The sequence below is a fragment of the Podarcis raffonei genome, chromosome 7 (assembly GCF_027172205.1).
Source record: "Podarcis raffonei isolate rPodRaf1 chromosome 7, rPodRaf1.pri, whole genome shotgun sequence".
In the NCBI taxonomy this organism is placed as follows: domain Eukaryota; kingdom Metazoa; phylum Chordata; class Lepidosauria; order Squamata; family Lacertidae; genus Podarcis; species Podarcis raffonei.
The window spans coordinates 54,572,875-54,637,635 of NC_070608.1; the positions used below are offsets into that span (position 1 = coordinate 54,572,875).

The 64,761-nt window shown below is 42.4% G+C and overlaps 2 protein-coding genes across 5 annotated transcripts; one reads left to right on the forward strand and one right to left on the reverse strand.

The window, feature by feature from the left end:
- Nucleotides 1–17,775: 17,775 nt before the first annotated feature.
- Nucleotides 17,776–30,769, reverse strand: FBXO15 (F-box protein 15). Of its 4 annotated transcripts, XM_053396637.1 has the most exons (11): nt 30,378–30,481; nt 29,364–29,482; nt 29,161–29,268; nt 27,892–27,996; nt 26,366–26,608; nt 25,378–25,587; nt 24,360–24,489; nt 23,295–23,374; nt 21,403–21,548; nt 18,885–19,009; nt 17,776–18,222 (listed from the first exon to the last, which is right to left on the reverse strand). In XM_053396637.1, the coding sequence occupies exons 3-11, from the start codon at nt 29,262–29,264 to the stop codon at nt 17,953–17,955; spliced, it is 1,413 nt and encodes a 470-aa protein (XP_053252612.1). In that variant the 5' UTR covers nt 29,265–29,268; nt 29,364–29,482; nt 30,378–30,481; the 3' UTR covers nt 17,776–17,952. The 4 variants fall into 4 exon arrangements, with proteins under 4 accessions (XP_053252612.1, XP_053252610.1, XP_053252613.1 ...); XM_053396635.1 differs by lacking the exon at nt 29,364–29,482 and having other exon boundaries at nt 30,382–30,769; XM_053396638.1 differs by lacking the exon at nt 29,364–29,482 and having other exon boundaries at nt 30,465–30,575.
- A 946-nt stretch (nt 30,770–31,715) lies between these two features.
- Nucleotides 31,716–41,019, forward strand: TIMM21 (translocase of inner mitochondrial membrane 21). Its single transcript, XM_053396639.1, has 6 exons — nt 31,716–32,300; nt 36,260–36,322; nt 36,420–36,517; nt 37,008–37,081; nt 40,352–40,457; nt 40,550–41,019. The coding sequence occupies exons 1-6, from the start codon at nt 32,000–32,002 to the stop codon at nt 40,640–40,642; spliced, it is 735 nt and encodes a 244-aa protein (XP_053252614.1). The 5' UTR covers nt 31,716–31,999; the 3' UTR covers nt 40,643–41,019.
- Nucleotides 41,020–64,761: the final 23,742 nt, after the last annotated feature.

Sequence of the window (64,761 nt, forward strand, 5' to 3'; positions counted from 1 at the left end):
TGTAAGGCAAACATCTATACTGATTCTAAATATGCCTTCTTAACCCTGCATGCACATGGAGCTCTATGGAAAGAAAGAGGTCTAATAGGAGCCCACGGGAAGGCCTTGAAATATGGACCTGAAGTAGAAATCCTGTTGGAAGCAGTATGGGCTCCAGAACAGATTGCTGTAATGCACTGCAAAGGTCATGGACGTGGAAGGGATCCAATAACCAGAGGAAATCATGCTGCTGACAAAGCAGCCCGAGAGGCAGCCCAAAAGCCTGTGGGAGGATTTATAGCAGCCCTCATACCAGAGGTAGTTCCAGAAGAAGTTAAACCTCACTATACCCCAGAAGAGAGGAAGTGGGCTGAACAGGAAGGGGCGATTGTGAAGGACGGTTGGATGATCCTGCCAGACAATAGGATTTATGTACCTCATCACCTAGCAGGTACAATTGTAAGAAATTATCATGAATCTACTCACCTTGGCGGTACTGCAACCAGAGAGAGTCTCAGTCGGAAGTTGTATATTATTAACCTATCACAATTAGCAACTTGCATTTCCCAGAAATGTGTTCTTTGTGCTAAAAACAATCCCAGGCAGGGACCGGTACAACCTCCTGGAATCCAACATGTGGGATACGTCCCCATGGAAAGCCTAATTGTGGACTTCACAGAGCTGGTCCCTTCTAAGGGATTCAAGTATCTCCTTGTGTTTGTAGATACTCTTACCGGATGGGTTGAAGCTTTTCCCACCAGAACTGAAAAGGCACGAGAGGTAACTAAGAGACTCCTCACTGAATTGATCCCAAGGTTTGGATTACCTAGATGCATTGGAAGTGATAATGGGCCAGCGTTCATTGATCAAGTAGTACAAGAAGTATGTCGAGTCCTACAAGTGAAGTGGAGACTGCATGCAGCATATAGGCCTCAGAGTTCAGGGAAAACTGAAAGAATGAATCGGACTCTGAAAACCCAATTGGCAAAATTAACCCAGGAAACAGGATTGGGATGGGTAGATGTGTTACCCATAACACTGTTTCGTGTTCGGTGCGCACCCACAAAAAGACTTAAGTTGTCACCTTTTGAGCTCCTGTATGGGAGGCCGCCCTCCTTTGTTCAGGATATTCCAGCTGACCTCAAACAAATAGGAGACTATGTGACACAGGGACAAGTGCAATCTCTCTCCCGTGTTTTTGTTTCTCTTAACAGGTGGGCCCTCGAGCGCACGCCGTGCAGCATTGCCGAGCCGATTCATCAGTTCCAGGCTGGCGATAGCGTATGGGTGAAAGAGTGGAAACGCGATCCACTTGCACCTAAGTGGCGTGGACCTTACACCATCTTGCTCTCTACTCCAACAGCGGTGAAGGTAGCTGAGGTGACCCCCTGGATTCATCACTCCCGTTTGAAGAAGTCCAAAGGCAGTTGGACGTGCAAAGGTGACCCCTCTAATCCTTTAAAACTGACTCTCTCCAAAAACCCCTGTATCTAGCCCTACGGGGAACGGGCTAGGTCACGGGCAACATTAGACGACCGGCCTGCTGCAGCCACAACCTGGAAGCTGGCTGACCTGTGCACGCCTGAAGCTTGAGGAGCGTCTGAACCAGCGATTGTGAACGGGAAGATTCTCTTATACAATTGATTGACTGCCCCCCCCCTGTGGAACAATTATCAAAGATATTACTCATTGGGGATCCTTGGGACATATGTTTTGGTCTTGGTGGTTCCCCATTTCTGTCACTGGGGGAATTATATTGGGACTAATATTTTTTTGTTATCACAATAAGGTAATCTTTTGTGGAAGGAATGCATATACTAGACATCAACATGATTTTATTATTAATCCTGATCCCTTGGGAAGGGGAAGGGTCCTTGAATTTGAGCAAATTTGCTAAATATGGATTCCGCCATGACCACAATATGTGGGTAGGCTTAGCTGAGATGGTAGCCAATGTTACAAATAGGACCAATTGCCTTGTTTGCTCTCTTGGGCCAGATGATTCAGAGGGAGGTATGCCCTTATTACCAATACCATTAAATGCCATTGGTATGGTAAGCGAAATGCCACACCAAACAGAAGTACAGAATTTCCCCGGATGGAACTCAACTAAACCAATACGAGTTATACCTGTACAAGGGGAATTCTGTGTACATAAATCATCAGAGGCAGCTGATTCTACCATGATAGGCTCTTCTCATTGCCACTATACTTGGGATTATATTAAGAATAGTCAAACCTGGGCAAACGGTACTACCTATCGAACTCGGAATACCTTGCCCTGTGCACCTCCTTTTATTCATGCATGGAAAATGGTGTGGAACATAACTGTGACAGAAAAAGGCAATCTAACTTACTGCACTGTGAACTCTGTACCCCTTTTGATATTTCGCCTTATGCACTCCACGTACCAAAAACCTCAGACCCGATGGTTGTGGTGGATATGTGGAGAATGGGCATACAAGAAACTCCCTTCCAAATGGAGTGGGACTTGTTTCCTGGGATGGGTATTACCACCAATGTGGATTATGCCCACTAGTTCAGCCAAGCGTACACGAAGAAACGCTGATATTTCTCATATAGCAGGAGGAAGTACCCAAAGTTGGAGCGATACTGATGATTGGCCACCAGAGCGCATTATAGCCTATTATGAACCTGCCTCCTGGAATCCTGATGAGCTCATACAAGGGGCTCGAGATCCTATTTATAATCTAAACAGAATAATTCGATTGCAAGCAGTAGTGGAACTTGTAACCAATGCAACGGCCCAGAGTTTGAGACTTATTGCACAACAGTTGGATGAAAGTAGAGCCGCCATTTTGCAGCTGAAAATGGGAATGGATTATGTACTTGCCAGGCAGGGAGGCCTATGTGGAGTCTTGAACTTGACAGGGAATGCCTGTTGCTTTAACATTTCTGATAATGGTGAGGCAATCCGTGTGTTGGCCACAAAGATGGAGAATATAGCACATGTCCCAGTACAAACATGGGAAGGATGGGATATGGGATGGCTCACCAACTGGTTACCAAATGTCGCAGGACTCAAAGGGATACTATTGTCTTGCTTGTTTTTCTTGACGGTAGTAGTAATGGTTTTGTGTATGGTGCCATGTATCATTTCATGTTTTAGAAGTACAATTAGCAAGATGATTTCAAATGAAACTTTACCTCATATCATGGCCCTATACAGAGCTTTACCTCAGGAATATGATGAAGGTCAAGCTATCAAGGACACTTGGGAAGGTCCTTGAGCTTGAAAGGGGGGAATGAGGCATCTGATCATAGCCTGCATTTTTAATCAAGGCTTATATTTTGATCAGATTCCTGTATTCCAAAAATGAGCTTAAATTCACAAATGTTTCTTTCGAGACAGGACACCAGCAGGCAAGGTCTTTGTCAGAGGCCCCTTTGGTTTATTGCGGTCATAAAACAGGCTGGGAACAAAAGGTCACACTGACCATACAAATGATAGAAGACAATCAAGGTTGCAAAAACAAATAGTGCCTCCCATTAAACTTGAGCCACATCTTCCTAAGGTTAAAAGGGCAAGAGCTAATATAAACAGCAGCTGGCCAAGGGAAGAGGCCTCTCTCTCTCTCTCTGAAACTGCTTTGAAGCTTCAGAGAATTTAGAAAACTTATAGAACTTAGCTTTTACTAAGTTCCTTTTTACTTAAACAAGATCTTTGCTTCTAAAAATCTATATATGTTATATGTATGAAATATTGGCTTAAATGTAATTATGCAAAGGATTTAGAAAGTAAGAAATCATAGAATCATAGAATCATAGAAGAAGTTGGAATAGACCATGAGGGCCATTGAGTCCGGACCCCTGCCAGACAGAGAGACGCCATCGGAGCACTCCTGATATATGGTTGTCAAGCCTCTGCTTAATGACCTCCAAAGATAAAATTAGCCACCATCTGTTTTGGAGTGAATAGGGCAATAGGGCAAAAGATGAAATGTTAGTTAAGGCGCCTAGTCTAGGGCAAAAGGTTATTTGGTAATTAAGGTGCCTTGTAGAGGTTAATGGCTGTTTGCCAATTATAAATAGAAGGAAATATAGCTCTTTGTCTCCCATAAAAGGTAATAGGAAATGGGTGTATCTTTTATGATTGGTTCTAGCAAACAGCCAATAGGAATTTTAACCAGGCTGATTGGACAGAGGCAGCCAAAGGAGGAGCAAGGGGGCTGAGCTGAGGGAATATAAGTGCTGGCCATAAGGGCAGGAAGGCAGGCCAGAGCTTGGTAACCATATACCACTGTGCCTCTCATTTATTTGTCTGACAAATAAATTATTATTTTAATTTCTCTATTGCTGCGTTGAATATTTCATTCCAGCTAAGCGTTAACCACAAGCAGGGTGCTACACCGGCTGGTCTCCAAAAGCAGTATGTCAGGCCAACACTATCTGCAAGTGGAAAGCAATCTGAATAATGATAAATGAATGGGTGACAGCAATAAGCTAGGCAAATTCATTTATAGCCTCATAAGTGAGAATAATTTAATTTTTTTCTGGAAAATTAGCATGTGGTGCTGGAGAAGAAATCAAATTGAATTTCTCCTCAGCTGTAGAGCAACAGCTTATATTTAGGAGTGCATGCATTTGGGTAAATTATTATGTAATCACATGAAAGTATCTATTTTCTTTACTGTTCAGGGTAGGCATTTAATTTCATCTTAGATATTAAACTCTTCAGTGGCAAAGAAGTCTTCGCTCCAGTTAAAGATGTCATTACATGCACTGTAAAGTGAGAACAAAAAGCCGATTTATTCCACCAGATGAAATAGCTTCCTTTCCTAACCTTGAGAAAATCTTTAGCAGGAATCAGCTTGCTAACTTGATAATATTGCCTAGAAGACTCAATTTTTAACCCTACCTTCCTTTGTTAAGTCCATAGGTTCTGCATCATTTCTATGATGGTCTTTTTAATTTGTTGTATAAGGCCTCTTAGGTAGTCCCACATTTAATCAGGAACATAGGATATAAGTACTTTAAAGAGCTCAATCTCACACTGAGGAAACACCAACTGGGGGACATACAGAATTTGGTGGAAGCCGGAATATGCCAACAGAATGTCAGATATTTGATTTGATTTAATATTTATATTCCCGCTTTTCCAACAGCATGTGTCGAGCTCAAAGTGACTCACTATAATTGCAATAACATTTAAAAAAAAAAGATATACCACTGCCATGTTAGATCCACCAACAGAACACTTTGGATACACCAATGTTTCAGCCACCAAAAGCTTCAATGAGGCGGGCAAAGAACTGAGGGGAAAGCTGTTCCCCATGTCGACTACTGCCTCTCCCATACTGAGAGCAAAGGATGTGGTGTAGCGCAGCACTGAATTACAGCACACCAGCACCAGCATATTAGCCCCAAACTGGGAGACGATAAAGCAGATGATTGGATAAGCTGCATGAGCCTATTATCTGTCCCTATGTTGTGCATGCTTAGAACTCACAAGGGAAAACATTGAAGATGGAAATGATAGATAAATAATTTTCTATTAAATTAATTAATTAAGCAAGGGAAGGTGGAAAACGCATACTACAAAGCAAAGTAGAGTGGCTATGGCTGTCTTCCATCCATGTCTGCCCTCAATCTGGGTCTTCCCTGAAATACTGCTCTAGCAGTATTGTACCCTTTGCACTGGTTGCTGGAGAGCATCTTGGCTGAATGTGAAGTCTTGGTCTTAACCCTCAATGAGGAACCTCAAGCCTGGGAGCCAAATGTGGCCTCTCTGTCTGGCCCTTGAGACTCTTCCCAGGCTGCACACATCCATGCTTTGCACTCCCGGCTGGTATTTTTGCTTAGCTTGAGTGTGTCCTTGTGCTTGCCTGGGTGGAGGGAGGTTGCAAGTGTGTGTTAGAACTAGCCTTCTGTGGAAAGATAAAATGCACAATTGTTGATCTGCCCACTTTTCCCTCTGGCCCCACCCACCAGTGGCATGTGGACTACCTAGAAGGTTTTCTAGGTTCCCTTTCCCTGGTCTTGACCTCCAAAGCCCTGAATGGTTCGTGGCCAGGTTGCTTGAAGGACCAGATTCACACATACAAATCTACTCAGGTCCTGAGATCAGCTACGAAGGCTCTGCTCATAGACCAACCTGTAAGATAAATTAGATTGGCCGGCACAGGAAACAGGGCTATTTTTTAGGCAGCCCACACTTGTGTGAACTCCCAGCTGTTGAGCATAAAGGTAAAGGTAAAGGTACCCCTGCACGTACGGGCCAGTTGTGTCCGACTCTAGGGTTGCGTGCTCATCTCGCTTAAGAGGCTGGGAGCCAGCGCTGTCCGAAGACACTTCCGGGTCACGTGGCCAGCGTGACGAAGCTGCTCTGGCGAGCCAGCACCAGCGCAGCACACGGAAACGCTGTTTACCTTCCCGCTATAAAGCAGTACCTATTTATCTACTTGCACTTAGGGGTGCTTTCGAACTGCTAGGTGGGCAGGAGCTGGGACCGAAAGACGGGAGCTCACCCCGCCGCTGTTGAGCATATTGCCCCCCAAATGCAGACCTTCCAACAGGCCTTGAAGACTCAATTATTTCAAGTTGCTTGCTCTTAAAGGTTTTACAGTGCTGCTTGTTTGAGATTCTTTTCAAGTGTTTCAGCTGATTTTCATAGTATACTGCTGTTTTTAAAGGGTTGCTTTGTGGTAATTGTGATACTGTGTTTCATGAATTTGTTTTACATCAGCCAGTTTTGTGAGGTCTTTCCCCTAAAAAGCAGCCTAAAAATATTTAATGGGGGGGACACACCCTCCGCTCCCAACAGTGGGGAGCACTATGCTTCCACAGACAAGATCCTCATCACCAGCTTGCAGGTCAGTAGTCTATTGGCAAAGATCGGGCACTCTACTCCAGCCATTGCTCTTAGCCCTTTTGTTTTGCAAATGTGTGGAGCAGAACAAGCTGCCAGCATGCATAGCACCAAGGGGGAAGGGATATATTTACTCACAGTCACTACCGTCAAACAAGTCAATAGATAAAGGTCTTCTCAGCATAGAACTGCAGCATTTAGGCATATTTCTCTTGCTCTATTTGCTGCAAGGGCTCAGTCCAGGCACCCAAGTGGGGATCTTGCAGCCAGCCCACTAGCAGGCCAGACTTCTTGGAGGTGGTTGCACAGAGCTGGTTTGCCAAGCATTTTATAACCTACAGCTAATCCATTCTGCGGTAAGGTTCCACGAATGCTGCAGATGCAATTCTGTAGGTGAAAAAGTGGATCACGACAGGTGCAGCTTGTTGTTTAAAGGTGAAAAGAGCTCAGCCAACCTGCCCTGCCCCTGACACACACACACACACACACACACACACACACACACACACTTTTTCAGCACAGTTATTAATGCTACAGGGGTCCTGCCCTCATTTGTTTTTCTGGCCACAATGGCTATGTGTGGGAAACCGCCATGGCAATAAAGACCATGGATCATTTTTGCCATGGTGCACATATAATCTAAAACCCATCACTGGATTGCATATTTTACGCTTTCCCTGTCCTAGTCCCAGAGGAACAAAATACCAAGTAGCATAATATACGTTTGTCTTACTAATTTGAAGCAAAGCAATGGAAGTGGAAGAGGAGAGAGAAGGCAGGATTTTCTGATCCCATAGAGTTTGGGGGGGGGTGTTATACATACAGAAAACTCTGTGTGTGTGTGTGTGTGTGTGTGGTTATCGATGCTGCTCCTAAACTGGAAGATGTTCCAGAGACTTTAATTGAATTGCATATTTGCTTATGCATACATTTGCTTGATCACTATATTAGTCACAGTTGCTTTAGGGTTCATGCTCACAAGAAGAAGCCAGAAAATCAATGTGCACTATTAAAATAAACTAAAGGTACCTTCCCTCACAGAGCAATCATGTCAAATTTCACTCAATTAATGCTCCCCATACTGAATTTAACGTATTGCCAAGCCCCTTGGTTAACTACCTCTGTAATGAAAGTCTCCATGGAAAAATGGCTTAAGTGCTCAAAAGTAATGAGAGGAGAGAATGGCCAGTGTGAGAGATGTGCCATATTTCCTTTCCTAGCAAATCTCTGTTGAATAATTCAGCATAAGATTCATGCTCTCCCTCTTTCTCATATAATTTACTGCATATAACCTGCATATATTTCAACTTCTCACTACTTACTTATACATATGCATACATTTACAAGCTATACCTGGAATGAGGAGATTAGTATGACCTAGTCAAAGTGCTTTATCATACCTGCACAGTTATTCACTGCCATATAGTTAATTGATCAGTAAACTTGTTTTACAAGCTCCCCTCCCCTACTATTATATTAGAAGTTGCAGTAAAACAAAGATGGGCAACCTCCAGCCCACCAGATTCTGTTGAACTTCAAGCCACCAGCCCCAGTCAGCCTGGCCCAATGGTCAGGAACAAGTAGTTTTTAATGTTTAACCTTTTATTACATTTTTATATGTCTTGGAAGCTGCCTACTGTGGCTGGGGCAACCCAGCCAGATGGGCAGGGTATAATTAATGAAATTATTATTATTATTATTATTATTATTATTATTATTATTATTATTAGCTGTTGTTGTTTGTTTGTTAAATTTGTGTACAGTTCTTTGTCCAAAGATCTCAGAGCAGTTCACAGCATAAAAATACAAAATAGAAACAGAACAGAACAATAACACACACACACACCCTCCAACAAACACATATAAAAGGATATAGAATATTAATCAGTCAAAGGCCTGGTTGAAGAACATTTTTGTCTGGCGCCTATAGATGTATAATGAGGGTGCCAGGCAAACCTCCTTGGGGGAGCATTCCACAAATGGGGGGGGTACAACAGAAAAGGCCCCTTCTTGTGATGCTGCCCTCTGGACCTCTTGTGGAGGAGGCACACAAAGAAGGGCCTCAGATTATGATCTCAGGGTCCTGGTTGGTTCATATGGGGAGTGGTGGTCCTTGAGCTATTGCATTCCTGGGCTGTTTGAGGCTTTACAGGCAAATGCCAAAACCAGCACTTTGAGTTACAGTCCAGCAACATATGGACAGTCACAGTTTCTTCAGCCATCCAGTAAAAGGTACATGTCTTCCAGTGATAGAGGAAATAATTTCATTGGGTGGTGCCCAAGTAGGCAAACTTCTCTGGCCAGGTGATGGGTGCACAAATGCATATACTAGGGAAATGTGTGCACATTAATACATGTATTAGTTAAAATTACATACAAAAATTGCTTTGCAAACATGTGCATAGTAGGAAACATTTGCACAAAAAAGCTTGACAAATTTTCCACAGGAAGTTCTGTTTAATACAAAAAAGTGCACACTAATGCGGAGAAGCTAAGAACTGAATTTAAGATGGGGGGAAATGAGCAACTGAGAGAAGTAAAAATTGACATATTTACCCATCCCTACTTTTAAGTTATAAACATTCTGGACTTAGTGGCAAGATTCAAGAAGTGTAGCCTGACTATCACATGTTGGGGATAGCGCTGCATTCGGAGAAGCAAGTATTTTTCCTAATATAAACCTAGGAGCCATCATTATGATTATTCAAGCTGTGAAGGCCTTGTCATTTTCCACATGAATTTGAAGCTGCAAGTTATCATTAGAATGGCAAGGTTTGCCATTGGTGGCAGGAAGTACAGAGAGTGTAATCACAAGCATGGTGCGTAATTCTCGGGTTCCTACCAGGATGGTCACCGACATCCTGCTGAGAGTCTAAAAAGAAGGTCAAGATAGGTAATATTTCTTCCTCTTCTTGCTTCTTCTCTTGAGGCGAAAGCCTTGCCGCCTGCTTTTCATCAGCCGTATCTGAAAAGTCCTGTGAGAACAATCGTAAAATTTGTAACATCCCAACTGTGACTGGACAGCATTGCTCACAGCATTTAATTCTCTGGATAAACTGTGACTTTGTCATGACACTGCAGTAACTTGGTTTCCACACAGCCTGCTAAAACCCTGCACAAGCATTATGCTTTGAGAGACATCACACTCCAGACAAATCTGCAGATCTATCGCACTTAGCTAGATAAAATAAGTTGTCCTGACAGTCAACAAGATTTCGGGAATGAAAAATAGATTGCAGACATTGCTGGGCCCAGGCAACAACATACATCTTAAAATAAGCTTATGATGCTGAGATTCCAAAGGTCACCTGGGAAGTTTCAAAGAAGCTACAAACCAAGGAGATTCAAACCAAACTAGAGAGAACTGCTTAGAGGGGAGTGGGACTGTGGCTCCTTCCCCCATTCTTCTTCATCCCCAATGGCTTCAATTCAGAAAATTGGGAAGGAAAGCCTACTCACATATACATTCTATGCTGTCGCTCCATATGGACAGTGCAAATAGAAGAGGCATAGATACCATGGGGCAAGTCTGTCAGTCCAGTATTTCTCGAATTTGAGTCCCCAGATGTTGTTGGACTACAATTCCCATCATTCCTAGCTACCATGACCAGTGGTCAGGGATGATGGGAGTTTTTGTCCAACAACATCTACGGACCCAAGTTTGAGAAAGGTTGCTCTAGCTTCTATGTAGTATTATTTATTAAATTTGTATACCGCCCTTCATCCATGGATCTCAGGGCAGTTCATAACATAAAATGCATATGGTGGATGTGTTGAAGGATTACTTGTGAACTGCTGTAGAACATGGCAGATCCCCCAAATGAACTGTATGGGCCTCAGCATGAAAACTGAGGCACATTTTCAGGAAGTGCAAGGGACAGCATCCAGCATACAAGGGGGTATACTCAAGGTGTACATAACTTGAGTGGTGAGCCCGTGATAGATCCATCTACACACATACCAGGTTTTGGTCAACCAATTTAATAAATAATAATAAATAAATATTAACCAACACCACCCCTCCCAATTGCAGCAAAAAAAATGTGTGTATGTACACATTTGCTTTATTTATAAAAACAAAAAAGATGCAGAACAAAAAATTAAACCAAATAAACATGCCTAAAACATCAAGTCTGAACAGGGGAGGGCGGCAAGGGGGCAGAAAGAGATAGAAAATTGACACCCTGCTGGCTTTGGAGGAGGAAAAGTGGCAAAATGCCTACACTGGACCCTGTAGCTTGGGTACAACTGTCAAGAGACATTGCTGGCAGATGATGATCATGTTAGAAGGCAAGCAAATTAATGCAATCTTGACACTGTGGAGGATGTAACTATGTAACTATGGGAACAGAGCTGGCAAATGGGTTTGTTTGTTGCAAGGTCTGGTCCCTAAGGAACAGGAGAAAGTCAATAGGTGAAGCTTTCTATCTCCATGCTAAGAATTGCATGTTTTGAATTTCTGTCTGCCATGAAGCTGCTAAATTAGGGTTTCCAGAATTAGGGTTACCTCCTGGGCAATGGCGCCCCAACCGCCTGTGACTCCCGAGCCTTCCCCAATCTCCTGCCCCCTTCCCCCTTTGTTCTGACAGATCAGGGGAGGCTCGGGAGTCGCAGGCGAGTGGCCGTTGCTCAGGAGGGGCGCAAGATGTGCGGTTTCTCTGCCAAGCAAGGTGCAAAGCCCTTCTTTCACACCCTGTGAAACATAAACGTGCAGAGTTTTTATAAAACTGGGCAACTGCCGCCTGTCCCTGACTCCCGAGCCTCCCCGATCAGTCAAATCAAAGGGGGCAGGGGATCGGGGAAGGCTTGGGAGTTATGGGTGGGCGGTGCGCCATTGCCCAGTTTTTAAAAAACTCTGTGCATTTATGTTTCACAAGGTGCGAAAGAAGGGCTTTGCACCTTGCCTGGCAGAGAAACTGCGTGCCTTGCGTCCCTCCTGGGCAACGCCCGCCCGTGACTCCCGAGCCTCCCCTGATCTGTCAAAACTAAGTGGGAAGGGGCAGATCATCAGGGAAGGCTCGGGATATGCATTTGTGCTTGGGCCCAGCGTCTTTTGCCTCACCATCCCCACTACTGGTATGCCCCACAGAGGACCTTAAGGTCCATGAATAATCATAGTTTAGAGGTCCTGGGCCCTAAGGAAGTCAGATTATCCTCCACCAGGGCCAGGGCCTTCTCAGTGATGGCTCCAACCTGGTGGAATGCTCTGTCCCATGAAGCCAGGGCCCTGCAGGATTTAACTTCCTTCCGCAGGGCCTGTAAGACAGAGCTATTCCGCCTGGCTTTCAATTTGAACTTAGCCTGATCTTTTATTCCCCTTCCTTCCCTCCCCCTCCCCTTTTTATGAAGATTACCCCCTCTGGGATCCCACAGCTAATTCTCCCCTGATCTCCTCGCTGGCCCAAATAGGACTAACTTAGCCAGCTAGCCCTGGTGATCATCTAATGTTTATTGGATGGATTTTCCCACTAAATTGATTTTTGAATTCTGAATTTATTGTTATTCGTGTTTTATACTGCATTTTATGCTGTTTTTTGTTGCATCAATTGTTTTAAATTTGTTGTTAGCCGCTCTGAGCCTGGTTTTCTGAACCAGGAAGGGCGGGGTATAAATAAAAATGTATTATTATTATTTATTATTACTGACTCCCTGTTGCTACTCAGCTTCAAAAAAAAAAAAAGTGTCCCTGGATTCATTGAAAAAAATCTGGTAACCATATGCTATATATTCATGGTCTCTCTCTCTCAAAGGGGAAAAGGCAGGGAGGTAAGGGGTTGGGGAGAATGCTGTTTGAACTTTAAAAAGTACCGTATTTTTTGCACCATAACACTCACTTTTTTCCTCCTAGAAAGTAAGGGGAAATGTCTGTGCGTGTTATGGAGGGAATGCCTACGGGTGGCATGCCTACAGATTTCCTCCTCTAAAAACTACGTGCATGTTATGGTCGGGTGCGTGTTATAGAGCGAAAAATACGGTAATTCAAAGCTAGCCCTGGCAGCAAATACAAACTGAAAAGAAGAAGCCTAATCATGACCTGCTTCACAGTTAAGAAGCATTTCCCAGTTGTATTGTACTGTTCTGCTAAGGCAGACACATCGGAAAAGGCCAAGGAGTTCATGCAGTCACCAGACTTCCAAGGTGGAAAAATATAATATATGGATAGCTTGAAACAGGAGCGGGAGAATACCACACACAACTATAATGAGGCACTCTGCAAAGTCAGAGTCAATCCTTTGAACTTCAGGGAATCATAATCCATCAATCTGGCTTCCAAAAGATGGATCATCATTTTTTTAGCGAACATGCAGGATCAGTTACAGGAGTGTTCTGGGAATTGTAGTTCAAATGACCTTTCATGTTAGTCAAAACAATAGCTCAAAGTGACTTTCCCACTTACAAATGGATTGTACTTTTCACTCAATGCTCCTGGTGCACAGTTCTTGTTAAAATAAAGTGAGGCAAGGACCACATGAAGCCTTTAGCAACTTAGATACAAGGTTCCCTTTATTGTTTTGCATTTTTTTAAAAAGCGAAACCCATCTGGCTAAAGGCAAACATACGATATGGCCGTAACAGCTAAGCAGCTACAGCAGATGTTGCAGAGACCAGTGAAAAGTTAAACAAAACCTGGCCTGATAGCCTAGAATGTCAGTCTGTATAACAAGTTTGCCCCCCACCTCAAAGAATTGCAAAATGGACATAGAAGAATTGGGATCATAGTGTGGGTAGTAAACCCTTCATCCATGCTCACCCCCAATAACTGGGGGTGCCTGCTACAATGAGAGGAGGCTTTTATGGGTGCCAATGTGACTTTTCCTCCCACTGCAAATAGCAGACATGGGGAGAAGATTCTGAACAGGATTGTGAGGTCAAAGGGTTAATCACCTCCACTTCTCCAGTGTCATATTCCTGATCTAGCTCAGGGACTCTTGCACTGTCTATTTGGCCTTTTGCTAGTGGCCACCTTAGGAGTAAGCAATTCCATAAATTAATATGTCGTTTGGAGAACTACAGTGTCTATCCTTCAGCTTTTGCCAATCTGTTTTGTGTGCATTAAAATCACAGCCTTTCCCACCAGAACGGAAGCACAAACCTTTCCTTACCTTGGCACTGCTGCCATGCAATTTTGTATAGAAGACTGGCAAAATTAACAGCATCTGGCCCTGATCACAGTTAATACAAGGTGCATGAATTATAATGAGGTGAACAAATTTCAAGTGGTTCTTGGTTCACTGAGGGCATAGGAGGAAATGCCTTTTAGGGTAGCATCTAAAAAACTATTTCATTCATCTGCCATTCTTTCTCCCAAGTTTTGGTCAGTAGGCAAGATAAAATGCATGCACATGCAAGCTTTTATTTGCATATTTGGGGTTTTTTATTTTCTATTTTAACAACAAATTGACAGGGTTTAGATACAGGATTTCAAGGATGAACCTGAGTATGAACATTATGAGGTTAGTAAAAGCAAGACAGCAATAAAGAGACCTACCATTAAGTGTCTGATCATAGGTCCTCAAATGCCCGTTCTTGCAAGCCTTCCTGGTAGCGTGTATACAGAACAGTAGGATATGGACGCAGGTAGATGATGTGTTCTCATTCTCTCTTTCTGACAGAGGAGGAAGCACAGCCAAAGTACTCTGCTCTTTTCATAGTAGAAGAAACTGCACAGCACTATGGTGGCTTCAGGTAAAAGAGCTAGCAAGCAATTATGCAGCACTGGGCAAGATATGTATTTATTGAAAGAGCTAAGTTTCCAGAAGCTGCTTTTAAAAAGCTCAGACCAGGGAGTGAATGCCATCAGCTCCTGAAGAGCCCACCAATGTCCTGAAACAGCTCTCCTGTTCAATTCTTTTGCCCTGTAACTTTACTATTATTATTTAAAATAGCAAACCGCTTTGAATGCTTTAGCAGAAAAGCTGCACCACATTCAAGTAATAATTTGTCATTCAGCTGCTCTTGTGGAGGCTGAACAAAGTACAAAATCCATTTATGCAGCAAGTAGTGTAGGAGTTTCTAGCTGTTTTTCACACCTGACACCAGTGCTATTTTTCTAGAAAAAGAGGTGCTGGAACTGACTAGGAATGCTTCCCTTGTTCTCTTATCATGGCAATAGAGCCCAACTTAGAGGTGCTGTCACTGAATTCTGGCGAGTTCCAGCTGAAAAAAAGCCCTGCCTGACACTATTGGTATGAGCTTTCAGATTCAAGAGATATACCTCATGTCAGTTTTCCATGGCCCATTGCTGTGTTTCTTGGCAAAACAGACAGAAGGTGCCCTCTCCTTTCCCAATAGCAACTTGTGTGGAAAAAGGGTTGGAGGAGACTAACTGTAGCAGCTCAGAAGTAAGGAAAGGGTTTTCTAACATGCACAAAGCATTCTCCTTTATTATTACTTCAAAACCTTAAGAGATGTGTTTCAGCAACACAAACAAGTTCTAGGATTAATCAAGTTTAAGTTAAGCTATACCTGCTTTACAATTCTGCAGAACTATAGCTGGAGCATTTCCACCTCTAGGACTAGGCTAACTTGCAAACACTTTGTCCACTATTGTTTTGAATTCTTTGCCATCTTATGAAATATTCAGTTCCAGACTCAAGAATGAGATCAAATAGGATCTGAAGCATTCTGTAGGGTTTGCCTATTTCCCTCCCGCTGACAAAATGACAGAGAAAAATGCACCAAGACAGAGGCAAAGATTCTGGTCTGTTTGTTAAGTGTTCTGCAGATGAAAAACCAGCTGAAATCTCATTGCCTTTTTGAATTCAAATGCACTCACCCACTACTGAAACTAATCCTCAGGATAGTAATCAATGCCATCTTCAGTAAGTTTATTGTGCTAGCCAAAGGCTATGACAAAAGCATAGAAACACAATTTCAGATACAAAATATAAAGGAAAATACATGAATATTTTCCCGTATGAATTTTTGTCTCAGAATATATCTGCAATTGTTTTCATTCATCCCCACCACTCCACTTTTCTCATATTTATTGATTTATATACTGCTTTTATATTCCAAAATGGCTTCTGAGTGGCTTACACATCTTTCCATTGAATTGGAAAAAAAATCTCACTAGTCCTTAAATTTAAGTTCAATGACAGAATGTACATGCATGAGAACTACTGCATATGTACGGATTATATTTGGCTTATATGACTCCAAGTGGAGGTTAAGATATAGATTCTATGAAATTATTGACCTGTGGCTATTAGTCATGTTGCTTAAATGTAAACCTTCATGTGCAGAGGCAAAAATCCACTGAATACCAGTTGCTGAGTGGCCTTCGAGTCCTGCTGGTGGTCTACTGGCAGCATATAATGGTCACTGTTGAAAACACAGGATGGTATTCAATGCAAGTCATATTCAGAGGAGGCCCCCTGGAGTTAATTAACTTAGGCTCATTAATTTCAATAGGCTTACTCCAAGGAGGACTTAGCTGAATACATACCACAATATTGGACTACGTGGAATCATTCTCCCCGATGCTTTTTAACATCTTTATGCGCCCCCTCGCCCAGCTTGTCCGGAGTTTTGGGCTGCGTTGCCATCAGTATGCCGATAACACCCAACTCTATCTGTTGATGGATGGCCATCCTGACTCGGCCCCAGACACACTGACCAGATGTCTGGAAGCTGTGGCTAGATGGTTACGTGGGAGCCGGTTGAAGTTAAATCCTTCGAAGACAGAGGTCCTCTGGCTGGGACGGGGCGATATGGGATTGAGGGGGCAACTCCCATCTCTTGCGGGGGTGCAATTAGTGCCAGCATCATCCGTTAAGAGTTTGGGTGTAATCTTCGATACCTCCCTCTCTATGGAGGCGCAGATTACCGCTATAACAAAGGCGGCATTTTTTCATCTCCGCCAAGCTAAGCAGTTGGCTCCTTATCTCTCTCGCCCTGACCTAGCCACTGTGATCCACGCGACGGTCACCTCCAGACTATTATTGTAACTCGCTCTACATGGGGCTGCCCTTGAGACTGACCCAGAAACTCCAGCGGGTGCAGAATGCCGCGGCGAGACTCCTTATGGGGTCTTCGCTGCGAGATCATATTCATCCGGTACTATACCAACTGCACTGGCTCCCGGTAGAGTACAGGATCAGCTTTAAGGTGCTGGTTTTAACCTTTAAAGCCCTATTCGGCCTAGGACCCTCGTACCTATGGGACCGCCTCTCCTGGTATGTCCCACAGAGAAATTTACGGTCTGCAAATAAAAACATCCTGAAGATCCCAGGCCACAGAGAGGTTAGGCTGGCCTCAACTAGAGCCAGGGCTTTCTCGGCCGCGGCTCCAATCTGGTGGAACACTCTGTCACAAGAGACTAGGGCCCTGCGGGACCTGACATCTTTCCGCAGGGCCTGCAAGACAGAGCTGTTCCACCAGGCCTTTGGTCAGGGCGCAGCCTGACCCCCTCCTCTGGCAATCTGCACAGAATTTTGCTTAATGGTTGCCATCAATTTGATTTTAATTAATTTTATAATGAATGTTTTTAGAATGTTGGATTATTTTGATTGTTGTTAGCCGCCCTGAGCACAGCTTCGGCTGGGGAGGGCGGGATATAAATAAAAATTTATTATTATTATTATTATTTTGGATTTACAATGATTCAATGCTTCAAAACATGCCTAGATTTGTATTCCAACAAACAAAGATAATAGTCTGTAAACAGTATCAGAAGTCATCCTGTTTTACTAAAGTAATCAAGGCCCCACAAGAGTCTTTGTAACATCTTCCACTAATATCTCTGTTAAACAATTTATTCTTACATTATGAGATACTGTTTCATGTTTATTTGTTGCTCTCCATAAGTTTTTGGACTACAACTTCCATTAGCCATGCTGGCTGGGCCTGCTGGGAGTTTGGGTTGAACAGCAGCAGGAGGGCTTCAGGTTAGCCAATCCTGTTATCAGGATACGTTCCCTTATCTAACAAGAATACTTAATTTCTCCAGGAAGACACATAGTCTATTCAAAGACAAAGTAATTTATTTTACATGTTTACAGAAAATAAACTATTCTTTTTAATTCACAGACAGCTAACATAAGAGTTTTTGTTACATGTAAATTATGGTACATATTTTTAGAGACAGGTAAAATTCAAAATAATCATCTTCATGTAAAGCAACTCTGTTTAAAAAACTAAATTCAGTAATTTGTACCAAACCAGCTATTAACTTTCTCGGTGCTCAAATAAAGGACCAGATTGATTATACAGTATTCATTTGTTTCTTCCATCCACACCAGTTCCATATGTACTTTTCCAGTCAAATCCATGTAATTCAAATAATAACTGGGTCCCAAATATTGATAGAGACCGGATGGCTTGGGAGACAGCACCATATTGACTGGAGCACTAAAACACCAATATGGTTTTTGTGAATCGTCCAGAAGGGTCACATCCATAATGAAACAATTCTAAAGCATGCAACAGACAACGAGAAGGAAAAAAAGTAGAAAGAAAATCAGTCTTCATACTCTGCACATGATACCAATAACACAATGATTATTCATTCAAAGGTGCATCTACAAAATCCTTATTCCCACAGAGCTATAGCTGACTTTTGTTGCTACACAGAATATAGCAGACAAGATTAGCTGTAAAATAGTCCTTCTAACACAAAATCCTAATAACCCAGATACACTTCAATTAATTGTGACAAAATTAAGGTAGGTCATCTTTATCTCCTTTGATTGTATAACAGCCAAGGTCAAAGACTTATGTTTTTAAAACAGCAATATTTTTAAGGTGTGGCTGTGGCAATCATGTTATTGTCCTATTGTTTTTGTTTATAGTTATCAGCAAAACAGTACAGAAGACATTTACATCTTCCTTCTGAATCACATCATAAATCAGCAGCAGAGAACTCAATAAGGCCTAATTTCCCCTTAAGCAGATGTGTAAAGGCTACACAAAGCTGTCACCAAAAACAAAACTAGCAGTATTTGCTAGAGCAGTGGCAGGCCCCATGATTAACTTCTAAAAATATCCCTCAACCCCTATCTACCACATTACGGATCCCTAAATTCCTTTACCAGCTTTCCCTTCTCTCTCTCTTTCCATCCCCCCCCCATTTTACCTGAACATTGCCTTCAAAAACACCTGTCATCCAAGATAAGCCAATGTTTCCAACAAGAGGTAGATGTTGGGCTGTTTTTTTGTAACTTATCACAGTAAACCTCAGGTATCCATTTCTAATGTAATCTGTAACAATCAGCAAGCCATAAAAAGATATCTCATATCAGATTAACAGTAAGTGGAACATTCTTCACCCTCCTCTAAATAAGATTTATGTCATCTATGAATACAAGATCCAAAATGAGTCACAGCCAGTCCACCAGACAGCTTTCTGATTGTGACATGGACATAGAGGTTAAAAGTGTATAACTTAAGACAACACTAACAACATACTCAAGAACCACCTTTCCCAAAATAAACCTACCAAGACCCTCTGATCATCATCTGAGGCCCTTCTTTGTGTACACCCCCACAAGAAGTCCGGAGGGTGGCAACATGAGAACAGGTCTTTTCTGCCCCCCCCCCCCCAATTTTTGAAATGCTCTCCTCAGAGAGGCTCTCCTGGCACCATCATTAAATATTTCCTCTATAACCAGGCTTCTGGCCTTTAGTATCTGTAGCCTTTTAGAAGTGGGTGAGATGTTTTTAATGTATTTCTTTTTTCCTCTTGGTTTTAATGTATCTATGTTTGGGTTTTTTGTCTGCCTGGTTTGGTTGGTTGTCCATTGATTTGGGTTGCCTAGGGCAAGATAAAGCGTCTAACACATTCAAATTACTGTTAACAACAACAACAACAATGTGTTGTTATTATTACTCCAACTGTTAACACTATAAAGGTCAGGGGTGCTCAAGATGATGTCCTGAGGCCTGAAAGATTCCTAAGGCACTATGGCTGCTAAACTGATCAAACTGTATTATGCAATCTTCTACATTATTTTCTACCCCTTTGCTAATAATCTTTACACTGCTCATCTTTTAATGGCCTCAAGACATCATATTAAATGCTCTTAGATAGCAAGTTGAACAAGAAATTCCACTAATCACCCCTCTTCACTATGAAAACTGACCATTTATGTCCACTTCAGTTTCTTTATCATTTCATCTACAGTACTGATTTTCCAAGAAGCAGATTTTTTGCTATAGCTATTAAAATTGTTAATAACCTTTGATGAGGGTCTATGTCAAAAGTTTTCAGAAGTTAATCTGCATGATAATCAGCTGATTCATCCTTACCCAAAATATTTCTTATTATAAATATCAGTATATTTCCACGGTGTTTCAGGTTCATCTGCGTATTTGGCTGACATCTTATATTCTAAGATGTAACCTTATCTTTCAGGTTATTTCCAACCTCAGAATTACATGACTAAGTGGAACCACAATGAAACTGTGCGGTATGAAACATTCCTGTTCTGTTTTCCATTCTTTTATGTCCTCTTCTCCACAGGCTTCTATTATTTACTCCACCACCAGTCAGATAGCCGCAAAGAAAGTTCAGTTTTCACTGGGCTGCTTTGGGAATTATTTCCAACCCTAGTTTGCCCCCTCCAGCACTATTTTGTATGTCTGAAAACCTGAAGGTTTCTGCAAGCCTACTGATGCTTCCATCTTGTGCATGTATGATGCCATTTTGGCTACATAAAAGATTCATTATCACAAAATTGAATTTGCCCTAAGTAGATATGAGAATATAAAACGTCAAAATATAGAGTTATCTGTGTCTCCTGCCTATTATATTTCTTTCAGTCTAGCCCCAATGCACTGGTCACCATTTTCTGATACCTGAGCAACTTGGAATAGAACAATATTCTGCTTGATGAGGGATCATGTGAAGAAAGAAAACAAGGAAACAATATCTAAAACAGGCTTCCTCAGCCCTCCAGATGTTTTTGGCCTACAACTCCCATGATCCCTAGCTAGCAGGACCAGGGGTCAGGGATGATGGGAATTACAGTCTCAAAACATCTGGCGGGCCGAGGTTGAGGAAGCCTTATCTAAAATAATGGTGTGGTATCAGACTTTGAGATCTCCACGCAGCTTCTCTCTACTGAGAAAGGCACAGTCAGTAGTTCTAGAAAATAATTTATTTGGCGAACACTTGGCCTATCCTTCCAACTTATTAGATGCATGCAGCAAACAATTAAGGAATTTTAAACCGTTATTGTGCAATGGTCAAGAAGGTTTCCTGCAAGGCCAATCGAAAGTTCCAATAAAATCAATCAAGGGGTAGAGGTCAGCTAAGAAGCCATTGTATAAAACAAAAATAGTTAACTGCTGCTATCAAATGAGCAGTACCTGGCCAAAGTCACATCTATCATAACCATGTCCCTTCCTATTCCTGTCCATGTCCCTTCCTGTTCACCCCCAGGGAACAGCCAGAGAAATCTACAACTCCTGTTTTGGGCAGGGATCCCCTTTGCTTACCCAGGAAGCTGCAATCTTGCTCCACTCAGACCAAGAAGAGACAATGTGTCCAGGTTGGAGTGGGGGATAATTACAGACAAGGATCATTCTTGTGGTTAGGAACACATACTAAAATTAGATCAACAGAAACCATCTTAAGGATGCCATCAAAGTACCTTTTTTACAAAACAAACTACGAAATGTGCCACACATGTAAGTATTTCCCCTGCTGTGTAAGTCAATGTGCAGCTGATAGCCATGCATGCCATATTCTGGGTCAATATCATCCAAGATAGCCTTATCTGGGGCTGCAGCATATCTCCTGAAACAAAGAATAGGAAAGAAATAAGGCATAGTGTATAAAAAAAAGTTAAGAAAACATAAAATAAAATGCTTGTTGTGAATTTTTTCCTATTTTTCATAGCTACTTTCAGCTTCAAATATTCCTACTCAGGCTGTGTTGTCATCTGAGTAGCCTTTAGAAATTAGCACATTTAAACAGCCTTGATTTAAACATATTTGTAAGTGAATTTCAATCATGTTTGAACTGGATAACAAGATCCCAGTTACACAGATTTATTTCTAAAATACTTTTCCATGTGAAATCAGCTTCAAAATGCATATGATGTTATCCCATGTAGTGTCATCTTGGTTTTGCTTGAATGTCTGTTACAGTAGTTTGGTCATTCTTGTATTCAATTCCAGTACACACTAAACTGTAAAGCAGCAGGAAAACAACATATTCTCTGTGGAGGGTCACTTGTCCTTATATATGGAGAACAGCTTCTATTTACCCCTGCTGATTTATATGTGGAAGGGTTCCTGTTTTACTCCCACTCCCAACACAGTATGTATAATTCAAAACCTTCTAATAGCTGCCACCATATAGCTATACTTAAACTATACTTAAACGACCCAGTAGTCGTTATGCTTTATACATTGTACAAAACCAGCCAGATATGCTTTTAAGTAAATAAAAACTAGATGTTCTTTATGTATAAACTATAAAGGGAAAATAAGGTTTTATAAATGACAGTTGCTTGCAAATACATACACTTACATAAGACTGACTTGGAAAGCATAGGTCCCTTCCCTATCAAACTTAATACCCTTAGTCACTCAGTTCTCACCACTGCCAGGTACAGAAGACTTATGCTGGTTTCCTATGAGCCAGGCATGCAGGCAGTTCTCTCTCTGGTCAGCTCCAGAAGCAACTTGCTGAATTCTCTCTCACTGTTAACAACCAAGCCTCTCTGCCAATCTTCAGCTTAAGCCATTGATTCAGCTCTATTGGGGGAGGCTATACTTCCAGGCTTTCTTTAGCCTCAATAGCCCATCTTCCACTTGTCTCAGCTCTAGACATCAGATTTCTCTCCCAGCTGCTTCTTCTGGTTCACAGTCTCAGTCAGTTTCACTATTTCTGAACAGTGATAGGACTGGCCTTTGTATGTTGCAGCCAGCCTACTTGTCAATCAATCAGATTTGAGTGACATAGAATTCTGTGTCTTCAGACCACTTTTCAGGTCCAATGAGTGACCTAGAATTTCTACCCAGTAAGCCAACCAGAAGTGAAATTTTACAATCCGCTCAGTATAAAAAGAACCCAGCTTTTCTCAGACCAGTCTTACGCAATTAACTGCCAGCCACCAACAGACAATCATTATTTCAAACTTAACCTTTCACATAGCCCCAAATAATACATTATATATTAAACAAACACATTCTAAAAGGTGATTTCTTCAAATCCTCTGCCAAAATAAAAGGGAAAACACTTCTAGAAAATGGGAGAACTGAGTATATAAAACTCAACTCTATAATCATTTATAGTTAAAGGTATCAGGCAAATGTTTAATGGAACCTCAATAATTTAAGTAATTTAATTAAACATTTTATATGCACCATTAAAGCCACAGATTGTTGTGCTTTGTAAGTCAATTATTGGGCACTGCCCAACATAATTCACATTCTTGTTGAAAAGGAATCACATTTAAGGGAAGTTATGTTTCAAGAGAACTTAAGTCGTAGAGCTACACTCAGCATCCATAAGACAACTAAAATCGGTACTTACACTCTGGCAGAGCCAAGGGTGCTTCTTTCAATGAGCTGATGATAATGAAGACATGCCATAACGAAAGCAATTTCACTTTTCTAAAAAGTTAATTATAGAGAACATATATTTTCAGCATGAAGTATTTAATTTTCCAAAAGGACTTTTGAAGAGTAAAATCCATTTAAGCTCATAGAAAGACTTGTCCTACTCCAGATTATAACCATGTATCACTGGCATTTTAATATACTATTTTTATAACTTAAAAGCAACAGACTACAATTCATGTCAATTGCTGTACACAGTTCCCATCTATTATTTAAACGCCTGAACAGGCTACAAAAGGAGCCTTTGAAGGATGCAAAGTGTCATAATAACATAATAACCTGGCTGGATTAGGCCAAAGGCCCATCTGGTCCAGCATCCTGTTCTCACAGTGGTCCAGCAGATTTGTGGGGAAGCCCACAAATAGGAATCGAGTGCAACAGCACTCTCCCCTCTGGTGATAGTCCTTTTTTTGGTACTCAAAAAGAAAATTAGAATTAAAAATAGGAAAATACTAGAGTTCTTTGTGTTAATAAACTGGAAATCTGATCCAAAATCTACTGCCTTAATAAATGGAACTCTATGAAATCCTGATTAAGAAAATTAAAAATATACCTTTCCAGAATTATTCTACAATGGCAAAGTAAAACTAGGAAGGGCAAGCAGCTTTGTTCAACCCCAGTATAAGGAAACATGTTGTCCCTGAATTCCTTGTATTTCTAGAAGTAATTCCATCTACCATAACACAATCTTCATACACCTTTCAGCAGCAGCCACATTGTATAATTTATCAGTACATTTTGGAGTAGCCATACTATTAACCAAATAACAGATAAAGAAGGCAGAAAATAAAGAAATGAATAATCTTAAAACAAAGCCTTAACAGCTAATTAGCATATGGAATAAGAAACTTGAAACTAGTTTAGGTTTTATGACCTGCAGTATTGTTTTCATCTTGTAAAGGGGGATATGTAAGTTTACATATAAGAAAACAAAATAAGAGCCACTGCAGAAAGCATCTTATTGGGGGAGTAATCTTACCTTCCAAACTCCCACCAAGAGTCCTTGATCAAAACAGTAAAGTTCAACAAGGGCATCACAGCCAATCATCTTTGCATTTTCTGTCAGGTTAGCCAGATCATATTCAGAAATTAAAGAACGTTGCAAAGGCCTTTCAAGAGACATCGAGTTAGTTAAGAAAAGAACAGGTATTGTTAATATGGAAGTTTGATTAGTTTTTGTCTTTTCCAAAACGCTGACATAATCAACTAAAAAGCTATTGCACATAACTTGTTTTTGGAACAAATTATAAGAACAATACTGCAACTATTACTGAAGGGGTTTCCAACTTCCCCTTTGTTGGGTGTCAACTCCTGTCCCCTCCAGCTTCAAAGTCTAAGGCAGGGTTGTCCAACCTATGGCCTCCCAATGTTGCTGGACTACATCTTTCCTCAGCCACAGGCATTGCCGATAATCAAGGGAGATATAATCCAACAACATCCGAAGGGCGACAGGTTAGCCATTTTCTGTGCTTGTTTTCTTATTGCACAAGCAATGTGTACATGGAGGACATGAGGAACACTGGAATCAATCACCGTCTGATGCCAAATCCATGGATCCAGAAATCTCCTAAGCAAGCAATAATAAGCAATCACCATACTGCTATGATAAATAGCCGTATGCATGCATCTCTTTGCCTTCTGTGTTAGGTATGTTAGTCCAGAACACACTGCATATGGAACTTAACATGACCTTGGACTATATTACTGTCTGCTACTACATCACAATCGACTGTCACTGGTTGGTAACTGATTTGCAAAGTACGGTGCTGTGGTAAATGTCCTTCTACTACAAGCAGTGGAAAATAAGAATTCTAAAAAAATTGAAAACAAATTATTCATCAGGAAGCTTCAGCAAGCAACCACTGCTCAATATGCTAAGAACACAAGTTGGGTGGCAATCCTAGCCCCCATTATCCAGAAGTAAGATCCACTGAATTCAACAGGACTTACTTCTGAGTAGATGTGGTGAGGATTGCACAATTAAAGAATTAACTTACCTATTCTTAGGATGAACTTTGCTGTCACTCAGAAGTATAGGTGTCACTCCAAATATCTGCAAACCTGACAAAGTGTCTAAACAAGGCCACTTTAAATAATTCCAATACACAGTAACAGATGTCTCATTATAAGAGATATCTGTCTGTTCCAGCACATGTTGCTTTCCATTTCTGTCCTTTAGTATGACCATCCATTTTAAACCAGAAATCCTGTTATTGGGAAAGCAAAAGGCAGAGTGCAAAGTTTAAGGTAACAATCCTGAGCAAGCCCGGCATCAGTTAAACTGGTGTAAAGTACAACAGATCCAAACTCCACAGCAAGGCTACTGCTGGCTGAGCCAGTCTATAAAATACTGTTTGAGTTACACTACCCTGTTAGCTGGTTTAATTTACACTGGGCTGTCAGGTCACATGACCAAGGTGGGCGAGCTTAGGATCGAGCCTAAATCCTCTCACCAGGCATGTCTCAGCTGGAGGGTCCTAGCTAAGCCAGGATGGGAGAGATATGTCAGTATATCTCTGGCTGCGCCGAGGATGATGGCGTTAAGTCAGTGTAGCCTGGCTGTACTGGGAACCTCCTGACTCATCCAGAGAGCTTCTGGATCTGCTCATCGCAGTTGACCTTGCTGTAGGATTGCTCCCTTAGAGTGTCACTTCTACATACAGATAAAGAACATTAAAATTAATTATAATCAAAATGCTTGGAATTTCATAGAAGAGAGCCACATTTCCCCCTTTGTTTCTAAAACAGAACCTATTTGTTTTCTCCAAAACATGCTCTACAAACAAAATCCAAAGCTAACAAAATTATCTATATTATTTCAATTTTATTAACTTCCTACCTGGTAACTAAATATTAATCATAGTATCAATTTTACATATATTTATCAAATGATCCATTTTTTTCTTCCTTTACTCACAAATAAAATAGATAGTCATTAAAATATTTAAAATGTCCATGTATTACACATTATATAAAACTGCTCACTTGATAGCTTCTTTGGTTTTCAGTGGAAGGCCAGTACAGGCATTTATTGGCTTCAGAAGCTGAATCAGATCAGCTTTGCCAGCAGCTTTTTTTTTCATGATGTACTCTTTCTTCCAATATCCTGACTCCCTATCTTGCGACTCTGGAAGATTCAGAGAGACAGCTGATTCCTGGGCAGATTCAGTCCTCCATTTTTTTCTTTTAGGCAGAAAAGACTTAGAATATATTTTGAACCAGATTGTACTGGAGAAAAATACAACATAAAATAACATAAGAATCACTGAAATATTTAAAGAGCATGCTGTTCTGAGATAATGTTTAAGCCATCATTAAGTATCAGGAGGCAGATTCTGTCTTCTACCAAAAAAAATGCCAACACTTTGAATGATCTTAATGTAGCAGAACTGCTACAAATTTTGTTAATTAGCACTCATGATCCAGCTTTATGTCATTCTCTATTAATGTTAGACTAAAATTAACACTAAAATTGGCTATTGGATGATAAGCGCACAACATTATTTATTCATAGACTCAATTTTTATCCCACCATCCTTCAAAACAAGTCTCAGGACAGTCATCAACAATTGAAAAGCTAACAAACACAATCAATATAATCAATATTAAAAGAGCATAAATGACTACAAATTATTTATGATTGTTCTGGATTACTTAGAATAAGATATTAGGTGACCACCTAAGAAACTAAATTAAAAACCCGAACAGTTTCTTAACAAATTATATCAAAGGGAATCCCCCGTGTCTTCTGCCAGCCAATCCAACATCAAACAACACTACTTTCATAGCAGCACCTGTAAAAAGGCCCAAGTGCCTAAGGAGGTTTGTATTTTGAATTGTACCCAGAACAACTTGGGAGCCACTAAGATCCAAATGGCACATACATAATCACTGTTAAATATAACCTCCCTGCACACCCAGTGGCCAAGAATTACTAAGGCATTTTTTTCTGATGCACGGAGGGGAAATAAGTGCCTAAAAAGCAGTTAAACATCTGATATTTATAGACCTAACAAAAGTTTACTGGCATACACATGTGTCCTTGTTTACTATTATACTTTTATTCACTTATTATCCTTAATCCTTTTTCAAACCACATCCTCAAGGCCAATGATGGGAAGGGGGAGTACTACAGTATACAGAAAATATATACAAAATATTATGAGCATGTAAATGTGTAGTATTTATTTACAATATTTATATACCATATTTCTACCATAACAGTTCTCAAAACAGTAGATGAAGCAGAGGTGTTTCTGATGGAGGGCAGCACTTGCTTTATTCCCCAAACTGGGGCAAATCACATTCAGACTGATTCAAACTGCCGCATAGCTTAATAACACTATATAAGTTATTTCATGTAAACTGCTGTAACGATGAGAAAAAATTAGTACAGTAAGTTGTACTTGCTTGCTTTCTCCCAATAATCAAACATAAAGGGATAATATAAATTAGATTATAATGACTGCTGTCATGTTAAAAACCTCTGGCTATATTTTACTGTCCCTTACTTGTCATTGGACAGATGATAAAAACTTTTATTCACACAGCCAGTACACAGCAGTGACTCTGCATTCAGGTAGGATAATATCTTCAGTAGTATCTCTGATGGCATTCTGGAGGATGAAGATGAAAAAGTGATGCAGTTATTTGAGTGGAAGAAACATGCAGCAGCATATATCAGAATGAAATCTATCCCTGCTTCATAAATCCGGAACACAAAAATCTGTCTACGTGAAAACAAAAGCAGAAATAACCTGTAGAATTCCATCATTACACACAAACACAATATGAAGAAGGTAAATGTAATTTAGGGCACAATGGGCATCTCTCACTCATTTAAAGGAACTTAAGTGGAAAAACTTTTCATTCTAGTGATAGAATCAGTGTCACTCCTGCTTGCACACAGAAGTCCAGAAGAGTTTTAGCAGGTGGAAATATATACCAACCGTTCACGACATGGATCAGCACTGTTCCATGGAAGGTGTCTATGTCAGTGCAGAAAAGGTCCCTATTGTGCGAGGGGAAATATGACAAGCACACTAGCTCTAACTCTATGGTGTCTATCCCTGTCAACCTCCCCAAGTTGGAGGCAAACATCTGTAACACAGAGTCTGTTCTATTAATATAGGCTTCCTCACATGAACTCAGGGTTATAAATTACATAGGGGACCTACTTGAGTAGAAAAGGCTCCTCACCCCAGAAGTTATCCCTCCAATTCATGTAGGGTGATAGGGATGTTCATCCCGACTGTTTCTCATCATGTTATAAACTAAAACACTTTACTAGGTCTCAGCTGTCTGCATCATGTAGCACCGATCCACACTGTACATAGGATGACCAATTTCATTTCATACATTATGACTACTACACTGAGCCTCAACCACACATATAGGTTTCTCAGCAGCTTCCACATTTCTACTCTCATTTATGAAGTGGTACAAGCCTCATTGTTATTATGAAAATATATGATTCATTATTAGGGATGACACTGCCATGAGCTGTTCAGCTACACAAAATTAATTTAGCATTTTCAATGTACAATCACCAAAAGAATTCAGTTTACCTTCAGGGTCATGTGAAAGAATCTGTGGTTACACACCAAGACATGTTTACAATTAAACCAGCTCTTGAAATCATAAATGTCCAGCTAAGTATTTAAAAGATAAATACTTGTCTACAATCCTAAGCATGCTTGCTAGTGAATAAGTACAACTGAATTCAGTGAGATTTACATACAAGGTAAGCATGCATCTGTAAAGCATGAAGAGTATGTTACCTGTCAAAATCAATTGCAGAATTTGACTTGATACTAGTAGACCTCGTACACATCCTGCGAGTGTGTGTCTTTTTGAGTTGCATGGCTGCTGGGTATTCCGACATAGCACTATAAAAAACAACACATATTATTATTACAGTATTATCATCATCATCATCAGGGGTGGGAACCTTAGGCCCAAGGTCAAATGTGATCCTCCAAACCTCTCTCTCAGGTCTTTAGTCCCAGGCCAGAGTTTCCCAGCCCTATTTCATGCCCTCCTTGAGTGATTTTGGCCAGGCTGGAATGCATCCTTGAACTGTACTGTGATGATGCCTCTTGCCTGCCTGGATGGAAAGATTCGATGGGTGTATATAGAAATCTAACTTTTAGGTAGAAAGACGCATACTATCCAAAGGTAAAAAAAATCACCTGTTGCTCCACTCACTTTTACCTCTGTCCACTCCCACCACTGGGTCCCCAGAAGATTGCCAGCGAGGGGAATACAGCCCAATAAGCTTGCAAAATTATTTGTTCGCTCTTGTTCGTTGGGTTTTTCATGTTCTTGCCCTCTTATAAACTCTTATAAATCCCACCAAGTTAAATGAGTCTTCCTCCCAAGTGAGTACAGGATTGTGGCCCAAGGTTTGCAACACTTGAAAAAGTGTTAAGCATAGGCTGTTTAACGTTTTCTCTACCACCTTTCTTTTTTATTGTAATTATGTTGTCGTGCTGGTGTTGTTCGGCATGGTTTTGGGCTGAAAACCAACCCAGGAGTATTTATGGATGAGTCGCTACATCATATTACAGTGATACCTTGGTTTACAACCATAATCCGTTTCAGAGGTCTGTTTGCAAACCAAAACAGGTTGTAACCCAAGGTGCGCTTTCGCCAATGGGGCCTCCAAAAAAAATTTGTTCGTAATCCAAAACAATGGGTTGTAATCCAAAAAAAGGTTGCAAAAAAAGGTTGCAAACTTCCAGGTTTGACGTGTTTGTAATCCAAAACATATGCAAACCAAGGTACCACTGTACTACAATTCCTCCTAAAAAAGGAGTCAAATTCAAGAATGAAACAGCAACACTACCAATCAGCTTAAAAGGGACACATAATGGGCACATAAGCAGAAAAACAGGTAAGCACCCCCTCAAACACACACACACACACACACACACACACACTTTTCCATTGACATAAAGACTTAGGCTGTATATTCTGTGAGAGAAAGCGAGTAAACGTGCCTAAAACTGTGAGACTCAAGAAAGGCACCGGGGGATCTGGGTTTAGGGCGTTCAAACAAGACGCCCCGTGATCCCCCACCCACCCCAGCAGTAGCGCCTGAAGGAGCGACTAAGAATGGCGACCGCGAGTCGACGCCGGCAGAAGGGATCGCGTCGGACAACGGGCGCGAAACCCCTAAGCTGTGCTGCCTCAGAATCCAACCGCGTCCTGTCGCCATGGCGACGTCCGTCGAAACGGGGCGGGGGGTGGGATGGTCCTTCGCTACCGCCCAGTCAAGGCCACGGGCGCGTCTGCAAAGAACGCGACGAAGCCGAACAAAAAGTAGCCCCGGGCAGAATTCTTCCGCCGGCGCTCCTGAATTTATTCCCCACAAGCAGCTTCCTTCCCGCACTTGGGTCAATGTAGAGTATCTAAGGGGCGGGTCGTGGCGAGACGAACGCGCGTAGGGCGGGGTCGCCTGTTGCCAAAATAAAGGAGAAGGCCGGAGACGCGTTCTTTGCTGCTTTTGTCCTGGGGGCGGGGAGAGTTGGCCGATAGGGCTGATCCTGATCTATCCCAATTCCCAATGCACGTTTCCTCAGAAGTTTAATGGCCCCACTCCCAAGTAAACGTGCACAGACAACCAAATGTACTGGTAACCTCAATCTTTAGGAAATCCCATACATGTTTTCTTGGAAGCAAGCCCCACAACTGTGCCCTCACGGGGCTCTGCTTGCGTGTTGTCAAAACGTGCAAAGGATGGCATCCTTACAGCGCAATCCCGTAAGACCCAGCTAGATTATTTCCTGTTGCCTGGGAGTTAAACCCCGTTGAATTCAGTAGAACTGATTTATTAGATAAATGTATAGGATTGCCAGCTTTCCTTGTGCCGGGCACAGTTTGGGGGGGCATTCTACCACGTGAGCGAGCTCCATCCGCAGCCCAAATACAGGTTTGCTTCTTGCACACGAAAGCTGCGCCATTCTGAGTTGACGGTAGTGCACGCGTCTTTCTCGCAGACGTCTGCACACATAATGCTTGCACACCACGAGTCTGACCTTCTCAGATGGCGGGCTAGTGCTTATTTGAAGATAGCCCTATGAAGTTTTACAGAACCTGCTTAAAGGGCAAATAATTATTTCTGAGCAATGCATGCAGCACGAACCTAACCTTTTATTTATTATGCAAACGATAAAGGGTGGACTGGTCCCAGAGCACGTACGCTCAATATAGAGACAGACGCTTTCGGGAAGGAGGAGGCTTCTGACAATGTAGTTCTGAGTAGCGAGGCGCTTTGCATTGTGGTAGTTGTAGTACTTTACCGGAGTAGTCGGGCAGCTCTGCTACCCTGCAAACTACAGTTCCCAGAGGGCTTTGCAAACGCAATGGCGGGGCAAATAGCTGCCATCAGCGAGTGAAGGGGTCGTGTCCCCCTTGGGCTTGTTAAAAGTGCATCAACAGGTAAAAGCCCGGCGGAAAGATTTGAGTAAGATGTATCTTTCTAACGGTATGGCTATTTTGCATCGAGAGGAAACTGCGGGATGTTGAATCCGATCATTTGCACAGGACGGCAGCATATTTAGTGTATGATAGACCTTGTATTTGGGGTTATAGAGTGAAGCCCTGCTTCGCCTCGCTATGTTTTCTTTCATGCGAGGAATCCCCTGCAGTGGCAAGCTCCTGGGGTCCTGCGCGAAGTGGGGGCTCCTTGCACAGCATAGGAAGGCGCTTCTAAGGACTTGCGTGTGCATCAGGCTCGGGCAAGGGTCGAGAGCCGAGCGACCCGCCCCGCGCCCTGATGCAGCATTTGCGAGCCCAAAGCGACACATCTGGACTTCCGAAGGGGCCCGGAGAGCTGGGAGAACTGAAAACAGCGGCAGGCAAGTGTCTGTGCAAAGAGGCCAGAAAGAAGAAGCATCGCTGTCAGCTGCTCAGAAAGGTAAGGAACGGGAGGCTCCAGCAACTGCCACTATTACTTGGCAAGTAAAATTCGTTTCCCAAACTACTGCAGTTCTCCAACTTTTTAGGTATATCTGCATATATATATAGACGTGTTTCTGTTGAGCCTAGTGGTGTTTTTTCAGTCCATAATCTGAAGTATCCTACAAAGCTTGCACTGCTGTCCTAACCCTACTTACCTGGGAGTCGGCCCCCATTGAATTCTGAGTAGATGTAGCTAGGATTGTACTGCTCATAGAATTGTAGAGTTGGAAGAGACCACAAGGGTCATCTAGACAACTCCCTGCAAAGCAGGAATATTTTGCCCGATGTGGGGCTTGAGATCAAGAGTCTCATGTTCTACTGGGATCTCAGATTATTGGGGGATTTGTTTCTGAGACAATGTTCGACAGTTGTTTGACTGGAGGCCCGTTGATGAATGGGACAGGCAGAGTGAGACTGCCTTGGGCAACTGATTTTGGCTATCATGGAAAGGCAGCAAAGTGTTATTTTATTATTATTGTATTTTTACATTAAAGGGGGAGATGCTTGTAAGCGTTCTGTCTCATATGACCCAATAACTTGGTTAGCCTTGGATACCATGCACCTTGGTTTGGGACAGGGGGCACCATTTGCTGTTCTGCCTCAGGGAGCAAAGTATCTTGGGCCAACCCTGAGTGTGGTACAATGTATTTGATTTATAATAGAGGTTTCCCAGCATTCAGATTTGTGTGGAAGTGGGATTTTCTGCTTCAGGAGTCCTTTCACCAAGCTGGCTGTGATTGCTTCCTAGTGAGAGGGTGTCTGTGCATGCTCTAAGACCATGGTGGGCTGATTGCAGTATTATGTGGTCTACACTTTTTTTTTCTGGAATCCCTGTGATCCACTAGTTTTTTTTTTTACATTTACAAAGCTAGAGTGTGTTCCCAAGATCTCTTGACAATTAGCACACAACAAATCAAGTGATCTTGAATATGTGCTTGTGCTTCTTAACATAAGAAGTGCTTTGGTGGACCATAGCAAGGCCCACCTAGTCCAGAACTCTTTTCAAGAACCCAGGAATTATGGAATCTTCATCAGAACTTATAACTCATTAATGTACAAGATCCTATGTCAGTTATTCGTGCTATATGGATGAACAGTCCTTCTCGGGCATACAAAGCTTCCTAACCTGCTGCACCATAGCCAATAACTTTTTGCCACTGGCAAGCCAGGGAGTGATTATTTATTTACATGCTGGGTTTAGTGTCTTTGCAGCTATTTCTCTTTCCAAAAATTAAGTTATTCTGTGAAAACACTTAGACATTCAAGCAGTTGCAAGTCATTGTGGTTTGAATGCCACCAACAGCGTTCAGAACTAGTGCACAGATAATGCTCTTCAGGCATTCTGATTATTTGTTAATATGGGAAGGTGTAAATATGGGAAGGGAGTTCTAAAATGACTGGCAAGCCTCAGGGACGGATTTAGGGGAGCGCAACTGGTTCAGTTGCAGTGGGTGCGGAGACTCGGTGCCGCAACTGTGATTTAGAATAGAGCACAAGAGGCAGGGGGTGCAAAATTTTGGCATCACACAGGGAACTGCTGAAATTTGAGACCCCAGGATCCGTCACTGGGAGCCTCCATGACTGCAGGAGGTCCCCAGTTCATAGTGTCACTCCATGGAATGGCAATAGGGGCAGCAGTGCTAGCACACTCATCCCTACAAATAGATTCTTGTATGCTGGATGTTCAATTAGCACCTAATTAGAATGTGTGACCCAGGGACGCAGGTGGCGCTGTGGGTTAAACCACAGAGCCTAGGACTTGCTGATCAGAAGGTTGGCGGTTCGAATATCCGCAACGGGGTGAGCGCCCGTTGCTCGGTCCCAGCTCCTGCCAACCTAGCAGTTTGAAAGCACGTCAAAGTGCAAATAGATAAATAGGTACCGCTCCGGTGGGAAGGTAAACGGCGTTTCCGTGCGCTGCTCTAGTTCGCCAGAAGCAGCTTAGTCATGCTGGCCACATGACCCGGAAGCTGTACGCCGGCTCCCTCGGCCAATAAAGCAAGATGAGCGCCGCAACCCCAGAGTCAGCCACGACTGGACCTAATGGTCAGGGGTCCCTTTACCTTTACCTAGAATGTGTGACAGGACTATGGCTTGGGCCTCATGAGTTCCTCAGGCAGCAATCTTATGCAGAGTTTCCTGTGCAAAGCCCTTGATTTCAAAGGGCTCCATGCCTAACTCTTCACAGAACCTTCCTGTAAATATCAGTGTATTTGTTCTACCATTTAAATACATTGTGCTCACTGCATTATTTATATGTTTGGAGTTTTTAATGTTATGCATAAAGCACTTCATTGATCATTTTTACATTTTTATGGCTTTCCCATTCAACCGTATGAACAATAATCTATTTTGTAAGGCATTTCATAAAAATTAAAAGCCTGGCTGGATTTAATGAACGAAGGCATAAAATTGGCTGCTATATATGCAATTGGCTATAGCATTAAAAAATAATAATAACTGTTTTGGAAGATTTCTCCACAATCTTTATTCAACTTTAGCTTAGCATGTGAAAGGTTGAGTGGTGGGAGACCATTGAAGCTGGAGACAGGCTAGAATTGGGCCCTTGACTAGTCCAAAAGGATTTGGTCCAATATTGATTAAAGTATGGCTGAAGTATTTTTAATGATTTTACAGCATGAGTACGACAGTCATTAACATGATTGTTACTAATAACAAAAAGGAATAGATCATTGGTGTTTGAAACCAGCAGAGAATCGATGGTGAGAGAACAAGTTGCCCCAATGCCTGAAGGCAACGCAAGAAAGCAATGCATGAAGGCAACGCAAATTGGATCAAAAACAAATGCCATAAACACTGTATCCACTCTAGTAATTTTCAAGTTCTGCACTGGGGCTCTCTGCTGAGCTGTGAGAATACTTCTTGAGAATGAGAAATGAAATAATTTGTTGCTTATTTTATTAAAATATGTATATATATCACTTGTCCATTGTTAAAAGCTGTTTAAATAACAATTAGAATAAATTAAATACATGTTGCATAAATAATAACTCTCAATCAATACTAAAAAGCCACTGAAAGTCTTGTAAAATCTAGCCTAAATAGACCTTGTGAAAGCAAAACCTGTTCAGCTAACCTGTGGCCCTCCAAGATGTTGTGGGGCTCCAGTTCCCATCATCTCTTACCATTGGCTATTCAGGCTGATGCTGAGGGGAGTTGGAGTCGAACAACATATTGGGGGGGGGGCACAGGTTAAACACCCTGGCTGTTCCCTGACAGCAAACCATCACTGAATTTCCCATGGAAAGGGCGGGAATGAGGACTTTAGGGGTTAGAAGAGATGTAAAATCCTTTTAATGTTCCATTATTCTGAAAGCAAAAGCTGTTTTGACTCAGTCTTTTATCTTTCTCAATTTTAGAGGGAGCATCTAGGAGCTATTGGATATATGTGCCTAAGACAACAATGTAGATTGAGCTCATAGAATTGTAGAGTTGGAAGGGACCCTGAGGATCATCTAGTCCCCTGGGGTCCCTTCCAGCTCTATAATTCTATGTTTTTCTGCTTCAACAATATTTCATTAAGTTCCTATCATTTTATGTCATTGTATTTTGTGTAAATTATTAAAAAAATTAAATAAAACATTTTCTATTTACAAAAAAATATTAAATAGCTATCTTTCTATAAGTGGGGGGCGGACATGGACGTAGCCAAGATTTTTGTTAGGGGACAGAACCTCAGATTTGTATTGATTTGTGTTGGTTTTTACTTACTGGGGGCAGCTGCCCCCCGGCTACAACCATGAGGGGGGCACAGAAAGGAAACAAGGCTGGAAGGGGGCCACAGTCGGGAAAAGGTTGAGAAACCTTGCTCTAACCAACAGAGCTATAGGAGACTGATAATGTATAACTATCGTTTCATAATTTTTATTTTTTTGGTCTTGTTTTCTCTTTCAGTGAAAGAAGCTGGGCGAGATTTCACCTACTTAATAGTGGTGGTGATCGGCATTGGTGTCACAGGTTGTTGAGACAGGGGATTTAATTGTTTTAATTGTTGACCACTTCAGCAGAAAGGTTCTTGGTTCACCTACATTTTATTTTTCCTCTTCCATTTCAGGTGGTTTATTCTATGTGATTTTTAAGGAGCTGTTCTCTTCCTCCAGCCCCAGTAAAATCTACGGAGATGCCCTGGAGAAATGCAGAGCTCATCCTGAGGTTTGTTTCCAAGTCTTGAATGTTCTGCTTACCACAGAGCCCTAGCACATTACAGAGAATTCTGAGGCATCTTTGGAGGGATGGTCACTCACTTTGCATTGGGTACTGACTAGCCCATGCACCGCTGCCCTGTATTAACTGGAAATGCTTCTTAGAACATTTCTAACATTTCCTGCTGCTGCATGCTTCAGGGAAAGATCAGTGATGGTGGGTGAGCTTTCAATGTATCATAAGAGTTGGGTGGGGTCTTGTAGGCCATCCACTCTTAGCTGAGCCCAGAAAATCTGGCACTAGACCATTCCCAGCAGACGGCTGTGCAGCTTCTGCTTGAAGATTTCCAGAGAGAGAGAGAGAGAGAGAGACCGCCACCTCTCTAGGTAATGTGTTGAAGAAGGTCCTATAGTATTACTGATTGAACTGAGGGAACTGTGCACCTAGTGTTTGATAGAAGATGACCTACTAAGCACCCTATCCTGTCCTTACTGATTAGGTAATAGGTGTTTTTGGTGAACCCATCAAAGGTTACGGTGAAGCAACGCGCCGCGGGAGAAGACAACTGGTCAGGTACCTGTGAATGCATCGCTTACAGAAGCACCAGCTCTCTTTCTGCTAACATTCTCTGTGGATTTGTTACTTACTCTGTTCATCTCACTTGACACGTGTCATATTCACTTGTCTTGCCAAGAAGGTAAAGGAGAAAATACCTTGGGGCCTAGACTAGCAGCCTGAATTTAAGGCCTACAGTAACCCTTGCAAATGCACCTTATAGCCAAGAAACCTTCTTAGTCACATTGATTGCCAGCATACATTTATGCTGAATTACAAGGATGCTGAAGGGACACTGGTCCATCTTACCCCCGCGTGGAGCTTTGTGTACCTATTGTACATGAATTTGACACAAATGTGCCACAGCAACACTCAGAACACTATATCCGCGATCATTACTCTTGAGGTGGGACATGATTCCTCCACAAGTGCAGAAGAACTTCATTCAGGTACCAGCTGGTCATGGGAGCAGACTATGCTCATCCAACACAGTGGCTTCATTCACATGGTTTCGCATGATCCGCATGAACCTCAGGCTCATGTCTTTCCTTTTCCTCCTCTTACCCTGGCTGAAAAGAGGGACTTTAGCTCCTTTTTTCAGTTAACCACAGTTGCTTGCGATGTCTGGATCTGGAATTGGAGGTAATGGTTAGTTATGAAATGATGGCTAGCTTCAACTACCCAGCTTCACAACACATGGTTTGAAGTTAGCTTGTTTAAAATTAACCATAGTGGGTGTTAGCCAGGATTTGCCCCTTCAGGTAACATAACAAACCAGGATTAACCAAAAGCAAAATCAAGTGCTTCCTAATTACTCCTCTTGGCTCTGTGGGAGGATAGGGGGTAGCATGCAAGCCTAAGGTCATTACAGCTCATTATTATCCATGCACATTATGCTAAACCATGGTTTAACATAGGAATAGCTGACATGGTGCCCTCCAGATGTTGCTGGACTCCCAACTACTACTAGCCACTAGAATGGCCATTGGTCAGGGATGAGGAGAGTTGTAGTCCAGTGGCATCTGGAGTGTATCATGTTGACTGCCCCTTGTTAGTATGTACTCAAAGTTGCTTCACGCCTAGGATTACCGTATTTTTCCCTCTATAACACGCAGATTTTTTCTCCTAAAATGGAAGGGGAAATGTCTGTGCGTGTTATTGAGCGAATGTGTGGTCCCTGGAGCCGAAAAATCAGGCAAAAATCAAATCGCGCTTCACGGAGAAGGGAAATCTGAAAAGAGGAAGTGGCTGCTTTCCTGCATTCTGCCTCAGGGTCTTACTGCCCACCCTCCTCTGTTTCGTTGCTGTGTTTGCTGAAATGGAACAAAGAGCAGGGAAAGCCCCTCCCCTCCAGGCAAGCAGAGGGGAAAGCAGAGTGTCGTCTCTGTGCTCCGGTGCTGCTGAAAACATGCAGGAGGGAGGGAGGGAGAGAGAGAGAGAGAGAGAGAGAGAGAGAGAGAGAGAGAGAGCGCTGGCTGGCTTGGGTGAGGGAAAACTTTTGCCTTCCTTTCCTCCCTCCCGTTATACCCCTCTCCTGCATTCTTAGCCAGCTGCTTCTCTGCACACCCCTCTCATGTCCCTTCTTTGTTTTTCCTTCGCTCCCCACTTAAAATGTGGTTACAAAGCATAGATCCACATGGATCCTCAGGATCTTTGCATTGGGTCACCCCAAATTCACCATCAGATCACATAGCATGTCCATGGCTACAGCCTGCACCAAAAAAATCACGCACCCACTGTTGCCTGGGGCTGCAATGGTGCAAAAACGTGGTTACAAAGCATGGATCCACAGGGATTCTCAGGATCTTTGCATTGGGTCACCCAAAATTCACCATCAGATCACATAGCATGTCCATGGCTACAGCCTGCACCAAAAAAATCACACACCCACTGTTGCCTGGGGCTGCAATGGTGCAAAAATGTGGTTACAAAGCATGGATCCACAGGGATTCTCAGGATCTTTGCATTGGGTCACCCAAAATTCACCATCAGATCACATAGCATGTCCATGGCTACAGCCTGCACCAAAAAAATCACACACCCACTGTTGCCTGGGGCTGCAATGGTGCAAAAATGTGGTTACAAAGCATGGATCCACAGGGATTCTCAGGATCTTTGCATTGGGTCACCCCAAATTCACCATCAGATCACATAGCATGTCCATGGCTACAGCCTGCACCAGAAAAATCACGCACCCACTGTTGCCTGGGGCTGCAATGGTGCAAAAATGTGGTTACAAAGCATGGATCCACAGGAATTCTCAGGATTTTTGCATTGGGTCACCCCAAATTCACCATCAGATCACATAGCATGTCCATGGCTACAGCCTGCACCAGAAAAATCACGCACCCACTGTTGCCTGGGGCTGCAATGGTGCAAAAACGTGGTTACAAAGCATGGATCCACAGGGATTCTCAGGATCTTTGCATTGGGTCACCCAAAATTCACCATCAGATCACATAGCATGTCCATGGCTACAGCCTGCACCAAAAAAATCACACACCCACTGTTGCCTGGGGCTGCAATGGTGCAAAAATGTGGTTACAAAGCATGGATCCACAGGGATTCTCAGGATCTTTGCATTGGGTCACCCAAAATTCACCATCAGATCACATAGCATGTCCATGGCTACAGCCTGCACCAGAAAAATCACGCACCCACTGTTGCCTGGGGCTGCAATGGTGCAAAAACGTGGTTACAAAGCATGGATCCACAGGAATTCTCAGGATTTTTGCATTGGGTCACCCCAAATTCACCATCAGATCACATGTCTGTGGCCACAGCATGAAGCACAAAAATGATACATCCACTGTTTCATTCAGAATGTTTTTTCCCTTGTTTTCCTCCTCTAAAAACGATGTGCGTGTTATGGTCAGGTGCGTGTTATAGAGCGAAAAATACGGTAATCTCATTGGGTTGTGTCTAGCATTAGACATACTCAGAGTAGACCCATTGAAATTAATGAAAATGACTCATGATGTTGTTTGGTTCCGTATTTATGGCCACTATCCTGTGCATGCATCTTTGGACTTCCTTCTGAGCAAACACGCTCAGGATTAGATGTAAATTGAGTTTTAGACCCAATTCACTTGTTTGTGGGTTAGGAAGCTTTCAGACAAGGTGGTCCAAGTGTAACTGTAACCAGACAAGTTTAATTGAATTCTAGAACTAAGACAAGATTGTCCATGTAAAGTTTTTGTTTCTTAGAATTATAGTGTATAACTATTAATTTTTCTGGCATTAACATTCAGGGCTTGTGAACCCTTTCCTCTCTTTTTTTCTTCTTAGCCACATTGAGTATGTAAAAGATGGACTGAAATACATGCGCCTAAAGTTTTACATTGAGGGCTCAGAAAAAGGAAAGCAGGGAACAGTTCATCTGGAAGTGAAAGAGGTATGACAGCCTCTGTGACCTACATCAACCATAATCTTAATGCTTAGGTTAGTGTGTGCAAGGAAATTAATTCCCACCCCCTCTCTTTGCAGAATCCAGAAAGTGGAAAATACGAGTATCGTTATATATTTGTGGATATTGAGGTCTACCCTAGAAGAACCATAATAGTTGAAGACAACAGATAGAGAAACAACTGAAGTGACCTTTCATTGCAGTTCGTGATACTGTAGTTTACAAAAATGGGAGTAATGAAGTAAAAGTTGGCTGAAAGGTCATTTTGCATCCTCACAACATACCCGTGTGAAGACAGTGGAGCCACTGAGGTTATATGTAATTCTGCTGGGTAAATACTGGAAGTAGGTAATCATTGTTGTTAATAGAAAATGCAAACTGGGTTGACGCAGTTAATATAAACTGGCAGCCAGCTGTGGCAGCGGCAAATATGATTTAGCAAAGATTGTTCGTGGTGAATCACAGTTTTATACACACAGTCTTCTCAGGATGAATTTCCTTTGGATTTGGATTTCATGCAAGTGCTACAATAAAGAAGACATACAAAACATACAGAATATCTTTGTCCTTTCGTGCACAGAGTTCACGTACATAAAAAGGTGTGTGGCTTCTGTTTCTGTATTGTTTACAGACTGTAAGGCTGTACAGATTATAAATTGTTTCCTAGTAGGATCTACGGTTCCTCTGAATGTTCTACTTTGAATCTTGGGGTTGAAAGGAATACCCCTCTGTTGTGAAAAATGTTGCCTTTTTTCAGGCATGGACGCTGCTGTAGTTTGGTTTCTTTGCCGTCACATTGCTGCCACTCCCACCCCCCTTTTTTATTGCTGCATCATCTTCCTCAATCACATCAGCAATACCATTAGGTCAGGTATCATTTAATAGTCAGGCTGACATCAGAACTATCCGTAGCCAACTAGATTTCATTGGCTCTTGGATTGGTTGTGATCACAGTCAGTCAGGGAACACATAGTGCACAGGATGACATCACAGCTCGATGCAGTCAGTTGGACTTGGCTTATATGCTGATGTCGCTGAGAGAAAGAGCCAGAACACGTTCACCCATTCTTAATGCAGCCGCCAAATAAACCCCACATGTTTTGATATGGCTGAAAATGTTAGCAAAAACCATTCCAAACTTCAGCTCAGGCCGTAGCAGGCTCTGTTCTGTTCTCCTTTCCTTTGAAAGCTGGGGAACACTTTGCAGTATCCAACAAATACTTGGTATGTTTCTGTGTTTGGCTAAAGGTAAATAATATTGCCATCTAGTGGGCTTTTTGACAGATTGCATCACGTAAGCTTTTTCTAGCTCATCGTTCATTTAACATAAAATGCACTGTATTACAAGTATTCATCAAGTCTTGATAGTGAATGAGTTGAGTTACTGACCAACTAGGGTGATATCCGTCTCAGTCATTAGGTATCACCCTTTGATTTTTATAATAGCATTCAAATCACATGCCATTCCGGTTTATGCTTTGGAATATGTAATGCTATATAATACCATAAGGTTCTATGGATTAAATTCCCCATTTTGTTAATTGAATGAAGTCAGTAGGCATGACTTAATGCCTATTGACCATGCTGAGAAGACTCAGATGCATACAATAAAATGCCAACAATTTAGAATACTAGATCATCTTTATAATACTACAAACACCATTGAATTTTGCCTGCACATATCCCCTCCTTGTTGTGTTTTCCAAATTTAAGCTCCACATTAACTAATATAATTGCTGGCTGTTCTACCTTGCCTGATGTCTCACTTACAAAGGCGGTGAGACCCTGTGGATGCTAGAAATGGATATCAGTGTTGGTGGTGGAAGATTGCCCAGGACTCTCATGTAAACTGTTCTTCCTTTTTCTGCTATGTTGAAATGAGCTTGCAGAGCAGTCTTCTGTTTGGACACTGGCCGGTCTTGGACACACCTAGCTTTACCAAGATGACACTATTTCTACCAACTGTGCTCAGTGAACACGTAGATCAGCCCAGTTCCTATAGGAAAATAAAATGGGTGTTGGGGAACTGCCATCAGCTCAGAGGCGAGAGGTGGAAAGGCAGCTGGATTACAGGGAGCCTCCAAAGATCGTGAGAAGCAGGACTTCCTCCGCGGAGGAGGGAAGCCCCACCTCTAGTGGGGAAGAGATGCAGGGCTCGGAGGATGCAAGAAAGAGCCAAGACACCGTGCATGAGCAAAGCGGGGGGGGAGCAGGTCCCCCTTTACCCACGCCCTCCCTGCACAGTAGGTTTACGCGCAGAGAGGGGAGGCGTCGGATGGGGGTCAAGAGACTACTCTGCTGGGGAAAGTTCAAGACCGCCCACTCTCAGATTCTGCTAGTGACTGAGCAAGACATGGAATTGAGACGTTCTGCACTGTAAATGTTTTTTGCACCAATAATAAAGCCTTTGAAAAGACCAGTGGGGATCTTGCCTGTTCGCCCTTGAGCAACCAAGCCAATAGGCATAACAATGGGCTTGCACTATAAGACATCATTCAACATGCCACCCTCACAGGCACTTACTTGCAAGCATGGCACATAGAAATAAGAACCAAAATATACGGTAGCTTCTAGGGTTGGAAGTAAACTGCAATGAACACAAGTCAGACACCTGAAAATAACTCGGCTGGTAGAACATGAGCCTCTTAATTCCAGGGTCACATGGGTTTGAGCCCCACATTGGGCAAAAGATCCCTGCATTGTAGGGGGTTGAGCTAGATGATTCTCGTGGTCCCTTACTTCTACAGTTCTATTATTCTATACTTATTGTAAACATGCATAAGGTTGCAATGTCGAGTACAGAGCCAGCCACTGGGTTAGATCCAGATAACCAGCAGGTGGAACTCTGCTCATGGGGTGCTGTTCAGGGGGAAAGGGGAGGTGGGTTTTTGTTTTGTTTTTTTGCCAATTCCCTCTGTGTCCCCAAAAACCTCCTGTAGCAAGTCAGCGGATCCTCTGGAACAAGCTGGGAGGTGGAATTAGAAGCCAAAGGGGGAAGCAGTAAACATCATCTCTCCCCCTTTCTTCCTCTAGCAGGAACCTCCATTGGATCTGAGTGCCTTCCTTGAACAGAAGAGCAAATATGAATCCAATTCTTCTTCCTGTCTCTTTGTTATTCAGACCAACAGTCTCTATGGGTTCTCCAAAAGCATGGATAAAATGGATATTTTATGTTGTCACAATTTAAAAAAAATTAAATACTTGCACTGAAGAAATACATGGGGGGCGGGACAGTGCCTTTGCAGAAGTTAACTCCCAGTATTTTAAAGACTAGTTAGTCCAATAAAAGGCATGACCGAGTCTTTCCTTGCTCTGTAGCTTCCATTCCATAGGGACCAGCCCAGTGCTGAGATGCTGATCTACTTTCATTATAGTGATAAATGGCCAGTTCTGCAGCTGACCTCAATTAGCTGCTAAAACTTGCTGGGAGCCTGGTTTAAAGTAAGTATAATTTATATACCTGCAAGATGAATTTGAGGCACCACCTAGAAAAGTTAAAGATATTGTTGAACGCCAACCCAATTTCCAAGTGGTGCAAGTTTCCAGGGGTTCCAGGCATTTACCCAGGGTTTGTGTTTCCTTCAGAACGAAGCACAGCAGAGACTGGGGTGTCCTTATGATATACAGATTATTTACTCATATATACAACCTGAGTCTACAATGGGGGGGTTCACAGCATTAATACCCCCAAGAGGGTCTTGTTTCTCTCATAGCTGCAGCCTTGGATTCAAGCAGAGATCAGGCATAGCTCTCTCTCTGCCTTCCCAGCCTTCCTTGCTTCTACCTCTAACTCACATAACTCATCTCTCAACTCTGGCATTTATCTTTTTAACTACCAGCGAGTTGAGGGACAGTGGGGCCTCCCTATTTGATATCTGGCACAGAGCCACTTTCTTTGTTACCTTAATGAATCATTTAGAGGACCAAGAAGCTAGCCTGGCTGTTCCAGGAAACTGGATTTTAGATTTTAACATTTGCTGGACCCAGGAATTAGAAGGGTCTCGGCACACAGCCTACTCCCCCTCCCCCCCAACTCATAACAATACAGTGCTGTGTGTTATATATTTATACAGCCTGATGACTGCCTTGTCCCTTTGCGTGAGAAAGTGAGCTAGAAATCACAGCAGCTGTAATTCTTTCCTGCTTTGTGTGCCATCTTTCTGTAATATGCCTGCGCTAGCACAATGGGGAACTTTTGCTTTCCCCCCGCTTTGACAGGGCAGGTTGCTGGTTGCAGAGTTAATTTATCAGAATAAAGCACAGGCGAGCTGGCTTCTGCACAGGATTCTGAGATTGATTTTGAGGCTGAATTAAGCTTTCCCCTTCATTGCCTATTGACTTGATGTCCGGCAATGCATTATATGTCCTGATCAAGCATGCGGGATCAGGGCGGACAATGGCTTGCTAATTTGCAGACAATCTATGGCAGTATAAATGGAACTGAAGGGCACATCAAAAAGTAATCGGTTTGCTAAATGTAAAATACCATGCTCAGTGAAGAACCCAAGTTTATCACCTGCCAATTTGTGTCAATATACTCAAGGACCTGCTGCTTTGGCTAGCGAGTTCAAAAGAGCGGGCAGAGATTCCTAGTCTAAGCCTTTGCCATGATGGTGCAATATAGATGTGTTGGACTACAACTCCCATCAACCCTAGCCAGCGTAATTTAAAATACAATATTGGAAACAATGGTAAGCAACTTAAAATCATAGAATAGGGTGGCTCCTAAAAATACATATCTCAAGTGTCAACAGGGATGGAACCTTTCTTTCAGAGATTTGGGGATTTTTTTGGTCATTTAGGGGTTGGAACACTAACCTGAGCACTCACTTTGATTAGTTTGGTCTTTCCCACAGAGTTTGTCTCATCCCTATGCTTCCACCATTCACACACAACCTTCACCTGCACTGAATTATATAGAGAGTGGAAACACCCTCAGTGTCACACCAACACATGAATTCTGCCTCAGCGCTGATATAGTCTGGTCTGGATTGTTTGAATCTGCCATTTCAAATAGACATTCATTCTAAAGTGCTTTCATTCCGCAGTAGACTGTATAAAAATTGGCAGTCAAGCAATGTTTCTGAGATTGGTTTGAAGGATGCAAATCATCCTCCCTCCTATTCATTTGTGGTGCCAGATGGATGCCATTTTGGACAGAAGTTGTGCTGTAATGCCAAGCTGTGACAATCGAACTCGGTTCCAGGGGACAGTTTCCAATGTGGTTTTATCCATTCATAAACTGAGAAAAGCTGCTGTCCTGCCAATCCCAGCATGTATTACTAACTCTACTAATGTGTGATGTGATCTAATAAGTATAATAAACTATTTAATTGCCAAACCAGCTTCCAGAAAACCCTTCACAGAATGCCCCTCTAGCACAAGAGTTAACTAGTTTCATTTTGTGGGCATCTGTTTTACATAAACTTTATGTGCCTGATTAAAAAAAGAAGAAGAACACAAACAGCAGCATTTTGTTGTAATAGAACAGAATAGATGTAGTCTGCAAAAAATTGTGGTTGGGTTAGTAACAGATGGTTCCACTTCATATCCTCAATAATGCAAGATCACTGCGTTTTACATCAGTAGAGCAACAGTTTTTTCAGAGGCTCAGATTATGACAACAATAATGCAATTTACCTAGCCTGAGTGCAAGCGTGCACACACACACGGGATCCTCCAATCCCCTGTGCCACCAAGGTCATCTGAGAATGGCTGGTATCATATAACGTTGCACAATGTGTTGTACTGGCTTGCCCAGTAAATAACATACAGCAGATAATACGTAACTGCTGTAAAACTGTTAATAAATTCACATTGCAGATAATGGCTTGGATCCTAAGCTTTGGGTCTGTGAATGGGAAGAGTGCCTGTTAATTGAATAAGAGTTCTACACACGGAAGGGGTCCTTCTATGAGCATAACTCGCCTTCTGCGAATGGAAACTCCTGTTCACAGAGTAAAATCTTTGGATCTAAGCCAGTGTGTTTTTGCTCTCACATCACTTTATCTTTCACTTAAATATTATCCCCAGACAGTCAGAATGGTGAGAAATGCAGAAAAAGATGGATCATTAAAATTCAGTTGTGGCATAGTAACTATATCTTATGCTACAAGAATGGAAATATACATCACCCACCTCTGCCCTTTACCCATCAAACGACCAAAAGCCTCCTCTTACATCTGCAACTTCTAAAGTATCCCCTTCTTGGGAGGGAGACTTCTCCCGTTTGGTTCTTGCCTTTTTCCCTTTCCCATCCTCTTGTAAGTGGGGAGGGGTATGAAGTTGTGCTCCCCCCCCTTATCAAAATACCAACTGCTCATCTGTCTTTACACCCTCAAACTCTCATAACATGAAAAACAGGCATCTTTTAACCAAATGCCATGTGACGGTGTCATATATGATGTAGAACCCTGATTTTCCAGGGTTCTACAGCACATAGAAGACTCCATTCAGGATGAAACTAGCATGCTTGTGCACACTCCCTAACACATTGTTTTATTTAATCAGGATTCTGAATGCCTGAATAGGGCTATCTAGTGATGGGCATATGTAGTTTTTATTAGCAACAGATTGTTGTTGTTATTGTTTAGTCGTTTAGTCGTGTCCGACTCTTCGTGACCCCATGGACCAGAGCACGCCAGGCACTTCTGTCCTTCACTGCCTCCTGCAGTTTGGTCAAACTCATGCTGGTAGCTTCAAGAACACTGTCCAACCATCTCGTCCTCTGTCGTCCCCTTCTCCTTGTGCCCTCAATCTTTCCCAACATTACGGTCTTTTCCAGGAGTCTTCTCATGAGGTGGCCAAAGTACTGGAGCCTCAGCTTCACGATCTGTCCTTCCAGTGAGCACTCAGGGCTGATTTCCTTAAGAATGGATAGGTTTGATCTTCCTTCTGTCCATGGGACTCTCAAGAGTCTCCTCCAGCACCATAATTCAAAAGCATCAATTCTTCGACGATCAGCCTTCTTTATGGTCCAGCTGTCACTTCCATACATCACTACTGGGAAAACCATAGCTTTAACTAAATGGACCTTTGTTGGCAAGGTGATGTCTCTGCTTTTTAAGATGCTGCAACAGATTGAGGAACAGGTAAATCCATTCACAAATCCTTCACCCCTGTAATCTACTGTGGTTGCAGCATCCTTCACACCAACGTGATAAGAGCTGCTTTGGCACAAGTGTGGGAGGCTTTGCACAAGCCTCTTCTTCCACTTAACACCCATTCCTGGTGCATGATGTTCAGGCAAGCCAAACCATTCAGCTTAGTAAGGAGACTGCTGTAGCACTCTAGCGTATGATAAAGTATATACAGTCAGTCCCATCATCTATTATTTAGGCTTTACTAAACTCTCATACTAAATCTTTTGTTGTTTTAGAATTTATAGCCTGCCTGTAGAAGCTCAGGCAATCTCAAACAACAAGCTACAAGAGGAATAAAGAGCAATATTTTGCTTTTGTGTGTTTTCATTGCCCCTCTGTTCTGTAAATGTGGCTTACTTCTGCACTTGAATGGTATCCAGAACTATAGAATTCCTTCCCAGCACCACCAACAAAATCCTCACTCTCAACATCCTTTTTTTTTTTCCTTGCCAACTTAGAGCAATCTTCCAACCTTTATAAAGATTCAGGATGGCTGCCAGCAAGCCAAGGGAAGGGGAACGGAATAAATCTCAACCGGTAACAAAAAAGCTATGTGCTAGCCACAATTTTCCCCCCCATTTGATTGATAAGAGTCATTTAGGCTAGGAAACATATTTCACTGCTCTGACCACAGAGTTTATAGCACGTTTCTTTTACCAGAAGGGCAATGCTGATGGACTGTCAGAACTCCTGCTAAGGAAAGTCCATCATATATCTAAAGCATCCCATCTAAGGTGAATTTCAACAGTTCCATCTGGAGTTTCTTCCGCAAGAGGATTAATCATAACAGATCCTTTCAGGACACTGTGTGCCCTAGTTAATTTTATTTCCCATTTGGACCAGCATGTTGTGAGGAGACCTATTGATAGAGTCATTAATCTCTGAAGTGGTTTAGTTTAGACTCAAATTCTTCATGTGCTGTGGTTCTATTTTCACTCAAGAATCCTTCAACTGATTCTTGTAACCAAACACCGCCTCTTTATTCTAGAATAATTACTTCTCTCTCTCATTCTATGCAAGGCAAGGCAAATAGACATTTGTGCCAAATATAAATGTTAAAGTTGACCATACAAAGTACCTTCTGGCCACAGAAATCTATGTCACAAACAATTTCATTAAAATGTGGTAAACTCCTGATGTCATTGATCAGCACTCTGCCACAGAGTTTACAAAAGTATGTTAATCAAAAAATCTGCTTAAGGCGAGTCTCTCTATCTTCACTGCAGCCTTGAATTTAAATATTTTCTATATATATTAGTGGGAATTAAAAAGTGTCTAAGTGTGCCCTTTCTCTTCATTGAGTCAGGCTGCTATTACCACTCCAGAATTCAAGAATTCTTGTCACATTTTCATTTTATCCCTTGATGTCTGAAACAGCTCAGTGTGTGCGTTGTGCATGCATGTATATTTCCTCCTTGAATGGTATGCCGTGTCTGTGTGTACACATATATAATTTGAGCAACTGCGTGACTGAGGTGCACCCATATTCTTCCTAATGTTTAATGTCATGTGCCAAAGGTGGCCGGTAATAGAGGGAGGAGGACACTGATATGGAATGATGAATCTGCCATGTTTGTGAACCATGAAATCGCTGCGTTGTGAGCTTTGGTTGGCTAAGTTCATAGGCATTTATAACACAAATTCAGGGGGGGCGGCGGCGGCTCCTGTAATGAAAGATGAAAAACAGAAAATTGGTCTGGAAAGGACACTGCAGAACTTTGATCCAAACAAGTAAGAAGCTTTCAAGAGGTACCTTGGGCTGTATAAGACGGAGAGCTGGAATGTATACAGTAGGAAGCTGTCTTGGTCCATTTAGCTCAGTATTATCTGCATTGACTTTTACAGCAGCTTTCACAGGTATCTAGTCCTACCTGAAGATGCCTAGGACCAGTTGTGAAGTTGCATGCTCCAGCACCGGGGGGCGGAGAGCAGGCAGGGGTGTGGCTGGCACACATCCCGGGGGTGTGGCACCCGGCGCTGTGGGGGGTGCGCAGCACGTGTCGGGGGGTGGCCACGATGGTACCCCCCCTCCCGATGGTGCCAGGGGCAGTGGCCCCCCTGCCCCTCCATTCCTCTGCCAGTGCCTAGGACTGAACCTGGGAACCTGCTGAAAGTTGCTACACATGACCCTGTTTCATAGATGAAAGTCTTACTGTTAGCTGAGTTACAGATAGGTAGCCGTGTTGGTCTGCCATAGTCAAAACAAAAAATTTTTTTCCTTCCAGTAGCACCTTAAAGACCAACTAAGTTAGTTCTTGGTATGAGCTTTCGTGTGCATGCACACTTCTTCAGATACACATTCTTCAGATGTGTATCTGAAGATATACATTCTTCAGATGTGTATCTGAAGAAGTGTGCATGCACACGAAAGCTCATACCAAGAACTAACTTAGTTGGTCTTTAAGGTGCTACTGGAAGAAAAAAAAAATTTTGTTAGCTGAGTGACACTCTGGGTACAACACAGATCTATTATGACTGAGTGAGATCCAGCTGCTCAGCCTTCCTCTCTTGCCTTGGAGGACAAAACCAGCCCTGTGGGCAGGAAACTCCACCTGAACAATCCTGTTAGGACATTTTTGTTCCTGAAAGCAGATACCACTTTTATTATGAGAACTTTTTGTGAGTCACTTCAGAGCCTCTCATGCCTTATGAGAGTATAAATATCATTTTTTAAAAATATGTATGTATGTGTTTGTTTTACACACTCTCTCCCACAATGAGAGGACACCTACAATGTAGGGGAAACCTACATGACCTGAAGGTGTTGCTGTGTAATGCCAGGTCAATGATGAATAAAACCACTGCCATCCACGACCTGATTGTGGATGGAGGATTTGACCTGGCATGTGTGACGGAGACCTGGTTGGAGGAAGCAGATGGGCCTGTCCTTGCCGCTGCTTGCCCACCAGGTTTCTCTTACACACAGCAACCCAGGTCATGTGGGCGGGGAGGGGGGGTTGCAGTGATTTTTAGGAAGTCACTAGCTTGCACCAGGCGTCCTACTGGGAAGATCCAGTTTTCTGAGTGCATGTTCTGGAAGTTGGGCAATAGGGGCAGTACAGGATTCCTTTTGGTGTACCGACCTCCCCGCTGCACCAAGGATTCCCTGTCTGAGCTGCTTCAGGTCGTGGCGGATTTTCTCCTGGAGACACCTAGTTTGGTTGTCCTAGGGGATTTTAACATCCATGCCGACACGACCTTACAAGGGGCCGCTCGGGACTTCGTGGAAAGCATGGCCTCCATGGGGCTGTCCCTGAATAAGTTTGGCCCAACTCATAGTCATGGACATGCCTTAGACCTGGTGTTCACCTCTAGTGACGTGGGTGATCTGACACTAAGTAAAAGTGAAACAAAAGAAGTGCCATGGTCAGATCACTTCCTGGTGCAACTGGACTTCTCCGCGACCCTTCCCCTCTGCAGGGAGGTGGGACCAATTCGGATGGTCCGCCCCCGCCACTTAATGGATCCAGATGGTTTCCAGAGAGTGGTAGGGGATGCTTTATCCCATGTTGATGGCCTTTCAGCTGATTCCCTGGTGGCCCGCTGGAATGCGGAGTTAACCAGGGCTATCGACTGTCTGGCTCCGAAGCGCCCTCTCCGATTGCATGGAGCCCGGACAGCCCCATGGTTTTCTTCGGAGCTGAGGGCGATGAAACAATCGCTGAGACGGCTAGAGCGTCGGTGGCAAAAAACTCACTCCGAATCTGACCGGACACAGGTTAGAGCTCAACTTCGAGCCTACCAAGTGGCGATAGCGACGGCGAAGAAGACTTTCTTCACCGCCTCTATTGCATCTGCAGAAAATAGTAGCAGGAGACTCTTTCAGGTGGTTCGCAATTTAACGGAACCACCTTTACCACCGGGGCCTTGTAAAGACCCCAAGATCTCCTGCAACGATTTTGCAAAGTTTTTTTGCAGATAAAATCACTCATATTCGGAAGGAGCTAGACACCACCGTGGGAGCAGGGCTGGGGCGGGAGAGTGCTAGAGCTCTGTCTGGTCAAGTTGCATGGAATCAATTTCAATCCGTTACCCCCGAGGATGTGGACAGGCTGCTTGGACGCGTGAAACCAACCACCTGTCTCCTTGATCCTTGCCCATCCTGGCTAATAAAAGCAAGCCGGGAAGGGCTGGGCGATGGGCTCTGCGGGGTGGTGAATGCTTCCCTCTGTGAGGGAACATTCCCAGATCCGCTGAAAGAAGCGGTCATTAAACCGCTTCTTAAAAAACCATCTTTAGACCCGGCCAGTATGGCCAACTATCGCCCAGTCTCAAATCTTCCATTCTTGGGCAAGGTGATTGAGCGCGTGGTTGCTGAACAACTCCAGGCACGCCTGGAGGATGCGGACCATTTGGATCCCTTCCAATCAGGATTCAGGCCTCATCATGGGACTGAAACTGCCTTGGTCGCGCTGGTTGATGATCTCCGGCGAGCTAGGGACAAAGGTGAGAGTTGTTTCCTGGTTCTGCTGGATCTCTCAGCGGCCTTTGATACAATCGACCATAACATCCTTCTGGACCGTCTAGAGGGGCTGGGAGCTGGAGGCACTGTTATGCAGTGGTTTCGCTCCTTCCTCCTGGGCCGTGTTCAGAAAGTGGTGGTGGGGGATGAGTGTTCAGACCCCTGGGCCCTCACTTGCGGGGTGCCTCAGGGTTCCGTCCTCTCCCCCATGCTTTTTAACATCTATATGAAGCCACTGGGAGAGATCATCAGGGGGTTTGGACTGGGTGTCCATCAATATGCAGATGATACCCAGCTCTACCTCTCTTTCAAATCAGAACCAGTGAAGGCGGTGAAGGTCCTGTGTGAGTGCCTGGAGGCAGTTGGAGGATGGATGGCGGCTAATGGATTGAGGTTGAATCCTGACAAGACAGAAGTACTGTTTCTGGGGGACAGGGGGCGGGCTGGTGTGGAGGACTCCCTGGTCCTGAATGGGGTAACTGTGCCCCTGAAGGACCAGGTGCGCAGCCTGGGAGTCATTTTGGACTCACAGCTGTCCATGGAGGCGCAGGTCAATTCTGTGTCCAGGGCAGCTGTCTACCAACTCCACCTGGTACGCAGGCTGAGACCCTACCTGCCCGCGGACTGTCTCGCCAGAGTGGTGCATGCTCTGGTTATCTCCCGCTTGGACTACTGCAATGCGCTCTACGTGGGGCTACCTTTGAAGGTGACTCGGGAACTACAACTAATCCAGAATGCGGCAGCTAGACTGGTGACTGGGGGCGGCCGCCGAGACCATATAACACCGGTCTTGAAAGACCTACATTGGCTCCCAGTACGTTTCCGAGCACAATTCAAAGTGCTGGTGTTGACCTTTAAAGCCCTAAACGGCCTCGGCCCAGTATACCTGAAGGAGCGTCTCCACCCCCATCGTTCTGCCCGGATGCTGAGGTCCAGCGCCGAGGGCCTTCTGGCGGTTCCCTCATTGCGAGAAGCAAAGCTACAGGGAACCAGGCAGAGGGCCTTCTCGGTAGTGGCGCCTGCCCTGTGGAACGCCCTCCCATCAGATGTCAAAGCGATAAATAACTACCTGACATTCAGAAGGCATCTTAAGGCAGCCCTGTTCAGGGAAGTTTTTAATCTGTGATATTTTAGTGTATTTTTGGTTTCTATGGAAGCCGCCCAGAGTGGCTGGGGAAACCCAGCCAGATGGGCGGGGTACAAATAATAAATTATTATTATTATTATTATTACTGAATCTTTTCCCTGAAATGTCTTGAAATTCAAAAGAAGTTTCTGATGGAACACAGGTACAGAAAATCCCACTTGTGCAGGTGGCTCTGGGTCTTTGGTCCTAGATTTCCAGACCCGAATAATATTAATTGTTAAGAGGGAAGATGCCATCCTTATAGCTTCATTTAAAAGTCAAGCATGATTTTAATTACCGCTGACATTTAGACAAGAAAATTGTTTAAATATTTAATGATGGAATGAGGCATTCAAATAACTTTCATTATTTGCAGATTAAAAATTCACAAGGATCCTCAGCACTTTTATCTTTATTGAATGTATTTGTTGTAAACATTATGTATTTTCATAAACATTTAATGAGGACTAACTGTTAGAAATGCAAAACTATTTCTCTCCTTCATTCTTCATGTGCAGTGACTCCAACACAGCATATGCTCATGCAAATGTTTGCATAACAAATTAATCGGAAAGGATTTAGGCGGGGAAAGATGTTGAATGCAAGCCTGATGAAGAGGCCTGTGAAACTCAGCAGTTTGCGTTCTCTTGGACCGACACTTGGACTGACAGAATAACTGGTCCAGCTAAAGCAGTGATGTGGAACCTGTAGCCCTCAATTGCATTTTTCTCTACCGGTCAGAAAAACAGACGATTTTAAAATAAGGAACGCAATATTTTTGCTTATGTATAATCCTAATAGACAGTTGATTACATAATCCACAACAGATATAAACAACAGAATAATGCACATAATAGGAAACGGCCTTATACTGTCAAACCGTTGTTCCATCTGCCTAGAACAGGGGTGGATGGACACGTTCAGGCCTTGGTCCAGAAGACGCATCCTGGACAAGAAGCATGTTTATCTGACCCCACTAATCCTACCAGATCTCGGCTGTGCTGTGCTAAAACATTTTGCCCAGTTTCAGTTGTAAAGATAAAAATATCTCTGTGGATATTTTATACAGATGTTATTGGATTGCTTACTCGTGCATGTGGCAGAAAGCTAGAAGATCACTGCCGGTCTGTGTCAGGCGTGGAGTAGCATCAAAGGCAAGAATAACAAGCAGTTTGTATTTTATGGTCCTTTTTATTCAGTCATCTGGTTGCACGACAAGAATCCATGTCTCCACACAAAGAGAGACGCTGGCTAATCTGAGCCCCGCCTCTTCGTCCCCAACAACATCCTGAGTGCCAGCAGGAAGTCCCAGGAGTCCCACCCCCTTGCCTCCTCTGTTCTAGGATGTGGAAGGACAAATGGGCCCGTAGAGATGGAGGATCCCTCATACTCTCCAGGGAGGTCTTTGCTGGCTGCGCTCTCCCCTCCCCCTCTCCCTCGACTATCTTGTAACTAGGCAATTCCTCCTCGAATGATATAGCATCTCTCTCACACTTTCTCCTCCTAAGACTGCTGTAGACAAGGGGAGTGAAACTTACCCCTCCTCCTCTTTGGATAGAAGCTGATCAGACTGAGTGTACACTTCCCAGTCTTCTTGTTCCAACCATTCGCTGACAGTCTGCCTATTTTAAGAAAGCACATTTGTTCTTCTGTCTTCCCGATCAATTGATTTGTCCTACCAAGGCTTCATCTTCATTGCTAGGTGATGGCCAACTTTATTACAGAACCACACCACACATGAGCAAGCTGAATAATCCCAGCACTTAGGACAGAAGATGTAGTAAGCCCCTGAGGACACGGAAATTGGCTGTCTCTATACTGCAGCAATTAATCTAGACCATTTCCCAATCTTCATATTAAATAAGAGGCTACCATGCTGGCACTGTTGTCTGAAAACCCTGGCTACTAAGAACTATTGTGCAATCACAATTTCTTTGCCAAAAAAGCTGAAGGAAATCTTGGTTGCCATTTGTTGTGGTTTCTTTCCCTTCATTTTCTATTTCTACATAAACATAATCTGGAATAGTACTGTGGGACCATTCTGGGTTGTAAAGAGAAATCTTTTTTTCACCCTTTTAAGGGAGAATTTGCCATTTTACAACTGTAGCCATCGAAATATAACAGATTGGGGGACACTTTCATTTTAGTTAATGAGCATTTTAACAGGGTCCATTTTTAAGCATCATTATGCTCTGAGTTGTATGAATACAAAGAATGGAGAGGAGGAAAATGGCTCTGGGTTTCTCAGAACTGGAGATCAGCAACAAATTAAACCATCCCAACACATCCCAAGAGAACTGATCTGTAGCACAGCCCTATATTTCTCTGTTATTATGAAATATAATGTGATGAACTCTGCTCTTATTTTTAAAAATTGTGTAGCAGGGAAATGAGCTTTCCCCTCTACACAACATTTTTCTGTCTTAGATGTAAGTCTTTGCGCTTCCAAAATAAATACTACTGTCACACATTAATTTATAATCTTCAGTTAAATATTTAGTCAGGAGAGGGCGCTCATTGTTATGTTAAAATGTGAGCTGTAATTATAACAAAGGGGTGGAATTGGCTGCATTCATGTGTTTCTGTTTGTTATTTTTTGAGCAAGAGGGAGAGGATGGTTTGTTTTATTTCTCAGAACAAAACCTATAGAAACTGGGGTCATATGTCGTCTCCTGTAATACTAATAATCACTACAATAAAGCTTTTCTAGGATAATTCCTATTGCAAGACCAGTGAAGCCAGGTTGTCTTCTTCTTCTTAAAAAATTCAATTTGTATGTTAATGGATTTTTTCTCAGGACTGCAAAGATATATATATTTTCCTGTGTCAATTGTGTCCTCTAAAGTAAACTTACTGTGTTATGCTAATGATATGGTGCTGCTGTCCTTGGCTTAGACAGGATTGAGATAGCTTTTGGATAGCAAAATATTTTGGATAGCAAAATATTGTTGCGTAACACCCCAGTCTCTGAGCAGTGGAAGATTCCAGGGGTTCCAGAGGACTTCCGGTCAGCGCCAGCGACTAATGGCGGGTTCCCTCTGAGCTCCAGAGGGAACTGGCTCTGCGAGGTCTGGGTCTGGCCGCTGCGGCGAAGCGGAGACCCGAAGAAATCAAAGGCGGTGAAGCCTGTGAGCACGGAGACTCGGCGGGCTCCATTTGCGCCCCCCCCCCCGACTGCGAAGGAACCTTTTTAAAGGCTTCCGAACGGAACGGGGGTGAGCGGCGCAGAGCTGAGAGTCGTCTACCCTCTTCGCGGAGTGAAGCCGCAGGCCATGGTTGGAGAGCGCTGATTCCTTTCTGGACAATTGGGACTCAAAGCAACTACCCGTGAGTAAGAGCAAGAAATAAAAATTGAAGAAAAATTGAGTAAATTAGGTACCGAAACGGGAAAGGCATAAACAGGAAGTCTGCCTTCCCGGGTGGTAAATAGAGCAAAGCAAAGAGATTGTAAAGCTGTAACTTTGAAAGACGTCTTTTAAAGATTCCAAATCCATCACCAAAAAAGCGATCCCCCTCCTGTTTGCAGGGGTGGAGGGGAGAATTTTGAGCATTATTTACCTGCAAGGAAAGAGGGAAGTAAAGTTATATCTGCTGGCTCCAAAACCTGGGAACGGACTGCCTTTGACAGCTGTCAACGCGTTAAGGGTAAAGAACACTGATACTCTGTGAATGGATACAATTGCTTTTTGAACGGATTTGGACCAAAAAGTAACTTTTAATTGAAACTGTGGCTTTTTAAGGGATAAGGGGGACTTATAAGGACTATATTTGTTTTAAAAGTTGCAAGTGAAGTTGGAAGTGTGTCCCCCTAGAGGAGATTATGTTGTAGCAATTATTAAGCCACTAAGCAACTTAGCCTGGAAAATTCCTTTTCAAAACAAAGTTACCAGGCGTGAGACTGACCTTGGATTTTGTATGGGAGTGCTATGGCAAATGAGAAAGGGAATATAGAGCTGACACAGGAAAAGATTACCAGGTCTGGTAGACAATACAAAACTGACACTACACAGCAGAGAAGGGCTTCAACATCCGGAGCAGCAGGCACAGCAGGAGCTGCTGCTTCGTAAGTTAAGCTAAAAGCTATGTCATCAGAAGACTTATTGGCTCAGGCACTTGGTAAAATTAATGCATCTCTGGAAAACCTAGCTAAACAGGTTGCAGAGACAAATAAACAAGTAGCTGAGGCCTCAGCAAAAATTGATTTGAACACTACAAGTATAAATGAACTGGGAAAGAAGGTGAATTCTAATACACAGTCTATTGAAAAATTATTGGAGGAATCGGCCTAGACTCGGAAGTTAGCTGAGGAAGCTAAGGAGATGGCAACTGCTGTCCAAGAGAAGATACCACCGGTATATAAGAAACTTGAGGATCATGATTTGACACTGTCTATGATTGAATTACAAGGGAAAGAGAGGAATTTAAGACTCAGAGCAGTACCGGAAAGTGAGAAAGACAATCTGGCAGACTTCCTTACAAAAGAATTTACAGACTTTTGGCAACAGGACCTGGGGAAGGAAGAATTCAAGATAGTGAGTGCATTTAGGATTGGTAGAAGACAAAGAAAGAACAGAGCAAGAGACTGTTTGATTACCTTAAGAACAAAGGAAGAAAGAGACAAAATTTTAAATTTGCACTATCAAAGAACTCTGGAAATTGAAGATTCATTTGTGGAGATCTTCAAGGATATACCCAAACATATCTTGGATGTAAGGGCCCACTACAGAGATCTTGTGGGTTTATTGAGAAGAAATAGAATACTTTTTAGATGGGAATTTCCCCAAGATCTATCTTTCAAATATAAAGGAAGAAAAATAAGAATAAGGACAGTGAACGATAAAGACAAATTTTTGAATGATCACGAGGAGGACTTACAGAAGGAAGTGGAAGCTGGAGAGGAACCAACTGCATCAGGAAAAGGAATTGCGGACATAGCAAATTTATCATTTGGACTTGTTGAACCAGGGAAAGACATACCACCGACAGAAGAAGAACAACAACTCGGGGCAGTCGAAGGGAAGAATAAGTAACTCATCATGGCTCTGCAACTTCTAAGTTGGAATTGTAATGGACTTAATTCCCCTTGAAAGAGAAAAGGTGTTTCTCATATATTAAGAAAAGAACAACTGGACTTGATTTGTTTACAGGAAACACATGTAATGAGGTTACACAGGAAAATACTTATCAATAAGAGATTGGGACAAGAATTTATCTCGTCTGATAAGGTCAAAAAGAGAGGAGTGGTGATATATGCAAAGGAGAAACTCTCACCGAAACAAATTTTTAAAGATGAACAAGGAAGATATTTGGCTATTGAAATTCAATTTCAAGGAGAGAAATTTTTGATTGTAGGGGTGTATGCACCGAACGAGGGGAAATCTGATTTTTTTAAGAAGTTGCATGAGGTTCTTCTGGACTATATGGACTATAATATAATCTTGATGGGGTACATGAATGAAGTTGTATCTACAAATATGGATAAGGCACAAAAACAGGTAGTCACCAAAGATGGTAGATTACCAAAAACTTTCTTTGAATTGACTGACAATATGGACTTGATCGACATCTGGAGAACTAAGAACCCCCTGGGGAGAGAGGGAACTTTCTTCTCTGAAGCTAAGATGACATGGACTAGAATTGACCAAATCTGGATTACTAGAGGAATGGCACCAAAGATAAAGAAAGTGGAAATCTGCCCTAAAACTTGCTCACACCATAACGCTGTAAAGATGGAGATGAAGCAAATAACACCCGGTTCCTTTAGATGGAGGATGAATGACACTTTATTTAGAGATGAAGAAGTATATAAAAAGGCCCAAAAAACTTTGAGAGACTATTTCGAAATAAATATGACTACTAATGTTGAAAAAAGAGTAATTTGGGATGCAAGTAAAGCTGTGATGAGAGGGTTCCTGATTCAACAGAATGCAATAAAAAAGAGAAGCCGAAATGAGAAAAAGGATAAAATTTTGGAAAAAATAAAAGGAGAGAAAAAACTGAGAGTAAAACCAAAGTCGCAGGAGATCTTGAAAGAAATAAAGCTATATCAAGTACAATATATGGAATTGATGAATCAGGAAATAGAATGGAAAATTAAACAAATGAGACAAAAGACATTTGAATCTGCGAACAAATGTGGGAAACTATTGGCTTGGCAATTGAAAAAAAGACAAAAATTAAACACCATTACAAACTTAGAAGTAGAAGGAAAAGACATACATAATCCAATTGAGATTAGAAATTGCTTCTAAGTTTAAGATATTAACTGATGTAAAGGAAAGGGGTGGATTTGCCCTGCCAGACTTCAAACTCTACTATGAATCAGCAGCATTCTGCTGGTTGAAAGACTGGCTGCTTCTTGAGAATACAGACATTTTGGATTTAGAAGGTTTTAACAACGTTTTTGGGTGGCATGCATATTTGTGGTACGACAAGGTTAAAGCACATAAAGCATTTAAAAACCATATTGTCAGGAAAGCATTGTTTAATGTTTGGATTAGATATAAGGATTTATTGGAAAATAAAACCCCAAGGTGGTTGTCACCAATGGAGGCTAAGGCTCAGAAAAAACTTAACATGGAGGCCAAATGGCCAAAATATTGGGAAATTTTGGAGCAAGAAGGGGACAGACTGAAATTGCAGAGTTTTGAGAAATTAAAAGATAAAGTGCGAGACTGGCTTCATTATTATCAGATAATGGAGGCTTACAATTTGGATAAGAAAGTTGGCTTCCAGGTGGAAAAATCCAAATTGGAAACAGAACTGTTAGAACCCAAAACTAAGACTTTGTCAAAAATGTATAATTTGCTGTTGAAATGGAATACTCAGGATGAGACGGTTAAATCTGTAATGATTAAATGGGCACAAGACGTTGGACATAATATTATGTTTGCTGACTGGGAACAGTTATGGACCACAGGTATGAAGTTTACGGCATGTAATGCCTTAAGAGAGAATATTATGAAAATGATATACAGGTGGTACATGACCCCAGTCAAGCTTGCAAAAATCTATCATTTGCCCGATAATAAATGGAAATGTAAGGAAAATGAAGGTACATTCTTTCACCTTTGGTGGACGTGCCCTAGGATTAAGGCTTTCTGGAAAATGATGTATAATGAATTGAAAAAGGTATTTAAATATACCTTCTTGAAGAAACCAGAGGCCTTTCTCTTGGGCATGGTCGGCCAATTGGTGTTAAAGAAGGACAGAACGTTTTTTATGTATGCTACAACAGCAGCAAGAATACTTATTGCAAAGTATTGGAAGACGCAAGATTTACCCACTCTGGAAGAATGGCAGATGAAATTGATCGACTGTATGGGACTGGCAGAATTGACGAGCAGAATCCGTGACCAGGGAGAAGAGTCGGCGAAAGAAGACTGGAAGAAATTTAAGGACTATTTACAGAAATATTGTAAAATTAAAGAATGTTGAATGATGTTGGATTGAAATTAAGGGGTTTTCAGCTGTAATGTTTTGAGATAAGGATTTGCTGAGTAAATAATTTGAATTGGAATACAAGAAGGGGAGGTATGAGGAGGTCAGGGAAATATGTCATTGAAAAACAAGTATTGAGAACTGTATGTTTTTTTTTCTTCCTTTTTTCTTTTTGTTTGTATAAAATAAATATCTTTATATATATATAAAAAAAGGAAGATTCCAGGGGTTCCAAATGCTGACCCAGGGTTCCTTTTCCTCAGAATAAGGACAGTGGAAACTGTAGTGTCCTTATGATATGTGGTATATTTACACATATATGCAACCTGAGCCTATAATGGAAGCGCTCACAGCATTAACACCCCAAGAGGGTCTTGCTTCTCCCATAACCATAGTCTTGGAATCAGGCAGAAATCAAGCATGGCACTGATCCTTTGCTTTCACAGCCTTGCTTCCAGCTTTTACCTTATACACAAAGAGCTCTGGCTTTTGTCTTTCTAACTACCAGCAAGTTGTTGGAGGGGCAGCACCCATTTGCTATCTGGCATAGAGCCACTTCCTTTGTTACCTTAATGGCCCCCCAAAAGCACTTTTTCAGGTCACATGACTCACAGGGGAGCATCCCCCCGCCTACCAGAAGACGGTATCCTGGTTTTTTGCCTCGACATACTGGATCGTATGCTATTTCAGCTGAGGGGAGTGACAGAGGTTGTTTGGCAATGACTGAGCAGCATCGTGTACTTGAAAATATCGTGGGGGGAATCAAGCCAACTGTGCACATGTTTAAATATCTGTCTTATTAGTCAGCATCTACAAAAGTAAATAAACTTCCAGGCAACTTACAACAGAGGCCAAAACAAAAGCCAAGAATGCAAGAAGCAAGCATGGGGGACAGTGGCTGGAAGAGAGGGAGTGGAGAGAGGTTCTGGTACTGGTTAGCATGAAGACTCCAGCTACCTCCAAGAGGCTGTCTTTTCTGGGAGGCATTTTCCTCTGGGCTAGGCTCTACTGAGTCTGTAGAGACCATCAACTTGCATGGCTGCAGCTGCTCAGAGAACTCCCCAAACCAGCACACTTTGCCTTGGTGCTAGAGGAGGGAGGATAAAGGTCAGCCTGATGGGGATTACTGTCAGTGGTGGTGATCCCAGTCTTTTTGGGTTGTTTCTTAGGGATGCAACAAGGCTTGCCTTATTTTAATGTTTTGTGGGGCATGGTTTTTTGTGGGGCGTTGTTTGTCTGTCTCTCTTGGGGCGGGGAGGTGTTATATTTTTCTTCATGCCATTTCTGGGGTTTGACATATTTTCATACCCAAAACAAATTAGGTACATATTACCTCGGCCGAGGAAAGTTAGGTGCATGGAAGTTTTAAGTCCTAGGGGAGACCACAATCTTCTCAGTGCCTTTGGACCACCACAGTTCAAAAAAGATGCTAAAAGCACCTCATGGGTTAGCATTTCCATACCTCTCTTGAAATCTTATCAAGATTTAGGATTATATGGCTATTCAGTCATCATCATTTTCATTTTATTACTCTGTTGTAAGGTACCCTGGAAGCATGGCACATGCAAATTTTAAAATTAACAAATTCCATATTGACCTAAAGGAGATTGCCCCATTTCAGAGATATCTGTGAGGCGGTATCTGCCCCTATACTATGGAATGCCCTTCAATACGTGAAGCAGCAACCATCAATTGCTTCAGATGTATTGAAGAGACATATCAGGATCCAGAAGACTGAGCCATGTTTTTATTTATTTGAATTCTCTGGATTCCTGCTTTTATATGCTTTTATACTAGTTTTACTGGTTTTGCATTTTATGTTTAATGACATTGTTTATTGTATTCATGCTGGACACCACTTAGAGATTTATAAAATATTAAGCGGTATATAAGTGCTTTAAAATAAACCTATTTATTTGAGAAGTATTCAAGGAATATAGGATAGCTCATTCTTACTTCCTAGAAATACTATGCAGAAACATTATTGGTTTAAAAAGTAGCTAGATTTCCCCCCTTCAGTTTCGATCAAAGGTGATTTGCGGGAAACACAGTATTTCATAAGAAAGAATAGAATAGTTATAGGATAGATAGGGATTACGAGTAACATTGTGTGCACACTGCTTCCCTAACCAGTGGGAATGCACCAGACAAAGTATAAATGTATGAACACAGATGAAATCAAGGTGTTTGGTCTTGCTGTCAATGCAAATACAGTGTTTAATAATAATAATAATAATAATAATAATAATAATAATAATAATAAAAAAATACCCCACCCCTCTGACTGGGTTGCCCCAGCCACTCTGGGTGCCTTCCATACATATAAAAATATAATAAAACATCAAACATTAAAAACTTCCCAGTACAGGGCTGCCTTCAGATGTCTTCTGAAAGTGTACTTTTTGCTCCAAAAAACCTGTTCTGTTTTCTCTTCTGAGCTGTGGAAAATAATGCAGAACAAGGAGAAAACGCTGGCTCTGTTGCTATAAAGTTGTTGGAACCAGTGAGATTGAAAACAGGTTTGACTGGTTATTGCATTCAAAGACATAATCCAATACTAAAGTCTTCCATTAAGAAGTGGGAAAATGCTTTTAATGAATGCAAGTGGGTTGGGTGCACACCAAGTACACATAAAAGGCCAAAGTATGTTATTACACAAGGGGACAGGAGAAACATGAGTGTGTCATTGACAGTAGTGAAGAACTACGTGTTACCACAATTCTCTTAGCTTTTGTATTAAAAATGTTCTCAGACGAAGGGCTGTTTCCCATAACATTATCAGCAATTGTAATGATAACAGTAGGCTGGAAGATTCTGGATTATTAATATGAAAGACTGTAAACATACGAGGTGGTATTCAACTAAGCTTTACTCAGAGTAGACCCATTGAAATGAAGACACCTATTCCATAATTTAAATGAGAGTTGAATACCAGCCAAGCGGTAATAGCATTTAGGTCATCCAGGGATAATTTCTTGAAATGGTTGAAATTAAAAGTGGAAGCACTAGTTTGTACAAGGGGAGAGTTCAGTTGCCTGTGGGAATGCTCAGAAAGGCCTTCACTCGGCAAGGCTATGAATGGTGTTCCTATATGATCAGCTTAGAATTATTAATCCCCTGTGATTGCTATTAAATAGAAATTTTCTAGATTTTGGTAGAGAAAGCACTTCCACAAAACACTTGTTAGTACAGATCTAGATATGCATTGTTAGGCCAATTCAATATTATTTCGGAGTCATAAAGCAGTTGCTTTAACTACAGTTCATATTTCTTTATGACCCATTCAACTACTACATTACTATCAACTGAGCTTGAGGCTGGATGGATGGTACAACTTGGTGATAAAGGACAACAACAACAACAAAAAAGTAAACATTTTAGTTTATTCCGGAGTATCTTCCATGTGACCAATGCAAATGTTGTTAGCAAGTGACATACACGCAGGTAAGAAAAACAAAAATGGGCACATGATGCAAACTACCCTTATTTCATCAAAATAAACAGGCACAGGCAAGTCACATATGTTTTTACTTATATTCCGCAGGACATGGAAATCACACAGAAATCAGAGACAGGTATCAAGTTAATTAAGGATAATTAAGCAAGATGATTAAGAGTTGCACAATTATGTGGATTCCGATTAAAATAGCTCTACTATTTCATTTAGACTTAAGAAATTTACACAGGCAGTGGAAAATCAAAGACAGGGCCCACATTCAACTAACTAATCTAACCAGTGGAAACCCATGCAAGGACCTCCGCAAGCACAATGGGGCTCCCCACCCCAATTTGCATTGCCCCTCCGAAATAGCGAGAGGTGGGGGGAGGAGAGAGTAGATCATTACTTCAGACAAGCTATGTGGAATTCCTTGCTGGATATTTTTTCCCACTCTTGCTCCTTTTACAAAATTTCAGGTAGGCCAGGCAATGGGTTGTCTCCAATGCTGCACGTGGAGTTTTACTCCTACAACAGGATTTCCCTTTTGTGAATCCTTAAAATTTGCTCTGCAGGGTCCGCCAACCCCATGGAGCAAATTTTGAGGGTGCACAGGGGGCTGCAAGGGACAGTACAGGAGAAAGTTCCATTGTGTGAGTGGAAATCTGTTGCCGATCAGCAGCATT

Bases quoted from the DNA above. Each gene is read 5' to 3' on its own strand.
- FBXO15 (XM_053396635.1), bottom strand. From the start codon at position 30,599: ATGGCGACAGGACGCGGTTGGATTCTGAGGCAGCACAGCTTAGGGGTT. The intron at 25,588-26,365 runs GTGAGCAGTTTT...TCCCAATAACAG, and splicing joins AAAACCAAAGAAGCTATCAA to GATTTCTGGTTTAAAATGGA. The intron at 21,549-23,294 runs GTAAGTACCGAT...TCTTTGTTTCAG, and splicing joins ACCCTTGGCTCTGCCAGAGT to GAGATATGCTGCAGCCCCAG.
- TIMM21 (XM_053396639.1), top strand. From the start codon at position 32,000: ATGTTTTCTTTCATGCGAGGAATCCCCTGCAGTGGCAAGCTCCTGGGG. The intron at 36,518-37,007 runs GTTTGTTTCCAA...CTTACTGATTAG, and splicing joins AATGCAGAGCTCATCCTGAG to GTAATAGGTGTTTTTGGTGA. The intron at 40,458-40,549 runs GTATGACAGCCT...CTCTCTTTGCAG, and splicing joins TTCATCTGGAAGTGAAAGAG to AATCCAGAAAGTGGAAAATA.